Here is a 72,089-nt window from a genome sequence, read left to right as displayed (position 1 = left end):
CCCGTGGGGTCAGAATGATCACAAGAACGGTGAGCAAAAATCCCAGAACCACGCGGGGGGACCTAGTGAATGAACTGCAGAGAGCTGGGACCAATGCAACAAGGCCTACCATAAGTAACACACTACGCCACCATGGACTCAGATCCTGCAGTGCCAGACGTGTCCCACTGCTTAAGCCAGTACATGTCCGGGTCCGTCTGAAGTTTGCTAGAGAGCATTTGGATGATCCAGAGGAGTTTTGGGAGAATGTCTTATGGTCTGATGAAACCAAACTGGAACTGTTTGGTAGAAACACAACTTGTCGTGTTTGGAGGAAAAAGAATACTGAGTTGCATCCATCAAACACCATACCTACTGTAAAGCATGGTGGTGGAAACATCATGCTTTGGGGCTGTTTCTCTGCAAAGGGGCCAGGATGACTGATCCGGGTACATGAAAGAATGAATGGGGCCATGTATCGTGAGATTTTGAGTGCAAACCTCCTTCCATCAGCAAGGGCATTGAAGATGAAATGTGGCTGGGTCTTTCAACATGACAATGATCCAAAGCACACCGCCAGGGCAACGAAGGAGTGGCTTCGTAAGAAGCATTTCAAGGTCCTGGAGTGGCCTAGCCAGTCTCCAGATCTCAACCCTATAGAAAACCTTTGGAGGGAGTTGAAAGTCCGTGTTGCCAAGCGAAAAGCCAAAAACATCACTGCTCTAGAAGAGATCTGCATGGAGGAATGGGCCAACATACCAACAACAGTGTGTGGCAACCTTGTGAAGACTTACAGAAAACGTTTGACCTCTGTCATTGCCAACAAAGGATATATTACAAAGTATTGAGATGAAATTTTGTTTCTGACCAAATACTTATTTTCCACCATAATATGCAAATAAAATGTTAAAAAAAAACAGACAATGTGATTTTCTGGATTTTTTTTTCTCAGTTTGTCTCCCATAGTTGAGGTCTACCTGTGATGTAAATTACAGACGCCTCTCATCTTTTTAAGTGGTGGAACTTGCACTATTGCTGACTGACTAAATACTTTTTTGCCCCACTGTATGTAGTATGTTGTATGTAGTATGTATGTAGTATGTATGTTGTATGTATGTAGTATTTTATTTTTTTACATTCAGCACATTAGCCGGATGATGGGACTACTACTGTCCCATCATTGGTTAATGTGTCAATCACTGTCACTGTTGCAGGCATCGTCCAATGGGACTTGTAGTCCCATCGGACGATGCCTGCACAGACCCCCGGCAGCCCGCACAGAGCCCCGGCAAGCCACACAGAGCCCCGGCAGGCCGCACAGAGCCCCGGCAGGCCCGCACAGAGCCTCAGCAGGCCACACAGAGCCCCGGCAGGCCCACACAGAGCCCCGGCAGGCCGCACAGAGCCCCGGCAGGCCCGCACAGAGCACCGGCAAGCCGCACAGAGCCCCGGCAGGCCTCACAGAGCCCCGGCAGGCAAGCACAGAGCCCCGGGCAGGCTGCACAGAGCCCCGGCAGGCACGCACAGAGCCCCGGCAGGCCGCACAGAGCCCCGGCAGGCACGCACAGAGCCCCGGCAGGCCGCACAGAGCCCCGGAAGGCACGCACAGAGCCCCAGCAGCACGCACAGAGCCCCGGCAGGCACGCACAGACCCCCCACGGTCACGCACAGACCCCGCACACACACACGCTGTCTCCGCCCACACTCCATTATAGTGCATTATTGCACTATGGAAACTTCCGATTCCGGTATCCGATATCGCAAAAATATCGGAACTCATTATTGGAATTCCGATACAGCGAATATCGGCCAATACCCGATATTTGCAGTATTGGAATGCTCAGCACTAGTAACGACTATTTATGTTAATACCTTCTCTTACTGTGACTTACTATACTGAATCCTCTATGTATCCTCTCCTTATTACCACTCAGTGATACTGACCCTGGATTTATATTTGTTATGACTTTAGAGTAGCATATACTACATTCATTGCTATCCACATTTCATTGACAGATTATTAATCGGTTATCATAACCAGTACAAGGAGCGCAAGATTAGTGGGACATTTTATTTATTTAAACCTTTTTATTGAACAATAAACAAAGGGGACTTAGATTATTCAGCAGCATTAGAAAAGATTTGACAAATAGAGTTTTACAGTACTTTGAACATTAGACAGTGTATTATAACTATAGCTAACCCTGCCCCCCCTCCCCGGAACACATCCACACCTTCATAGCACAATATCAATCAAACCCAACAGGAATTCTGCCATCAATATGCTCTCTCATGTACCAGTCTGTAAATTGGAAGCAACCATGAATCGCCTGGCGTATAGATAATGTCTGGGCATTAATAAAAGAAGACCATGTAAGGAAAAAACCTTCAGTGTATTTTTCTTTATTCAATATGGACTCTATCCAGTCCATCTTGAAGAGATAGGTTACCTTTGTAGTAATTAAGCTCAAAGAAGTATTATCTTGTGCCCATAAATGAAGAATACTTTTGCGGGTGGCTGCAACCCAGATGAATAAAATGCGGTGATGCTGAACAGAAAGCCGCACCAACTGATCTTGTGGGAGAATGTTGAATATGGCCCACTCCGGAGAAAGAGAAAAAGATACACTAAGCGTATTTGTGAGATGTTGCAAGAGTGTATCCCGAACATCCCGTATTTTTGGACAGTCCCAGAAACAATGAAAAATATCAGCTGGATAATGTAAGCATTTAAGGGCAGGGAAAATCACCTGAGGGGGACATTTTAGATTTAACATCTGGGGAGACATATGCTCTATGGAATATCATGAGAGTCATGGTTATGTAACTATCATACGGTAACATAGAGTTAATATATAATGTGGCTTTCAGGAGGTCTTTTACCTGACAGTCAGTTAGTTGAGATACCCATCTCCCCGGGCCCGGTTAAGAGTCTGACCACTGCATAGAATGTTTCAGTGACTTGTATATAAAACTCAAAGAATAAATCCCCACATGGGCTTTAGTGGAGGTTGAGTTTAGAGGGTGCAATCTAACGTCGTCCGGTATATCCCGCAGTACCGACCCTACATAATGTCTAACTTGAGTAATAGTAAAGTTAACTACCGACAGGATTGGGTGTTTAAAGACAGTGTTTTCCAAACTAAGAGGACATTGATTGTCCGCCAACATGTCAAAAACCTGTCTACATCCATTATTCCCAAGCACATGATAGATGGGAAGTGGCCTGCCCCGTAGAAAGGAGGGATTGCCTCGGAAGGGAAGAAACAACAAAATATGGGGGTCAAGTCCACTAATTCGTCTAGCATGGCGCCATCCCAAGATTACTAACCACAGTAGGGGTTTATCCCTAACCTCCACTGGGACCTTGGCTTGTTGTAGGTGGAGCCGAGCAGAGAGACTAAAAGGTCTACACATCGCCTCATCTATTGGAGTATTAGTGAAGCGGTTGGAGGCATAGATCCGCTTCAGGGAGTGGCAGAGGACAGCCGCTATACTGTATAGACATATATTAGGGAGATTAAGGCCACCTAAGGATTTAGTTTGTGCAGCTTAAAAATACTAATTCTCAGTCGCCCATGACAGCACTACCAGAGAGAGGGAATCCGCCCTTCAGGACAGGAAACCTACAGGATAAAAAGGGCGGTACCTCTCTCCTGCGTCAGTTTGGTTTCCTGTCCTGACAGGGAACCCTCTAGGATGGTACCTGAAGATCCGGAGCCGACCAGTCGACCCATGACGGCGGGGAGGCCCCTGTCACGGCTGGCGCGGTATCCGACGCCGCCGCTGCTGGGTCCGATGGGGCTGCAGAGTGCGCGGAGGGAAGCGCGGCCGCCTCCCCAGATTGGGGTAGGGGCTTCGGGGACCCGGTGTGCCTCGGCGGCAGAGGCACTTCCTGATTCGGAGCGGTGGCGTGGTGTGTGTAAGGACACCAAGATGGCCGCCGCACCGGATATAGAAAGCACTACTTCCGGGTCCCGGGCAGAGCGCGCATGCTCAGTGATCCAAGGGGGATCAGCGCTTTCCGGGAACGCAGCCATGGAGGAGGGGGTGAATCGGCGCCAAAAAATATAGTATTAAACACCGCTGTGGAACCGCTCCTTGCTGCATGCAGTCCTAATAATGGAGGACAGCGACCAGCAGCTCCAGCAGGCGCAGCCCTTACAGCAGCAGCAGCAGCAGCCACCGCAGCAGCAACGTCAGCGTCAGCGGCACCACCAGCGCAAGCCAGATGACCCAAAGAAAAGGTCCTCTGCAGGCACCCGCAGTACCCGCTCCAGCAGCCATTCCACGCCGCGGAGTAAAGCCAATATGCCTAACCAGTCGACACCAGACTACGGATCTGATACAGGATCCTATACCTCCTCCAGAACCGGTACCTGTGGCTGCGCAAGATGGGTGAGTGATCTTCGTGAAAGTTCACCAAATAATTGGGGTCCCCCTTTCCGTTTGTTTTTAGGCAAGAAAAAAAACGGAGAAAACTAAGAATAGAGTCTGCCCCTTATGCAGTGAAACCCTGTTGCAAAACTGGGATAAGAAATTGTGTGGCTCCTGTATAGGACAAGTCCTTTGTGAAGAAACCCCTAGTTTCGCCTCTGAATTGCGATCTGTAATAAGATCAGAGGTGGAAACAGCATTTAAATCTCTTAAAGGGGAAGGGGTCAAGGAAAAAACACCTGTGCCCTATTCTCACTCCGATTCTTCTAGCCCTGAGGGGGACGCTTCAGACAGACAGGGTTCCTCCTCCTCCTCGGATTCTGAGAGCGGAGGCCGCCACTGCTTCCCATTAGACGAAGTAGATGCCCTTGTAAAGGCCGTAAGATCAACCATGGGGGTTGTAGATCCACGTCCTGACAAAACAGTACAGGACATTATGTTTGGGGGCCTAGGACAGAAAAGGCGCAGAGTCTTTCCACTTAACGAGAATATTCAAGCATTAATTAAGAAAGAGTGGGAGAAACCAGAAAGGAAAAATTCATCCGTCCCCTCCCTTAAAAGAAAATATCCCTTCGAGGAAGAGGCTTCTACGTCATGGGACAAGGCACCAAAACTCGACGTAGCAGTAGCCAAAGCGTCAAAAAAATTCGCATTGCCCTTTGAGGACATGGGAACTCTGAAGGATCCCCTCGATAAAAGAGCTGATACTTTCCTTAAAGGGGCCTGGGAATCGGCAGGGGGGTGTCTAAGACCTGCAATAGCAGCCACATGTACTTCCAGATCTTTAATGATTTGGATAGATAACTTGGAAAAGCAACTAAAAGACGGCGTATCTAGACATAAAATGATTGAATCAATTCCCATGATTAGAGCAGCCTTTTTGGCAGATTCATCAGCCGATTCAATCAAGCTTACATCAAAATCGGCAGCCCTGTCCAATGCAGCTCGTAGGACGCTGTGGTTAAAAAGCTGGCCGGGCGACCTATAGACCAAACAAAAACTCTGTTCAATTCCATGTGAAGGGAAATTCTTATTTGGGGAAACCCTAGATGACATTTTACAAAAAGCGGGGGATAAGAAAAAGAGGTTCCCTAACTTAGCCGCACCATTTGTTAGACGGCCCTTTCGGAGTAGGAAGTTTTTTCAGAGACGTCCCCCAAGGGAACAGAACAGATGGGATGATGGGAGAAGGAAGGATAGGGGCTTCCTCTTTGGTAATTCTCCAAGAGATAAAAAAAAACCTAAGTGACACCTTCCCCAGGGTGGGAGCGAGATTGTCTCAATACCTTCCGGCCTGGGAAAAAATTTCAACCAATTCTTGGATTTTAGATCTGATAAAGATGGGACTTCAAATAAACTTTACCTCCCTTCCTCCCCAAAATTATGTGGTCACCCCACTAAAACCCTCACCTCAGCAACAACAGGCCTTGGAACAAGAAATTTCAAAGCTCATAATGAAAGATGTGATCCAAGAAGTTCCCCTACTGGAAAGAGGCAAAGGGTTCTTTTCCCCACTATTTCTGGTCCCAAAACCGGATGGTTCTTTCCGCACAATAATCAATTTACGGAAACTAAACAGTTATGTAAAAAATCAATCCTTTAAAATGGAATCAATAAAATCAACAATAAAAAACCTGTTTCCGAATTGCTTCATGATAGCGTTGGATCTCAGCGACGCGTACTATCATGTCCCCATCCACAAAAATGCCCAGAAATACCTCAGACTAGCGGTAGTCATGGGAGGAGAAATAAAACAATACCAGTACAAGGCCCTTCCATTTGGCATCTCGGTAGCGCCTCGTATATTTACCAAATTGGTAGCGGAAATGATGGCCCACATAAGAGAAAAAGACATTCTAATAATACCATATCTGGACGACTTCCTAATTGTCAGCAACTCAGCCCAACATTGTCGCCAACAATGCGACAGAGTGATAAAAATCCTAACAGAGTTAGGTTGGCTCCTAAATCTCCAAAAGTCAAAACTAGAACCGACCAGGGTTCAAGAGTTTTTAGGCCTCACTTTGGACTCGATAACACAGGAATGTCGTCTTCCAGACCAGAAAAAACAGAAAATATCAAATCTTGTGTCCAGAGCTCGTTCAAACCCTCATATGACCCTGAGAGGGGCGATGTCACTGCTGGGGTCCCTTTCTGCTTGTCTCCCGGCAATACAGTGGACACAAATTCACACGAGGGATCTCCAGTGGGATATTCTGAGGAATCAGGTTACACTGGGGGGACACCTAGAAGGAAACATGTCTCTAAATTCAAACACTATTCGTTCCCTAGCCTGGTGGTTAGATCCCAACAACCTATCAAAGGGGGTTCCGTGGGTAATAGACACATCTCGGATAGTTACCACGGATGCCAGTCCCACGGGGTGGGGAGCTCACCTGGACGACAGTATCACTCAGGGGGTCTGGACAGATCAAGAATATGAGGTATCTTCAAATCAAAAAGACTTTGGGCAGTGAGTCACGCTCTATCATATTTTCTTCCCAGCCTACAGGGGCATCATGTCCGGGTTTTTTCGGACAATCAGGTAGTGGTAGCCTACCTGAACCATCAGGGGGGAACCAGATCCCAAGCCCTAATGAAGGCCACTTCCCAGATCTTCACATTAGCAGAAGTCAACTTCCTATCCCTCTCTGCGCTGCATATAAAGGGGGTAGAGAACCAAAAAGCAGACTTCTTAAGCCGTACCCGGTTAAAACAGGGGGAATGGGCACTAAACCAAAGTATCTTCGATCGGATTACCAAAATCTGGGGGGTTCCTGTAATAGATCTCTTTGCCAGCGCAGAAAACAGGAAAGTAAGGGAATTTTTGTTCTCTGAACCCAAAGGGGGCCCTCGGGCTCTGGATGCATTTACGATCCCATGGACTCAGGGTCTAGCATACGCGTTTCCTCCTTACATCCTTATTCCGGCTGTTCTGCAGAAAATCAGGCAGGACAGGGCGAGAATCATCCTAATAGCCCCCTTCTGGCCCAAAAGGGCCTGGTTTTCCTGGCTGAGAATTCTATCGGTCTCCGATCCCTGGGTTCTCCCGGATATTCCGGATCTCTTATACCAGGGACCGGTGTTCCACCCTCAGTCAGCAAACCTCCACTTGACAGCGTGGAACTTGAAAGGTCACTACTAAGGGCAAGGGGCTTTTCAGATAAATTAGTGTCTACACTATTAAAAAGTAGAAAATCAGTAACAACTAAAATCTACGGTAAAACCTGGAAAAAGTTTTTGTCCACCTCTGGGGTAAAATTACAAGACGGGGTCCAAGTGGTCAAAATATTAGAATTTCTGCAAAAAGGCTTAGATATGGGCCTCTCGGTGAGCACCTTAAAAGTGCAAATAGCGGCCTTAGGTGCGTTATACAGTGAGAGTATTGCCTCTAACCCATGGATAACAAGGTTTATTAAAGCTGCAATACGGTCTAAACCTTTAAAAATCAGAAGCCTTCCGACCTGGGACTTAAATTTAGTCCTATCAGCTCTGACAGAACCTCCATTCGAGCCCATAGATTCATTACCACTTAAAATCTTATCCTTCAAAACGGCCCTTCTCACAGCGTTGACATCTGCCCGTAGAATTAGTGACCTCCAGGCTCTATCTGCGAACCCTCCATTCACACAAATCATGGATGATAGGGTAATACTAAAAACAGATCCCGCTTATCTACCCAAGGTTGCTTCCAATTTCCACAGGTCCCAAGAAATAATCCTTCCCTCCTTTTGTCCAAACCCTAAAAATAAAAAAGAGGAAAAGTTCCACACTCTAGATGTGAGAAGGTGTTTAATACACTACTTAGAATCCTCCCGACAGTATAGGAAGGAAGGGTCTCTCTTTATCTGTCTTCAGGGACCTAGGAAAGGACTCAAAGCCTCCAAAAGCACTATAGCTCGCTGGGTAACTGATGCGATAGCCTTGGCATACTCGTCCACGGGAAACGCAGTTCCTGAAGGGCTCAAGGCGCATTCTACAAGAGCCATGGCGACCTCCTGGGCCGAAAGGTCGGAGGTACCAATAGACAAAATCTGCAAGGCGGCCACCTGGTCATCACCTTCAACCTTCTTTAGGCACTACCGCTTAGACCTGGCCTCTTCGTCTGACTTAACCTTCGGAAGAAGGGTCTTGCAGGCTGTGGTCCCTCCCTAAAGCAATGATCTCTGTAATTCTCTCTGGTAGTGCTGTCATGGGCGACTGAGAATACGGTAGTTACTTACCGATAACGGTATTTCTCAGAGCCCATGACAGCACCTGCTTATTCCCACCCTTTCACGTGTGCGGTGAGCACCTTATTATATGAAATGTGTGTTTCTAATATTAGGCACGGTGTAATCCTGATAAGTATTTTGTTAAAATTGTATATTTTCCTGTTGTCACTAACCTGGAGGACCTCTGATGCTATGTAAACCAAACTGACGCAGGAGAGAGGTACCGCCCTTTTTATCCTGTAGGTTTCCTGTCCTGAAGGGCGGATTCCCTCTCTCTGGTAGTGCTGTCATGGGCTCTGAGAAATACCGTTATCGGTAAGTAACTACCGTATTCTAGAGCCCCAATTTGAGCCCCAAATAAATTGATGGAAGACTTTTGTTAAAAACCTGTCATCAGCTTTAGATAGATAATAGAACCGGCAGTGTGTGTAAGGGAAAAAATATTTTAGGGAAAGAGATCATTTTAATCAGATGGGCCTTGCCCACAAAGGACAGTTTAAGGGATTTCCAGGATTGTATTACCTGTACAACCGCAGAAATGAGGGGTCTAACATTCAGTTTATAAATATCATGGGGGTCTGAGAGTAGGTAGACCCAAGATAATGCAGGGAGTCCCTCCTCCACTGAAAGGGGAAAAGGAACAGCCACCGTTTCTCAGCAGTTTTGAAGATAGCCAAAGCATGAGATTTATCGCAATTTATGCGAAATCCCGAAACTGCTCCAAACTCGTCGCCCTCCATGTGCGCGGACACACTCAGGATTCCTCTTTGCATCCAGGCTTTTTTGAAAACTCTATTGGAACCAGTTTTGACAGGATATACGTATTTCCCAGTATATCAGTATAATTGTTCTGTTGAAGGTCCGGATGTGGACCGAAAATGTTCAACTTTTGTCTCTATGGATGCACATTGAATAAATAACTATTCACGCTAAAGTACTTTTTGATTGCCAAGTTTCTCTATTGTCTGGATTGCTTTGGGCTGGATGCCCTACTTGAGTACCTAACTCGCATGATAGTACGAATGCTGTGTTGTAGCACTCCAAACTCGTTAAAGGCATCCATTATAGCAGGAATGGATTCCTTAGGGTTGGCTATCATGAGTAAAATATCAGCAAATGCCAATGTTTTAAGCATATGGTGACTGATCCCAATGCCCCCAAAGGACAGGGCAATATTAAATAACAGGTGACAGGGGACATCGCAACCCCAAAGATGAAAAAGAGGTTGATTGAATATCATTAAGCCAAATCGAAGATTGGGGGTTGGTATAAATTGTCATTACAAAGTTGAAAAAGGTAAAGCCAAACAATCTATACTTAACGGTTTAAATGAGGCGAGACTAAGACACTCGATCAAAGGCTTTATCAGCATCAAGGCTGACCAGTATATGCTGCTTGGCTTTAGCCTGGTAACTATGTGTAATGGCAGCTAACATAGTAACATAGTAACATAGTTAGTAAGGCCGAAAAAAGACATTTGTCCATCCAGTTCAGCCTATATTCCATCATAATAAATCCCCAGATCTACGTCCTTCTACAGAAGGACTAAGCTAATGCCGTCCTAAAATTATAAGTGATGGACCGACCATGGGCAAAACCCATTTGAGATGAGGTGAGAATATCAGGAAGTATAGACTGAAGTCTATTAGCCATGATTTTGGTAAGCAATTTAAAATCAACGTTTAGGAGGGAGATCGGACGATACGAGGCAGAGGCAGGGAGAAGCGGGTCCTTGCCTGGCTTTAGCAACAAAGATAAACAAGCTCCGTTGAATCAGTCAGGCATAGAACCCGAGTCAATAATATGATTAAAAAGAGAAGTAAGGTGTAGAGTAAAGGTTGTAACATTTTATAGAATTCAACCGAAAACCCATCAGGGTCAAGTGTTTAAGCAACTTTGAAGACTTGACTGATGCCACCTTCCCAGGAGAGATCGGCTGATTTAAAACTTCCCTTTGGGAAGCGGAAAGTTTTGGTAGATCAACCTTAGGTAAAAATTTGTATCCATCCTCTTGCGAGTCTAGGGATGAGCCATAAAAGTCTGCGTAAAAATCTCTAAAAACCGCACAGATTTGAGTTGGGTCACGGGTGATAGAGCCATCAGGTAATGCAATATTAGAGACTCTAGTAGTTGCTTTGAATGGCTTAGTTAGGGATGCCAAAAGACGGCCTGGTTTATTACCCCACTGAAAATATCAAATACATTGATGAGCTAACTGATTGTGTGCCTGTACATGCAATAGGGTGTTGACGTTTTGTTTAGCCGTAAGGTAAGACTCTCTGGAGGAGGTAGTATTATGTAATTTAAAATCTGTATATGACTGAGTAAGCCCGTCTAAGAGATTCCGCAGGGAGGACAGCAATTTCTTTTTTTTCTGGGATACAAAGGAGATAATATGTCCTCCAAGCACTGTCTTAGCAGTGGCCCAAAAAAGGTTGATTTCGTCTAGGTGTTCCAGATTATCCTCCATGAAGTCTCCCACCAACTAGTCATATAGCGATTGAAGTCATCCGAAGTGTAAAGATATGAGGGAAAACGCCAACAAAAAGATACCGTTCTACTAGTGGGGAGTTCCAAAGTAAGTAAAACCGGAGAGTGGTCCGAAATAACCGATGGGAGGATATCAACTGTTTTTAAGAAGGAAAGAAGAGGGGCAGAGATTAACCAATAATCGATACAAGTATAAATGTCATGTACTCTAGAATAAAAGGTGTATTCTCTCTCCGTAGGGTGGCAGCATCTCCAAGCATCAACTAGATCAAGCCTATCTAGTAGGGTAGAAATCGATCCAGTTGAAGAATGAGATGCAGGCAGGGGTGTAGATCTATCAAGGAAGATGTCATGAAGGGTATTTAAATCTCCACCTAATACAACCCCTGGTAAAAATTATGGAATCACCGGCCTTGGAGGGAGGATGTTCATTCAGTTGTTTAATTTTGTAGAAAAAATGCAGATCACAGACATGGCACAAAACTAAAGTCATTTCAAATGGAAACTTTTTTACTTTTTTTAACCAAGCACAGGGGAAAAATTAGGGGAGCAGTTGCATTTTGTCCTGGTGGTTGAAAAACGTAAAAATAACAGGGCGTGGGCGGGCTTTTGGATCAGAACGCTCAGGTCCAGTTCTGTGGGCTCGTTCCACTACCATGGATCCAGGCAGGTCAGGTAAATTAAGTGCCCGCGGGAGCCAGGAGGAAGTAAAGTGATTAAGGTCTTTCACTGACCCAGGGACGCCAAGGATCTGGAGATTATTTCGACAACTTCGATTCTCCAAGTCATGAAATGTTTCCTGGAGCTGTTCTATTGCATGGTCTCTGTCCTTTACTTGAGCAACGTAGGATTGTATAGTATCCTCCAGATCGGAAATCTGCTGCTCTGCCGCTGAGATTTTACTGGTGTGTTCAGTCAACTGGGATGTGAATGTTTCCAGCAAGGATTGGAAAGACTGAAGTATGGCGTCAATCGCCGGCATGAGTTTCATCGTAATAGAAGTGGCAATGGCTTGAAGGGATTCCTCAGACATGGCGGTATTAGAGTCCGGTAATTTAGGAGGAGATTTGGCAACCTGAGCTCTGGTTTTAACAGTTTTAGAGCTACCAGGGTTCACAAATTTATTCATGGGAGATAGAGAGGAGTATGTAGTCACAAGGTATGCATGTAAAAAGAGAGGGTGATACTTCAGCCGAGATTTAGTTGAAGCAGCTTTCATAGTCTATATAATAGGTTTAGACATCAGAGAAAGCCAGGTAGAATTAGATCTAAATTGTTTAGTAAATATGAACAATAGATTAGGGCCCAGCAACAAGCAGGCACAAATACATCACAGGTAGGGCCAGGGACAACCGCAATACGGAAGGCGAGCCCCAATGGATGGGGGCTTTATCCGAGTACATGTAGGTATAAAAAAGCAGTAATCACTGCGTAGCGTTGACCTCTGGGACTAGCAGACAGAAAGTTCACATCAGTAGCAGGCTCAAAAGCAGTGCTTGATATTGGTTCAAGGTGTTATGGAGCATCAGAGAGATGAAGAAAACTTCAAATGGCAGCAGGGGCAGTAATGAGGTAGGAAACATGCGAACCCAGGAGCTGTACCCACTTTGTGGATATTGAAAGTATATAGGCCAAAAAAGAGGGCCCATATACGAATCTCTGGTACAAACTAGACCTTCTGCTAACATCGTAGGAACAGATGCTGCTCTGGTGTGCCAACTTCAGGAAGGGTGAGAGTGAGCTGGTGACAGTCCAACTAGTGATCAGAAGTGAGTGGGGTATATTTTCATCCCCACTATCACCTGATGGCTGTGCCCCCACATCAATTTCTTAGCTGCTTCTCTCCTTTTATCCCATATTACTTTTATTTTGTGATATTTATATGTTCAATGTTTAATATAATAATATATTTTTTCTAGCTTACCCTTTGTGTTTGACTATCTCAATTTCTAATGTATGGTTTATACACTTCAGGCTACATTATTTACAGTCCCTTCTGTTAAGAGATTTTACCTTTTTGGTTCTATGTCATGGCCTAAGCGTATGCTCCACTGAGCCGCTTGGATATTTCTGTAGGTCAATATGCTATTACAGTAAAGACGACCAATTTTTCACAGAGAGACACCACTCTAGATACCTTGGTCCTGGTTCATCAAGACTGACATTTTTCACTATTCAAAGCTTTTTAAGCCAGAATCCTGATGAATCTGGGCCCTTGTCTTGGTGCATTCTGTTTCCCTGTCTGGCCACTCCCTGAAATCCACAGATCCAAAATCCTCAGACAACATGCTGTAGAGCAGTGTTCCCAACTCCGGTCCTCAAGAGTCACCGACAGGTCATGTTTTCAGGATTTCCTTAGTATTGCATAGGTGATGGAATTATTGTTTGTGCAATAATAAGAGCTACCAACAGGTCATGTTTTCATTATTTCCTTGAGGACCAGAGTTGCGGAACAGTGCTGTGGAGGTTTCCATAAATATAATTAATTTTCTAGACTGCTGACTTTCTGCAACAGCAATAGTGGTCTTTAATCTGACCTGTTTAAAAAATGAAAGCTGACTTCTGATTGGTTGCTGTGGGCAGCAAAGACAGTTTCTCTTTTAGACAGTATAAAGGCCCAGTTTTATTAATGTTGTGTTTACAGAAAAGAGGCATGTATTATAACAAATATGTACAGAAGTGTTTTAATGAGAAAAAACATTGGTGGTTTAGTGGCTGGTACTTCTGCACTTGCTCGGTTTCATATTTAACACAGGAAATGGCACAGTTGGAGATGATGAAAATCTGTTTCTTTTAGATTATGAGACGCATTGCGCCCATGCCCACGCTGTGCATCAGAGACTGCACCGAAGAATACTGATACTTATACAAGAATACCGATATCTCATGCACATGAACAAGCTGACATGAAAGAACAGCAGGACGGAACAAAGGGGAAGGAAGGAAGCAAAAGCATCTTACATGCTGGTTTTCTTGGGGTGACATCTGGAGTGCAAGCAATTTTGAAAATGTATTGTATCTGGCAAGTTTATTTATTTTAGGATTTTAAGTCACTGAGCTATGACTGATATTGTGGAAATATCACTTTAAAGCTCTAAATAGGATGGTTTGCTTTACTATTCTTTGTAGTAGAAAAGAAACAGAATCCTGGCATGGCCTACTTGAAGTCAAAGGGATCTGTCGGATCCATTCTAAAAGTGGAGCGGCAGGTATTGATGAAGCGGAAATAACATTTCTAACGAGACTTTATTTTTATTTGAATAGTTTAATGCCACCTCAATCATTAGCAGTCTGTTCTGCATGTAGACCAACACAAGAGAAGACATACATAACTAATCTATGCAAATCACTTCAGGCCAGCTCTAGCTGACGACTCTTCAGTGGGGAGAGATGGCGGTTGGTGGTGCGGTTGAAGGTGTCCACTGTTGCAACATACTGCCCCGCAGGAAGGGTGAGCTTTCGACGACTATCTACACACTTCTTATCGAGAGAAAGAGAATTTTCCTTACACTTGATGTCGGCTTCTATACGAGCAAGATGTTTGTAGAGAGCATCCAGAGCATCCCTGTAGGAACAGAATGGATAATTAATTCAGTTATACTAATTTTTAAAGGCTTTGGAGGTAACTGAGAATGACTGTGTGCAGTTATTTCCCGACTAGGATTCCTTAAGAACAAAAGTGGAAATGATTATAAGGGCCACCCATTAGTAATAGTGCACAGCGCATCGCAATAACACAAAGTCTTATAGTTTAATTATCATTGGATCCTATGATATTCAGTCCCTGTCTATGGCCACAATCTCTGGCATAATTTTAGTATTTTTGATTGTTTTGCTTATTTACATGTGGTAAGTACTATTAGGATCACCCATTATTATCATTTATTTTAAAGAATAATTCTTATGTGTAAATGCATACTATGTACTACATGTACAGTGGGGAAAATAAGTATTTGACACACTGCTAATTTTGCACGTTTTCCCACCGATAAAGAATGCAGAGGTCTATAATTTTTATCGTAGGGACACTTCAACTGTGAGAGACAGAATCTAAAAATAAAAACAAAAAAAAAATCGTATGATTTTTATATACCGTATATACTTGAGTATAAGCTGAGATTTTCAGCCCACTTTTTTGGGCTGAAAGTCCCCCTCTCAGCTTATACTCGAGTCATACCCAGGGGTCGGCAGGGGAGGGGGAGTGGGGGCTGTCTAATTATACTCACCTACTCCTGGCACGGTCCCAGCAGGTCCCTGCTTCTTCCAGCGCTGCAGCTTCTTCCTGTACTGAGCGGTCACATGGTACCGCTCATTACAGTAATGAATATGCGGCTCCACCTCCCATAGAGGTGGAGCCACATATTCATTACTGTAATGAGCGGTATCGGTGACCGCTCACTACAGGAAGAAAATGTGGCGCCGGAGAACAGACGTGCAGGGACGGCGCCAGGAGCAGGTAAGTATGACGGGGGCAGTGCGCGGTACTCACCTGCTCCTCGTTTCACCGTCGGCGCCGCTGTGTCTTCCGCAGTGACGCTCAGGTCAGAGGGCGGGGTGACGTGATCAGTGCGCGCCGCCCTCTTCCTGAAAGTCGGTGCAGAGGATGGGAAGACACAGCGGCGGTCAGCGGTGGAACGGGAAAGGTGAGTATAGCAAGTGCCGGGGGCCTGAGAGGTGAGTTTGTAATTTTTTTATTTTTTTAATCACAGCAACAGCATATGGGGCAAATATCTGTATGGAGCATCTTATGTGGCCATGTGCAGCATGATATGGGGGCAAATATCTGTATGGGGCATCTTATGTGGCCATGTGCAGCATGATATGGGGGCAAATATCTGTATGGGGCATCTTATGTGGCCATGTGCAGCATGATATGGGGGCAAATGTCTGTATGAAGCATCTTATGTGGCAATGTACAGCATGATATGGGGCAAATATCTGTATGGGTAATCAGTATGGGGCCATGTGCAGCATGATATGGGGGCAAATATCTGTATTGGGCATCTGTATGGGGCCATGTGCAGCATTATATGGGGGCAAATATCTGTATGGAGCATCTTATGGGGTCATAATCAACATTTGTGGAGCATTATACAGGGCAAATATCTGTATGGAGCATCTTATGTGGCCATGTAAACCTATAGAGAGGGCACCGGAGGTAAATGCTCCGCCATCACAAATATCATAGAAACCCCAAAAAAAAATGGACACTCGAGCTAAAAAAATAACAATTTTATTGAGAGAACTATATTAAAAGTACATAAATAATACACATAGAAACTAGAATAAATGGATGCAATGAAAAAATATAAAGGAGACACTAGTGCCACACACGGACGTAATACTAAACTGAAGAGCAGGAAAATCAATTGTACTCCTACCACGGGTGTATATATATCTACATATAAGTAGCATACATGATAGATTAGAACAGTGCAAAATGCGTATAAAAAATTATTATTATGATTGTATTAAATAACCGGGCAGATGGTAACAGTAATCACAAACCGGAAGCTCTCAGATACTGAACAAGTGCAGGGAGATACTGAGTACAAGTCAAAGTACAAGTAAAGTGCCTAGTGCAGGCTTAGTATGTCAAGGTACCCCATATAGCTATGCTACCATCAACACATGAGTACAAATATAAAGGGAAAATCTCCTATACGTAGATGGGTAGAACCTGACTAATGCCTACATAGCAGTGAAGAGGGGCACGCAAGAGAAGTACCAACCTGCAGCCATGCGTGGAAAGAGGGGCCCCCCGAGGAAGCAGCATTTGCGAAACGCGCGTCGGGGACCTCCTTTTATGCCTCCCCTGGATCATTCAGATGGTCATGGAAGAACTTCAAACAGGCCTAGACATGTGCTGGGGTGAGAAGGGGGACCTTGCGTGCCCTGCAGGATTTTAATCCACAACAACATAGTGTGTTACTAACGGTAATTGTTTGAGACTGTGGTCCCCGCTCTTTTGAGGTCATTGACCAGGTCCTCCCATGTAGTTTTGGGCTAAGTCCTGACCTTTCTCAGAATCATCCTTACACCACGAGGCAAGATCTTGCATGAAGCCCAAGACCGAGGAAGACGAACAGTCATCTTGTGTTTCTTCCATTGTTTACTAATTGTGTCAACAGTTGTAGCCTTCTCACCAAGCTGCTTGCTTATTGTCCTGTAGCCCATCCCAGCCTTGTTCAGGTCTTCAGTTTTCACCCTGGTGTCCTCAGACAGCTCTATGGTCTTGTCCATGGTGGAGAGGTTAGAGTGTGATTGATCATGTGTGGACAGGTGTCTTTTATACAGGTAATAAGTGTAACATAGCATGGCTTCTTAAGGAAAAACTAAGAGGTGTGTGAGAGACAGAATTTTTATTTTTAGATTCTATCTTTCACACTTGAAGTGCACCTACGATAAAAATTAAAGACCTCTCCATTCTTTGTAGGCGGAAAAACTTGCAAAATTGGCAGTGTATCAAATACTTATTTTCCTCACTGTATAAACAATTATGGTTGAAAATGTTTGCACCCTTGAAATTGTTCCAGAAAATTAAGTATTTTTCCCAGCAAATGATTGCAATTACACATTTTGTTATACACATTTGTTTTGTTTGTGTGCATTGGAACAGCACAAAAGAAAACTGAAAACAGGCAAATTGGACATAATTTCATGCAACACCCCAAAAATGGGTTGGACAAAATTGTTTACACCTTTCCAAAATTGTGGGTAAACAACTTTATTAACCTCTGCACTAGTCCGTACCTCCCACTCCCGACTCCAAGACTTCTCCCGTGCTGCGCCAATCCTCTGGAATGCTCTACCCCAAGATATAAGGACCATCCATAATTTGCATAGTTTTAGGCGCTCGCTCAAAACACATTTGTTCAGAGCGGCCTATCACGTTCACTAATCAAAGTCATTTTATGTTTGTGTGTGTGTGTAGCCCATTCACTATCCCCATCTAGTCCCCATGGCTGGACCATGAAGATGGCTGGACCATGATTGTAAATACATCATTGTAAATACACACCTGTACTTTGCATCTCCCCCACCTCATTGTAGATTGTAAGCTCTCACGAGCAGGGTCGTCTTATTTTGCTTTAATTATTGTATTGTTAACGTTGTTACTTATGACTTTTGTGTTTGAAACTGTTAAACTGTAAAGCGCTGCGGAATATGTTGGCGCTATATAAATAAAAATTATTATTATTATTAAGCATGTGATGCTCATTCAAACTCAGCTGTGGCAAGTAACAGGTGTGGGCAATATGAAAATTACATCTGAAACAAGATAAAAAGGGGAGAAGATGACACAATCTTTGCATTGTGTGTGCCACATTAGGCATGGGGAACAGAAAGAGGAGAAGAGAACTGTCTGAGGACTTGAGAACCAAAATTGTTGAACAATATCAACAATATCAAGACTACAAGTGCGTCTACAGAGATCTTGATGTTTCTTTGTCCACTGTGCACAACACAATCAAGAAGTTTACAACCCATGGCAATGGTTAGCATTGCAGACTTGCAGCGCTGGAGTCCTGGGTTCAAATTCCAAAAAGGACAACATCTGCAAGGAGTTTGTATGTTCTCCTCATGTTTGCGTGAGTTTCCTCCGGGGTCTCCAGTTTCCTCTCACATTCCAAAGACATACTGATAGTGAAATTATATTGTGAGCCCCATCGGGGACAGCAATGATAATGTGTGCAAACTGTAAAGCACTGCGGAATATGTTAGCACTATATAAAAATAAAGATTATTATTATTATATGGCATTTAGTCTGTGAAGCACTGCTCTTATTTGACCCATGATATGACTTCATGAGCTAGGCCAGTTGCACATGATACAGAAGTGGCAGTGCTTTGGAAGCATCGCATGTTCACTGTGTCCAAAGTGCTGTCGTCTATTGAACGCAGGTGAATCCGCATGTGCTCACAGATTCACCAAGTCCAATACATTCTATTATTTAAATTTTCTCTCACGGAAGACTAGCGTCACCGCGGGTGAGCCGTGGGCGTCTGCGGATGCGTAGTGGGCATGGGATTTCTTGAAATCTCATCCACTATGATGTAACATCTGGACGCTGCACAAGTACGTAGTGTCCAACCCGCAGCGTTTACTGATCGATTGCACATACCCTTAGGGTCTTCTCAGGGTTAAACTTTATCCCCTAAACATGGGTAGGAATAACTAATTGCTGGGGGTCCAACAGCCATGGCACTCACCAATCCTGAGAACTTGGGCTCTGAAAAGCCCTGGCTGAATGGAGTGGACGTCGATTATGCATACTACCACTCCATTAATCCTTAATGGAAGAGCCAGAGATTGCCAAGTGCAGAGCTCAGATGATTTTAGGCACTTCTATGAGAAAGAATGGAGATTAGAATGAATGAGCCAGTGCTTTACAAAGCCCATTCTCTCAAGATCGCTGGGGGCCATGGCGGTCGGACGCACAGCAATCCACTATCTTTTGGATAGGAGATAACTTTGAAATTTTAGAACAAGCCTTTACACATATTTTACAAGTACATGTTCAAGAGAAATTGGAACGGTTTAAAGGCATGCTGCTTTTGTACATTAGAGACTATCTCCAAAAGGCATTTTTCATGCATTATCTACAGTCCTGAAGCAGCAGAGTATATTACATGTTAATGTGCACATGATATAGATGTAACATAGTAGATCCCGCAGCTTTGTTTAGCTTTTACTAATGTATACAACACCAGAGAACGAAGCAAAAGAATCCCAAATACCATGATCATAAAATCATACAAACTTTATTTAGATCAATAATCACAAATTGTCATGTAACATTACTACAATAACAGGCATCTAGCCCAAACAGATAGAGTGTAGAGGAAACTAGTGGTATGCCTGGGGAATATGAGGGAGTACACTATATAAAGTCCAGGGTACAACCATAATAAATCAACCTATTACATTATTAACTCATAGAGCCGTTACAAAGTATCAAAAAGATCTCTTTATCAGAGTCCATAGTATTATAAAATGCAAGGCGCCATCATATCAAACAAAATGGACACTAATATACCATCAATAGGCTTACCCATAGATCAGGACGGCTCCCTCAGATACCGCAGGCAGCCCCCTGACGCGCGTTTCGCCGTCTGCTTTTTCAAAAGGGATGACACAGGTTGTACCCTGGACTTTATATAGTGTACTCCCTCATATTCCCCAGGCATACCACTAGTTTCCTCTACACTCTATCTGTTTGGGCTAGATGCCTGTTATTGTAGTAATGTTACATGACAATTTGTGATTATTGATCTAAATAAAGTTTGTATGATTTTATGATCATGGTATTTGGGATTCTTTTGCTTCGTTCTCTGGTGTTGTGTATGTTATGGAGCACCCTGAATTGTCCTGAGGATTTGGACTATAGTACTGGGGGAGATATACGAGTGTACTCCTGGCCACAAACATACTATAAGGTTTTTGAGTTTCTTGTGAAATCTTTTACTAATGTATGCGTAATGAAAACATGCCATTGTATAGTGGGAAGGTGACTATAATAATAATAATAATAATAGTGATAATATTTTTTTTTAAATGTAGTAAAGTAAGGTAATAATTATAATTAGACAACTCTTAGGAGGGGTTTTCATACTGCAGGAGTTGTATGTTGATTAAACACCCCCCGCCCCCAGCATATGGGTTTGATTTTGTACACATGATCCGGCTGTAGCAAGGAAAACAGCAAACGACCCATTAATAATTAAAGGTGTTTTCAGATTTTGGAAAATCACTGTCCCCTGGCTGCACTTTGTTTTAAGAGATCAAACTGTTGTTTACTTATCGTCCCTTGGCTCAGCACTGAGTCCGCAACGCTGCTCCTAGAGAGTGTTACTGTGTGCAGCGGTGAGGTCACGTCAACACCGCTGCAGCCAATCAGTGAGCTCAGTGGCTTGTCCTGTTAGCCCCAGAGGTCAATTATTGGCTGCAGACAATAACAGACCCAGGCAGCAGCAGTGGAGACTCAGTGCTGGGCCCACGGAAGAGGAGTTAAGCAGAATTTGTTTCTTTTGAAAACAAACTACACCAGGGAAGAGAGTGTTTCAGAAATCTAAAAAACCCTTTAAGATGCCACACAAATAGTAAGCTTATATCACTAAGGGTGAATTCCAACACTGCTGATTTTGTTGCAGATATTTCTGTGACTGAAAATCAGTTGCAATTACCTGAATTGGATGTGTTAAATGTAGGGGACATTTCCTGAACTTTCTGCAAACAAAATCCACAGTGTGTGAATTCACTCTAGCAGGACTTGACATAAATCATTAAACAGTGAGACTTCCGGTGTATCTAGTAGTGGGGTCAGTAATGGCATGTGGTAACACAAACTTACTGTGATTGTGCCAGCTTTTGCTTCAGAGCAGCAATAGTACCCTCTAGCTGATGGACCTCATCTGTCAGCCCATACTGCACCTACAGTATAAGTGAAAAATGTTATAGCATTGCATTACATGCTGCTGTCAGTGCTACATAGGCATGGTCTCCCCCCATATTCATCTGTCCACAAAGAGAAAAAATATCCCATCAATGCCATGTCGGAGGCCTTTCACTCAGCCAAAACAGACCTCCTGCTTTATACTGATAAGAGGCAAACACCCCAAAACATGTCAGCTTTAGATTATTATCCTTAGTCAGGTGGCAAGGCTTGCTAAAAGGTCAATATTTACTTTTAGCATTGTTAAATCCAATAGGTGGTGCTAGAGTTCAAGGCCTCTTCCTCTCTAAGGAGGCTATTTTCATGTTGACATTCCAAGAGGAGGCTTGATTGGCCTATAAGCTTCCTTATGCCATCTTGGCACTCTCCACAGGGAGAAACGCTACCCATTAGATCCTCTGTTAAGGTACCTTCACACATAACGATATCGTTAACGATATCGTTGCTTTTTGTGACGTAGCAACGATATCGTTAAGGTTATCGTTATGTGTGACAGCGACCAACGATCAGGCCCCTGCTGGGAGATCGTTGGTCGCTGAACAAAGTCCAGAACTTTATTTTGTCGCTGGATCTCCCGTGGACATCGCTAGATCGGCGTGTGTGACACCGATCCAGCGATGTCTTCACTGGTAACCAGGGTAAACATCGGGTAACTAAGCGCAGGGCCGCGCTTAGTAACCCGATGTTTACCCTGGTTACCAGCGTAAAAGTAAAAAAAAACAAACACTACATACTTACCTACCGCTGTCTGTCCCCGGCGCTCTGCTCTGCACTCCTCCTGTACTGGCTGTGAGCGTCGGTCAGCCGGAAAGCAGAGCGGTGACGTCACCGCTCTGCTTTCCGGCCGCTGTGCTCACAGCCAGACCAGAGAAGCTGAGCGCTGGGGACAGACAGCGGTAGGTAAGTATGTAGTGTTTGTTTTTTTTTACTTTAACGCTGGTAACCAGGGTAAACATCAGGTTACTAAGCGCGGCCCTGCGCTTAGTTACCCGATGTTTACCCTGGTTACCCGGGGACTTCGGGATCGTTGGTCGCTGGAGAGCTGTCTGTGCGACGCTGCAGCGATCCGGATCGTTGTCGGTATCGCTGCAGCGTCGCTTAATGTGAAGGGGCCTTTAGAGGCCTCTCAACAAGCTTAATCAGACCCCCTGCATGCACTGCTGAAGGTCAAGCACCCCTAAACACATGCCTGAAAATGGAGTATCTGGTTTGGCTTCTTACCATAAGTCATACAGCAAGGGAACCTGTCATGCCCTCAAATGCTATTAATCTGTACATTATCCCATTATGTGCAAGTTAATATCATGTAGGAACATGACGGGTTCCATGTAAAGGATCTAAATTTAGGATTGCCACATCCAAGAAGCAGCACTAGAGTTCAAGCTCGCTACCTCTCTAGTTCAATATTTCAAGAGACTATATGCCCACATTCACTATTACACAAGTCTTACCGTGTCCCTACAAAGGTCTATGTTTGGTCTATATGTACGGGTCTCAAGTCGTGTGTGGGCCAGTTTTAAAGGCCCACTCTTGTCTCGTAGATCTTTTTCTAAACGTCTTATGTCTTCCTCCAATTCTTCAATCTCATCTTTGGTCTATTTAAAAAAGTTCATGTAAAACAACAATCAATCAGAAGAAATTATATTTTTCCAACACTCATTAGTAAGGGGGAAATTTTTTACAGTTATAAACTTATAGACTTATATATACTTACTGTATAAATCAGATTTTAATGCTAAAAATATTTTTCAAAAAAATGTTTTGTAATTTGTTTCATATTACAAACTATTAAAATTGAGAAATCCTGCAGTACTACACTGGCCACTGGGGCTATTCTAGATTCATTCTTCCTGCTCTTTTGGGAAATCTACATACAAAGCCTTGCGAAAGTATTCGGCTCCCTGGAACTTTTCAACCTTTTCCCACATATCATGCTTCAATCATAAAGATACCAAATGTATTTTTTAGTATAAGAATCAACAACAAGTGGAAAACAATTGTGAAGTTGAACGAAATGAATTGGTTATTTTAAATTTTTGTGGAAATTCAAAAACTGAAAAGTGGGGTGTGCAACATTATTCGGCCCCTTTACTTTCAGTGCAGCAAACTCACTCCAGAAGTTCATTGTGGATCTCTGAATGATCCAATGTTGTCCTAAATGCCTAATGGTGATAAATATAATCCACCTGTGTGTAATCAAGTCTCCGTATAAATGCACCTGCTCTGTGATAGTCTCAGGGTTCTGTTTGAAGCACAGAGAGCATCATGAAGACCAAGGAACACAACAGGCAGGTCTGTGATACTGTTGTGGAGATGTTTAAAGCTGGATTTGGATACAAAATGATTTCCAAAACTTTAAACACCCCAAGGAGCACTGTGCAAGCAATCATATTGAAATGGAAGGAGCATCATACCACTGCTAATCTACCAAGACCCGGCCATCCCTCTAAACTTTCATCTCAAACAAGGAGAAGACTGATCAGAGATGCAGCCAAGAGGCCCATGATCACTCTGGATGAACTGCAGAGATCTACAGCTGAGGTGGGACAGTCTGTCCATAGGACAACAATCAGTCGTACACTGCACAAATCTGGCCTTTATGGAAGAGTGGCAAGAAGAAAGCTATTTCTCAAAGATATCCATAAAAAGTGTCGTTTAAAGTTTGCAACAAGCCACCTGGGAGACACACCAAACATGTGGAAGAAGGTGCTCTGGTCAGATGAAACCGAAATGAAACTTTTTGGCAACAATGCCAAACTATATGTTTGGCATAAAGGCAACACAGCTCATCACCCTGAACACACCATCCCCACTGTCAAACATGGTGGTGGCAGCATCATGGTTTGGGCCTGCTTTTCTTCAGCAGGGACAGGGAAGATGGTTAAAATTGATGGGAACATAGATGGAGCCAAATACAGGAAAATTCTTGAAGAAAACCTGTTGGAGTCTGCAAAAGACCTGAGACTGGGACGGAGATTTGTCTTCCAACAAGACAATGATCCCAAACATAAAGCAAAATCTACAATGGAATGGTTCACAAATAAAACGTATCCAGGTATTAAAGTGGCCAAGTCAAAGTCCAGACCTCAATCCAATCGAGAATCTGTGAAAAGAGCTGAAAACTGCTGTTCACAAACGATCTCCATCAAACCTCACTGAGCTCGAGCTGTTTGCCAAGGAAGAATGGGCAAGAATTTCAGTCTCCCAATGTACAAAACTGATAGAGACATACCCCAAGTCACTTGCAGCTGTAATCGCAGCAAAAGGTGGCGCAACAAAGTATTAAGTTAAAGGGGCCGAATAATATTGCACGCCCCACATTTCAGTTTTTGAATTTCCACAAAAATTTAAAATAACCAATACATTTTGTTCAAATTCCCAACTGTGTTCCACTTTTTGTTGATTCTTCACCAAAAATTTACATTTAGTATCTTTTTGTTTGAAGCATGATATGTGGGAAAAGGTTGAAAAGTTCCAGGGAGCCAAATACTTTCGCAAGGCACTGTATACATTAGCATCAATAGACTGACACATACCCTATGTTTGGTATTGAAGCATCTAATGAGTGTGTGCAAAGTTCACTCTGAAGGGAGTGAGTGCGGTGTGGACATCACCAATTTTGAATGGTGGATAAAGTGTTACATGTCACTTTAATCATACATGTGATTATATGATTCTGAAAAGTCTGCTGGAAAGAACAAGAAGTTTAAAGTAGCCCAAGTGGCAAGTGTGAAAATTGCACGATTTCTACATATTTTTTAATACAAAACCCATTGCCAAAAAATGTTTAAAAAATAAATGTAAACACAAGAACCTAATTTCAATAATAATTAATTTTTTGATTATACATTCCCAGTGTGATGGCCTGTCTTCCCACTTTATTCAAAGAATACAGGATGCTATAAATCGTATTGGCATTCTGCTGATATTCTTTTGGGATTTCAACTCCCAGATATCTTTAACTACAATGGGCAAGAAAACATGCAAGTGTTGGCATCAGATTAAAAACCATAGCCTCAGTATTGAAAATCATCAGTACTAACTACAGAGACATCATGTCAGCGATCATTGAGTGAAAAAAGCGCAAAAATCAAATACAGGCTTACATTTTTCTCTTGCCACTTGAGTTCGTTGTGAGCTTTTTCAAATTCATGGATCCTTTTCCTGAAAGCAAACTCAACAGCCACTCTCTGAGCTTCCAGCTCATTATTAGTCTGTTAGTAAAGAAAAGAATAGCTGTCATGCAGTGTGATGCCTTAGAAGTCTCCACTATCAAATGGATTTTCTGTGACCTTTCAAATTTTGGTAGACAAGTGACTTCTGTAGCCAGTGTACGTAATCACTTCCGAGCTTGGAGGGATGGAAAGGTGAGATTTTCATGTGGTAACACTTTTTTTTTTTTTTTGATAACTGACAAAATGGCTATGAGTGACATGTATGATCTAATATAAAATCATTTTCCTTAAAATACAACAATTGTAGAACATCTTTTCTTATATCTCTGCATTGTGCCATTACTCTGTCATTCTTTTGTTATTAATAAATTGGCAACTGGGTGTTAACAGAAGTGAGTGTCCAATCAGTGCAGCTAGTGTCAGACTGTGTAAGGACACACCTTTTTGGCAATGGGAAATTCAATTTCTTCATAAATATTCAAAAAGAATAACATAAGAATACAGCACAGAGTTATAAAAAAGATATTCCAGAATTGTGGTGGGAGCCAACCTTTCTTTATTTTTTATTAAAAGTAAGACATAGTTGGGTTTTATTTGAAGAAAAAGTATCACTTGTTAAAAAAAATAGTGAATACAAATAAATCGCTATGAATTCAAAGTACCTGTGGCTCTGCTTAGGTGTTATGGAAGCCCAGGTTGCTTTGATAGCAGCCCTCAGCTCGTCTGCATTGCTGGGTCTGGTGTCTCTCCTCTTCCTCTTGACAATACCCCATAGATTCTTTATGGGATTAAGGTCAGGTGAGTTTGCTGGCCAATCAAGCACAGTGATACTGTTGTTTAAACCAGGCATTGGTACTTTTGGCAGTGTGGACAGGTGCCAAGTCCTGCTGGAGAATGAAATTTCCATCTCCTAAAAGCTTGTCAGCAGAGGGAAGCATGAAGTGCTCTAAAATTTCCTGGTAGATGGTTGCGCTGACTTTGGTGGACCTACACCAGCAGATGACATGGCTCCCCAAACCATCACTGATTGTGGAAACTTCAAGCGGAAGATGAGAGACACAAGACCCAACAATGCAGACTAGCTGAAGGCTGCTATCAAAGCAACCTGGGCTTCCATAACACCTCAGCAGTGTCACAGGCTGTTCTCCTCCATGCCACGCAGCATTGATGCAGTAATTGATGCAAAAGGAGCCCCGACCAAGTATTGAGTGCATTTACTGAATATACATTTCAGTAGGCCAACATTTCGGATTTTAAAAAAATGTTTTCAAGCTGGTATTATAAATTATTCTAATTTACTGAGATAATGACTTTTGGGTTTTCATTGGCTGTAAGCCATAATCATCAACATTAACAGAGATAAATACTTGAAATAGATCACTCTGTTTGTAATGACTCTATATAATATGAGTTTTTTATTGAAGAACTGAAATAAATTAACTTTTTGCTGATATTCTATTTTTGTGAGATGCACCTGTAGATCTGAAAAAGCTAAAAGCTACGCAATAAAAACATAAAAAGCATACATGACATGTATATACATGTACACATACATATACTTCCTTATAGACTTTCATGCAATATCAAGCTGCAGCCTTTTTCAGCCAAAAGAACATGACATTTTTATGAAGAGAAAGGTAAAATAAAAAGACCAAAATCACTCTAGTTATGGTAAACACAAACTGTACTTTTTATTTACTTTCCCAGGAAAGAATAACTACCAAACGACAGCAAGGTGCTTTATAATTACATTTATATTACTAGGTTTATGTGCTGTAAAGCAAAAACAATTAGCAGGTTGATTTCTAATACTATATGTTTTTCATTTTTATGTTCAAGGGAAACGGCGGTCAGATATGTCTTATTAGATGCACTTAAAAGGGTTTGTCAACAAATATTTTTATTTAAATGGACCCAACATGGTAGTCAAGCATAAAAAAAAGGTTGCTTACCTATTAAATGGGTGTCCTGGCTTCTTCTTTCAGCTCATATGACAAGGAATCATTGCAGCTAATCAAAGGTCACAGAGGTGAACAACACATCACTTCTGCAGCCAGTATTTAGTTGCAGTGGTCATGTGTTCGTAAAAACAAAAAAGGATATAAAGACCTTGCTTGAGTCACTGGTGCACAAGCCAGGAGAAAAAGTCAGGAGGCTAGCACATCAGTACTGTAGTAACAGGAATGTCACGGGGTTGGTAAGTGAGTGAACATTCCATCATAAAAAAAAATAAAAAAAAATAAAAGTGTGCCTGTTACATTCTAAAGATACACTAGTTGGAATGACAGATTTGAGTCTCTCAAGTAATAAAACAATTCGCACTGTTGCCAGTGTCGGACTGGCGTGTGAAGGGCTTACCAGTAACCAACTCCAGGGCCCCACTTTTCAGCTACATGCAAATGTGACATTATCCTCTATCACAAATTTCTAGAGCACTGAACTGGGTTGATTGTTAAATGTTTCCTGTATATAGTGCCAGGTTAAATGTTTCATGTATATAGTGCCAGGTACTGCTCATATAAGAGAGTTCTCCTGTGGGCCAGTCCAAGCCTGCACTGTTCTAGTTCACAAAAGTATTGCAGACTCTCTGTTGAGTTTTTTCCGCTCTACTCTATTATATGTGAACTATGGAAATGGGCTCATAGTCCCTGTGAATGAAATAAAGATATGGGGAGACTACATACTGAACATACAGTTAGAATAGTAGGTTCTTCCAGCTAGCTCATGGTTCTTTGCTCAGAAGAAAAAATCCATGATTTGATAGTATCCTCAGTTTTCATGCAAAATTGATTCCATTGCTTCTGTGCTGTTCAGGCGATGCAAGTCTCAGATGGGCACCTATCTTCACATCTGACAGGAATAGACCTTGATACAAGGTCAGCTGTTCAACTAGTACTTCTATCCCTAGCTGTGGGTCTGTGTCACCAGGCACATTGGGGCACTCTTTCGTGAAATTCTAAAGCTGTCCATGAAGAAGCCCATCCACAGCTGTCGATTGTGAAGACATTGATAGATTTATTTCAGTGTGTTACTCACAAGGTTCTTACAAAATTGGATCGAGAATTGGATTAGAGGTAATCTCAAAGCCAGAACATTATAATATTATGTGGTACTCAGTAATATCTAGATATGTTTTAAAATAAAATGATCAGGATTTTACCTGTGCAATTGTCAAAGCAATGGCTTCTCTCAGTTGTGCAGAGGCTTTGAGCTCAGCTTCTGCTCTGTCCTTGTTGTAACGGCTGAATTGTTCCCATTCCTGGGGAGTAGTAGACCTGACAAGATACTGTACTTAGTGAATGAATGAAGATGATGAAACCTGACTAGCCTCGAAAGCTTGCAATTTGTTACCATCTTTTGAGTTAGTCATTAAAAGGTATCAACCACTGAGGACCCTTATATTTTAATATTTTCCTATCTATTGGCTAACACGGTACAAAGATATCTTTCCTGTATACTTAGTGATCATCTCTACCAAATCCTATGGAATCCTTTGATTTAGATAGAATTTTTTTATAATATGCTGGGACATTATTTGAAGATATCATTTTCAAACCACCTCTAAAAACTAAAAATAAAGCAATTGATTAATTGTTATAGTGAACATTAACATTTTTGTTCCAATCGGTGCTATGTATATGCAAGAAACCCCCTATTTAATGTTTCTTTTAGGGAATTCTTCGATAATGGAAGGTGAGTTGTTCTTTCAGGACTTCTGTACATTAGCTGGAGCAGAATGGCTGGCAAGTCCATTCTATACAAGGCAGATCGCGCAAAGCTTCACTTTCTATTTTGTACATCTTAACGCTTACCACTAGTTTCCTCTGCAGGTTACAGCTAATTGATGGGGTTCCTAGAGGCAGGACAATCTAAAAAAGTCATTTTCAGGGCACTATTCTAATAAAAATACCTGCGGGTGAGTGGGCTTGGAGCTATATGGGTAAGGTGAGCATATTGCTGTGTAGTTATTTTTCATTTTGAGCTCTATCGTATAGATCTTTAATTTATGGAAATATCAATAGAGCCTGTTTACGCGTTCTGAATTTGAGGATAATGTTGCTACGACATCCAAGAGTCACTATAACTTTATGCACATGCAGGGTAAAAAGTACCTATAAAATGCAATGAAAAACAGCAATTTAGATGGGTCAATTACTTGTGCATGTCTATTGCCATATCCACTGCACATCTACTACAGAAATCTGATTGACCTCTTACAAATACATAGATAAATCGGTGTATGAACATATACATAGTTAGGACTACACTAATTAGATGGTTTATGTATTCTGCAACAAGTGCATATTGGTTACTTCTCCATAATGTATACTATATTTTTCGGATTATAAGACGCACCCCAAATTTTGAGGAGAAAAATAAGAACAAAATATTTTTTAATAAATTGGTGGTGCTTCTTATAATCCTTGTATCTTATTAGTTATCGGGGGTGGTGGCTGCAGTGAAGTGGGGTCCCAGGGTCGCTGCTGGAGGAGGCAGGAGTGGGGTGATGCTCCAGGCCGCAGACAGGGATGAGTGGAGGCTCCGATGTGTGGTGCGCTGCTGCGGGGATCTTGTGCTGCTGTGGGTGTCTCCGGGTGCCCGGCGGTTGCTGGCCGTTGCTGCGGGTGTCTCTGGTGCCCAGCGGTGCTGCGTGGGGGTCCGGCGCTGCCCGGGGCTCTGCCGACATTTTGCAACCAGCCAGAGCCCTGGCACTTCCAGGGTTCCACGTGCGCTGGTCTCCGGGAATATGGCCGCCGCCGGGGGTGGTGCATGCGCTGATGGTGATCTCGGGATCAAGATCTCGAGAGATGAGATTTCAGCACCCGGTGACGCCCGGTGACGCCCGGACACCCCCCAGTAAGGCATGTTCGCTTTCTAAGACGCACCCCCATTTCCCCCCCCCAAGTTTGGGGGAAAAAAGTGCATCTTACAAAGCAAAAAATACGGTACTTGTACAACTGGGTAATGCAGCTCTGATCTTAAGGCAATTTCACACTCCACTGACATAAAGTAGAAATGGCTAGAATTGCTATCAGCATCAGATGACACACAATACAACTTCTACATACAGTGGGGCAAAAAAGTATTTAGTCAGTCAGCAATAGTGCAAGTTCCACCACTTAAAAAGATGAGAGGCGTCTGTAATTTACATCATAGGTAGACCTCAACTATGGGAGACAAACTGAGAAAAAAAAATCCAGAAAATCACATTGTCTGTTTTTTTAACATTTTATTTGCATATTATGGTGGAAAATAAGTATTTGGTCAGAAACAAACAATCAAGATTTCTGGCTCTCACAGACCTGTAACTTCTTCTTTAAGAGTCTCCTCTTTCCTCCACTCATTACTTGTAGTAATGGCACCTGTTTAAACTTGTTATCAGTATAAAAAGACACCTGTGCACACCCTCAAACAGTCTGACTCCAAACTCCACTATGGTGAAGACCAAAGAGCTGTCAAAGGACACCAGAAACAAAATTGTAGCCCTGCACCAGGCTGGGAAGACTGAATCTGCAATAGCCAACCAGCTTGGAGTGAAGAAATCAACAGTGGGAGCAATAATTTGAAAATGGAAGACATACAAGACCACTGATAATCTCCCTCGATCTGGGGCTCCACGCAAAATCCCACCCCGTGGGGTCAGAATGATCACAAGAACGGTGAGCAAAAATCCCAGAACCACGCGGGGGGACCTAGTGAATGAACTGCATAGAGCTGGGACCAATGTAACAAGGCCTACCATAAGTAACACACTACGCCACCATGGACTCAGATCCTGCAGTGCCAGACGTGTCCCACTGCTTAAGCCAGTACATGTCCGGGCCCGTCTGAAGTTTGCTAGAGAGCATTTGGATGATCCAGAGTAGTTTTGGGAGAATGTCCTATGGTCTGATGAAACCAAACTGGAACTGTTTGGTAGAAACACAACTTGTCGTGTTTGGAGGAAAAAGAATACTGAGTTGCATCCATCAAACACCATACCTACTGTAAAGCATGGTGGTGGAAACATCATGCTTTGGGGCTGTTTCTCTGCAAAGGGGCCAGGACGACTGATCCGGGTACATGAAAGAATGAATGGGGCCATGTATCGTGAGATTTTGAGTGCAAACCTCCTTCCATCAGCAAGGGCATTGAAGATTAAACGTGGCTGGGTCTTTCAACATGACAATGACCCAAAGCACACCGCCAGGACAACGAAGGAGTGGCTTCGTAAGAAGCATTTCAAGGTCCTGGAGTGGCCTAGCCAGTCTCCAGATCTCAACCCTATAGAAAACCTTTGGAGGGAGTTGAAAGTCCGTGTTGCCAAGCGAAAAGCCAAAAACATCACTGCTCTAGAGGAGATCTGCATGGAGGAATGGGCCAACATACCAACAACAGTGTGTGGCAACCTTGTGAAGACTTACAGAAAACGTTTGACCTCTGTCATTGCCAACAAAGGATATATTACAAAGTATTGAGATGAAATTTTGTTTCTGACCAAATACTTATTTTCCACCATAATATGCAAATAAAATGTTAAAAAAAACAGACGATGTGATTTTCTGGATTTTTTTTTCTCAGTTTGTCTCCCATAGTTGAGGTCTACCTATGATGTAAATTACAGACGCCTCTCATCTTTTTAAGTGGTGGAACTTGCACTATTGCTGACTGACTAAATACTTTTTTGCCCCACTGTAGTTAGAGCCCTGAAATTACAGGACAATCAGTCACACTCTTCAAATTCTTACCCATGAGGTACACGAGTTGGATCCACTTTCAAAGATATATTTGGAGAATTTTTGGTAAGTGAGAGACATGTTCGGTCTATATCCAAAGTTTCCACTTTGCCTCTCTGATCCCAGTTTAGCTGCTGACGAGATTCCTGTAGAAGGCTAAAGGAGAAACCCAGTAAATAATGTAAAGCTGACAAAAGAGCTTTTAGCTTTCGGCTCTCTTCAAATACAGTGAAGGAAATAATTATTTGATCCTTTGCTGACTTTGTAACCTTACCCACTGACAAAGATATGGATAGTCTATAATTTTAAGGGTAGGTAAATCCCTTCACCCCCGGAGCTTTTTTTTTGTTTCGTTTTCGTTTTTCACTCCTCTTTTTTCCCATAGCCATAACTTTTTTATTTTTCCGTCAATATGGCCACGTGAGGGCTTATTTTTTTGGAGGACGAGCTGTACGTTTGAACGATATCACTGGTTTTACCATGTCGTGTAACAGAAAAACGGGAAAAAAAATCCAAGTGCGATGAAATTGCAAACAAAGTGCAATTCCACACTTGTTTTTTGTTTGGCTTGACCTGTCATTTTGATTCTCCAGGTCATTACGAGTTCATAGACACCAAACATGTCTAGGTTATTTTTCATCTAAGTGGTAAAAAATTTTTTCCAAAGCTTGCTAAAAAAAAAAAGAATTGTGCAATTTTCTGATAACAGTAGCGTCTCCATTTTTCGTGATCTGGGGTCGGGTGAGGGCTTATTTTTTGCGTGCCGAGCTGACATTTTTAATGATACCATTATGGTGCAGATACGTTCATTTGATTGCCCGTTATTGCATTTTAATTCTATGTCCCGGCGACCAAAAAAACCTAATTTTGGCATTTTTATTTTTTTCTCGCTATGCCGCTTAGCGATCAGGTTAATTGCTTTCCCTGTCATGCTGCTGCAGTGCAGTATAGCGCAACTTCCACCAGGGGGAGCTTGTGAGGGAAGTGAGGCTGCACACACAGAGTAGCACCACAGAGCAGCAGCACAGGCACCACCAAGTGGCGAGAGAGTGGTCAGACAAGAAGAGTCAAAAGAAACAGGCAGAAGCAGAAGTACCAGAGGTTGCAGCAGTGCACGTGGTCAGAAACAAGCCAGGGAGTTCAGCAACGGTCGGAAGCAGATAAGACAAAGACAGAAAGACAGAAGGCAGAAGCGAGTCTGAATACAAGCCAAGTCAAAAACAGGGAATCAAACAAACTTACAGGGAAACACTGGGAAAGGGCAGACAGAGGGAGTCAACAGACACGGGGCAAGTCAGGGATCACAGCAGGACAAATCAAGATCTACCAGAGTCAGGTACACACGTTGAAGGCAGAACTATAGCTGACACCGCCAGCAAGATGCATTGGAGCTAAATAGCAAACCTGAACCCAGAATGAGGCAGAGAAAAGTAAACCCTTGACATGATCCGCCCGAAAAAGGGCAGACATGACAAAACCCTGGAACAGATCATGACATTCCCCCTCCATTAGAATTATTTTATATATATAGGCTATGCATTATATTTTTTCATTATTTTATGTTACATTTTTTCTTGTTCTTTGGGGTTTTTTTTTATATATTTTCAATTATTTTACAAACTGTCTGCCATACAGGTCATAAAAGACCCTTGAGGCCTTTCAACATAACCATATTTTTTTTATCAATGATTTCCCATGTACCTGGGGTTGGAATATTAGCCCCAGTTACAGGGTAAATTTAGCTTTCTGACAACGCTGTATAGCTGATCTAGGTCTGCTAGTTTGAAAGTATTTTACCTTTTGGCATGTAGCGATCACAGCAAGATGCAGCATTGGTGTAGTGCTCAGCCCCCTTCTAATTTTCAGTTGCTGCTTTCAAAATCTAATGGAGCGGAGGGGGGGAGGAGCTAGAGACACAGATATTCTGCTGCAAGTTCACTAACTGCCATCTCATATAGGGTAAAATCTGTATTCACAGCAAACACATCTTACTTGTGAATTGAGAATTTTGAGTGAAAAATCAGCCCAGGAGGAGAAACAATCAGATTTCTCTGACAAGATACAGTTGTGCTCAGAAGTTTACATGCCCCAGCAGAATTTTTGCTTTCTTAGCCTTTTTTCAGAGAATATGATTGATAACACCAAAACTTTTTCTCTACTCATGGTTAGTGGTTGGGTGAAGCCATTTATTGTCAAACTACTGTTTTCTCTTTTTAAATCATAATGACAACCCAAAACATCCAAATGACCCTGATCAAAAGTTCACATACCCCATTTCTTAATACCATGTATTGCCCCCTCTAACATCAATGACAGCTTGAAGTTTTTTGTGGTAGTTGTGGATGAGGTTCTTTATTTTCTCAGATAGTAAAGCTGCCCACTCATTTTGGCAAAAAAATTGCCTCCAGTATTTGCTGATAACATGGAAACAGGAACACATGGGCCACTTGCACAGTGAACAAGTCTGTATGATCATGTTCACACACCACCAAGAAACCTGAAGACACAAAAGAGAATAGTAAAACCAAAAACACTCAGTTTGAAAAAATGTTGCAGTAATCCGCAAGTGCTAGTAAAAGATGTAAAAAACAGGGTATTTGGTTGATACGTTTTTTGCAAAAAATGTACACTAAGCTGCTCTACCAATCTTCACGGTATACCCTTATCAGAGCAGTCCTAACTAATGTATGCAATCCCTATCTGATGTATTTAAAAACCTGATCATCTGTATATAACCTGTGTGAACAGGGTTCAGAGAGGAAAAATCCATGTGTGCATACAGGGTAGAACAGCTTTTGTGCAGATAGCCCAAGAGGAGTGGTGGAACTCCCCAGTCTTGTAGACACAAGAGAACAATTATGGAAACAGGAACACATGGGCCACTTGCACAGTGAACAAGTCTGTATGATCATGTTCACACACCACCAAGAAACCTGAAGACACAAAAGAGAATAGTAAAACCAAAAACACTCAGTTTGAAAAAATGTTGCAGTAATCCGCAAGTGCTAGTAAAAGATGTAAAAAACAGGGTATTTGGTTGATACGTTTTTTGCAAAAAATGTATACTAAGCTGCTCTACCAATCTTCACGGTATACCCTTATCAGAGCAGTCCTAACTAATGTATGCAATCCCTATCTGATGTATTTAAAAACCTGATCATCTGTATATAACCTGTGTGAACAGGGTTCAGAGAGGAAAAATCCATGTGTGCATACAGGGTAGAACAGCTTTTGTGCAGATAGCCCAAGAGGAGTGGTGGAACTCCCCAGTCTTGTAGACACAAGAGAACAATTATGGAAACAGGAACACATGGGCCACTTGCACAGTGAACAAGTCTGTATGATCATGTTCACACACCACCAAGAAACCTGAAGACACAAAAGAGAATAGTAAAACATGCTGCATTCATCTTTCCTTCAACTTTGACCAAGTTTCCTGTTCCTTTGTAGCTCACACATCCCCAAAACATCAGCGATCCACCTCCGTGCTTTACAGTAGGAATGGTGTTCATTTCATCATAGGCCTTGTTGACCTCTCTCCAAATGTAACATTTATGGTTCTGGCCAAAAAGTTCAATTTTGGTCTCATCACTCCAAATTACCTTGTTCAAGACGTTTTGATGCTTATCTCTGCTCTGTTTTGCGTATTGTAGGAAAGATACTTTGTGGCATTTGTGCAGTAATGGCTTTCTTCTGGCGACTCGACCATATAGCCCATTTTTCTTCAAGTGCCTCCTTATTGTGCATCTTGAAACAGCCACACCGCTAGTTTTCAGAGAGTCCTGTATTTCAGCTGATGTCATTTGTGGGTTTTTCTTTGCATCCCAGACAATTTTCCTGGCAGTTATGGATGACATTTTTGTTGGTATACTTGACCGTGGTTTTCTTTTAACAGAGCCCCTGATTTTCCATTTGTTAATCACAGTTTGAACGCTGCTGACTGACATTGTCAATTCCTTGGATATCTTTTTGTATCCCTTTCCTGTTTTATACAGTTCAACTACCTTTTCCCATAGATCCCTTGACAATTCTTTTGCTTTCCCCATGACGCACAATCCAGAAACATCAGTGGCTGGATGAAAGATGCAAGAGTCTGTCTGTCTGCTGATTACAAGCAAACAGGTCAGGTAACAGGATGTTACCTTTAGAAGCCATTCAAACCCATTTGTGTCCATTTCTGTGCATGTTATCAGGCCAAAATCACCAGGGTATGTGAACTTTTGATCAGGGTCATTTGGATGTTTGGGGTTGTCATTATGATTTAAAAAGAGAAACCACAGAAACTACCACTAACCATGAGCGGAGAAAAAGTTTTGGTGTTATCATTCATATTCTCTGAAAAAAAAGGCCAAGAAAGCAAAAATTCTGCCGTGGTATGTAAATGTTTGAGCACAACTGTATATGACAAAGATTCTTGTTTTCATGTGTACTATTGATTTAGTAAATAAAAATTAAAACCACGACTATTCTTTATGGCAGAAATACCCCTATGAGGATATTAGTTTAACTTCTGTCCGAGGTTTACTTTTTCATTATTAGAAGAATTTTCACACCTGAATAAGACTCTGTATAAAGAAAGATATACAGTAACAATTTCAGGCATTTTTAGAATTTTACCAGAGCTGTTCAAAAGCCTCACTGATCTTCTGCTGCAGTGCCTTTCGAACACCTTCAATCACTTCCACCTCTTTGTGCACCTCATCATCCACAGGATCTTTCACCAGGTCAATGTCTCGGCGGCTGTCACGGAGGGTTAGGCATTCTATAGCTACATCTGATGGGACATTTTTAGCCTGCAAGGAACGTTCCGCTTCATCTTTCATCTGTAATAACCCACAAGTAAATTCAGACAGGTAGAATCAATGTCAATCAGCAAATACCTTTTTTGCCTCGGCCGTTGCACTAGTCTGTGTCATGAAGTTGAGGTCACCAGTATGCTAAATAGCACATGTGCCGTGCACACAGCCACCTGACTATAGTACAGTGTTCCATGCTTAGTATTCTAGATTACTGAAACCTAGTGAAAGTCGATCAGAGGCATGTTTAGAAATAAAGTCCACAATTCTATGTGCACAGAAATATCGCTAAATTGATGGTCCTCTCCACATAAAATATCACGCTATCAACAGCACAACATCTGTTAAAACGTGCTGAAAAAATCATTGCACCCGACGTACAAGCATTTTTCTCATTCATCGGGTGTCTGCCAACCTATTTCGATGGGCCAGATGGAACGATTATTGACCCATCTAAATGCTCCATAAGACACTCACATTGTTTCTGGCAGCTACTTCATTGACCATGGGGTTTTTTGCCCAACTTCCACAAACATTACCAAAAAAAAGTTAACAACAATCGCTATCATCAGAATATGATCAGAATCAAGTTTTTGTATCAAATGTATATATATTTTTTTTAATTCTGGTATTTCTTTTTATTTACATATCACGATCTGTATTAAATATAAAAAACTAGATTGTGGCCCGATTCTAACACATCGGGTATTCTAGAATATGCATGTCCCCGTAGTATGTGGACAATGATGATTCCAGAATTCGCGGCAGACTGTGCCCGTCGCTGATTGGTCGAGGCAACCTTTATGACATCATCGTCGCCATGGCAACCATTATGACATCATCGTCGCTGTGCCCGTTGCTGATTGGTCGAGGCAACCTTTATGACATCATCGTCGCCATGGCAACCATTATGACATCATCGTCGCTGTGCCCGTCGCTGATTGGTCGAGGCAACCTTTATGACATCATCGTTGCCATGGCAACCATTATGACATCATCGTCGCTGTGCCGCGGCCTCGACCAATCAGAGACGCGGGATTTCCAGGACAGACAGACGGAAAAACCCTTAGACAATTATATATATAGATAATAGAAAACTTATATATCATCACTGGCCACAAGGGCTTTTTTACACTCTGACTTCATGTTGTTTCAGGACATAATACATGTACATTAGCCACTAAGGACAGACCTCAACCCTATCTTTTGTATTGAAGTGTCTAATGAGTGTGTGAAAAGATCATTGTCAAGGAATAACACATTATGTGATAAATAGTCATCATGGGAATTTGAGGACACAGTTTGGGGAGCAAGGAAGGGACAGGTGCAGACACAATATGGGGAGCGGGAGAAATTTGAAGGCACAATATGAGGAGAAAGGGGGCATGCATGAGGAAACAGTATGGATGATGGGTGCAGACAGTGTGGTGACTGGGGGAATGGGAGGGGCACAGTAGGATGAGGAGAAAGGGGGAGACGAGGGCATGTATGAGGAAACAATATGGGGGATGGGTGCAGGCACAGTGTGGTGAGTGGGGGAATGGGTGGGGACACAGTAGTATGAGTGGGGGTGGGTGCGGACACAGTAGGATGAGTGGGGAGTGTGGGCACAGTATGAGGAGCAAGGAGAAAATGTATGTGGACACAGTACGGGGAGAGAGGGTGACAGGATGGGTGTGGACACAGTATGGGGAGTCAGGGGATGTGTGAGGAAGCAGTATGGAGAATGAGAGGGTAATTGTATGAGGAGGTAGGGAGAAATGTGTGAGTAGCCTATTGAGGGGATTAGTGCAAGGAGACAGTATGGGGGAGAAAAATGTGACTGGGCACAAAATAGAGATTGAGTAGTGTGGGGGGTAGTATGGGATGACAGTGTAAGGTCATAGCCAGTAAGGGATACTAAGACAAGGAGGGGGAGTGTGGTGAGGGGGCACAGTATAGAGACTGAGCCCTATAGGGTGAAGACTGTGAGAGAACAGTGTGAAGAGGTGGACAGTTTGAAAAGGACAGTGCAGTGTGGAGGGCATCTACCATAAGAGGGACAGTGTGGGGGGTTATATTTTGTGCAGGGAATATAGTGAAGGGCAATTATTTATTCAGGGGCACAGTGTAGGACATATTTTTATTCAAGAGCATTATAATGACACTGTTTCTTTAAGGGCATCAAATGTGCTGCAGAAGACCGGAAAAGATGAAAGTTTGCAGCGATGAGCTGTGGATGAGAAAACTAATCATGGCATCTGGAAAAGATGAAGAAGAAAAGAAAGAGATTGACTCCAGAGACAACGGCATCTATAAGATACCTAGATGTAAATTTTTGTTTGTGATATTGGCTAATTCTCATATTTTTATTTATGTTAGGAGCATTAAAGAGGTTGCCCAAGTTTGTGATAAGTCTGCTGTCATTCTATGCGAGTGCAGACTTCTGAATTCTCACAGTGTGAACTGTCAGGATTCTCCCGTGTCAGCGATTTGCAAACATGTGCCGACTAGACATGCGTGGCCTCGCTCATTGAAAATGAATTGAGCAAGGCCGAACACGTTTACTCGGAATGTGGCCAGAAGTATCCAAATTTCATACTTGTGTAAGCGTGAATCCTAAAAGTGTGCAGTGCTTGCGCTGTGAGAATTCAGAAGCCTACAGTCACATAGTCACTGCAGACTTTCATCTCAAACCTTTAATTATAAAATGAAGCCCGTAGTATGCCAATACTAACAGTGTGTAATATATGCAGGTTCCAGCAGTCATCACATGGCCACTTCACTCATTTGCGATTTTCAATCTTACGGTCATGTGACAACTAGCTTTTGTCCCTGCTTCTCTCAGCTTTTCACTGAATTTTCACTTACAGAATTAGTAAGAGCAGCTTGTCAACTACGGTAAGTATGCAAATCGGATATGTGCTTGAGGGGGAAGGTGTCAGACTTAATTCTTGCCCCGGGTACCAGAAAACCTAGATACACATCTGTATGCAGGTATCATTTTATTAAACTTTCTATGACTTGTATGCCCAAATAGACGGCTTAGGAGAGTAGATCCTACACTGCCAGGAGAGTATCGTAAGGCATATAAATCTCCTTACCTAAACTGGCGCTCTCCATAAGAAACGTTACCTCTTAGGTATCAGGGTTCATGGTGAGAATGCTGCTGCCGCCCCACACTCCAGTGAGTGCTCCCTGAGGAAGCTCATGTGAAACGAGAGTTGGAGTGTGGGGAGGCGGCAGAATTCTCACATGAACCCGGGTGAGTAACTTTCTCCAATACCCCTTTACTTTTTTTTCCCAGAACTTACACACTGCTCAAAAAAAAGGGAACACTTAAACAATAGAATATAACTCCTAGTAAATCAAACTTATGTGAAATCAAACTGTCCACTTAGGAAGCAACACTGTTTGACAAGAAAATTTCACATGCTATTGTGCAAATGGAATAGACAATAGATGGAAATTATTGGCAAGTATCAAGACACACTTAATAAAGGAGTGGTTCTGCAGGTGAGGACCACAGACCACATCTCAGTACCAATGCTTTCTGGCTGATGTTTTGGTTACTTTTGAATGTTGGTTGTGCTTTCACACTCGTGTGTGTTGTAGCATCCATCTCATGCTACCACAAGTGGCTCAGGTAGTGCAGCTCATCCAGGATGGCATACCAATGGGAGCTGTGGCAAGGTTTCCTGTGTTTGTCAGCGTAGTGTCCAGAGGCTGGAGGCGCTACCAGGAGACAGGCCAGTACACCAGGAGACGAGGAGGGGGCCGTAGGAGGGCAACAACCCAGCAGCAGGACCGTTACCTCAGCCTTTGTCCAAGGAGGAACAGGAGGAGCACTGCAAGAGCACTGCAAAATGACCTCCAGCAGGCCACAAATGTGCATGTGTCTGCACAAACGCTTAGAATGGCGTAAAAGACCAAAGATTGTTGACTATTTGACCTGATATTGTGTGATCACACAAGATATGTCATACAAATAGGAAGTCTCAAATAAAACTCACCAGTGTCAAAGCCTCAATTTCAGCATCTACTTCCGACAGACACTTGTCCAACACCAGTTTCCAGTTTTCCACCTCATCAATGCGATCTGAAAGTCGGGTGCGGTTGTCCTCCTCATCCCATTTAGTCTAATCAAGAAGTACAGGTTGTTTATTCATTGTCACCGTAAGATATCATGCTCCAAAGCACAACCAAATTCATTGTAAAATATCATAAGAGGAATAATGTAACAGTGATGGGACCAAAGGGCTGTCAAGCTTCTTCTAAATAATATCTAGTAGACACGAACCATCCACATAAAATGCACTTTATCTACATTGTGTTCTGAGTCCAGTTGGCTTTTTCAAGACCGTTTTCTACGTTCAGGTATGTTCCATCTGTGTCTCCATTCAGGGCCTCTGCAGCAGATTCTGTCAGGTCTGACAGCAAAAGAAGCGTTGCGTGCTACACTGTTTTTACAGTCAAAATGATGGCTTCCTCATCGAAACCTTAGAGACAGCAGATCTATTGCCAGGTGAAAACGGCCAGTTATTGCTCTTATTTTAATCTCCCTTTATCCAGATTACGGTAATCTTTTTTTATCCACCATACAATTCCATAGATATGGGTCTTTTTATTTAATGATAATTATTTATGGTCTTTACCAAGGGGGCATGTTCAAAGGGTAATAATGCAGAGCAAAAAAGTCACTGAAAAAATACTATGCCCAAACAAAAATACACAACAAAATGCAGCAGACCCCCAAGATTAAGGCGGAGGCAGCACAGGTGCAAAATACCAATGACACAACAACTTACAAACCCACCACACATCAGGGGGTGGCTGTGTAGTATTCCAAATGCACACAGGTTTGCATAGGGTGTCATTCACACCATTATGTGAGATGCACTGCTGTCCAGATAACAGTCTATTACCAACACCCCTAATATTAGATTAGGCAGGGTGCCTAGTACCATAAGTATGTAGTGGAGGGACTCACGAGACAATGAGGACCCTTGACGTGGGAGGTTGTGAGCTTGTGTATTTTGACCAAAATATAGACCAATAACTCATGCATCATATCCATCTTTGTGGCACATTTTTCCATTTTTATGAAAGGTCCAGGCCGGGCCTTTCAGTGGAGGCTGGGTGATTTGGTGTGTCTGTCCTATGGGGTGTACTTATGGTACTGGACAGTCCCCTGATCTAATAGTAGGGGCATCTGGACAAGGTGCATCTCAGGCAGTGGTGTGCGCTTGGAATACTAGGCAGCCACCCCCTGATATATGGTTTGCATGTGGTTTTTATATTAATATTTTGCACCCGTGCTGCCCTCGCCTTTATCATGGGGTCCTGTTGTGCATTTATATTTGGGCATGGTATTGGTATGTTTGGCTTTCTTTGCCTTTTTATTTTCTTTTTTTTTTCAGTGAACTATTAATAATGCAGAGAAGCCTAAAGACTATTAAAATTAACACTAGAAATTCCATATTTCTGGAATTGTACGGCAGATTTTAACAAAGAAAAAAACTGAATTATCATGAGAGCAATGGGAATAAAATAAGAGCAAAAACTAATTATTTGGGTTCTTTCTGACCCGGTGACAGGTTCGCTTAAGCCAGAATCCATTTATCATATCAGGAAATTCAAATCCAAGTGAAAGCGAAATAAGATGCAGTACACTGGACTGGCCACTAAGAAAGGCATGGTGCTGTACTGCAATCAGCTACCTCCAGGGCACATAACAGCGCAAGCTGAAACGTGGTGGTAATGAAACTTTATAGGCTGGATGTCAGAAATAGGGGAGACCCCGTGCTATTTTTTTTTTTTTAATTATTTAAATAATTAAAAAATACAGCATGGGTACCCCTCTAGTCATGATAACCAGCCTTGCTAACACTGACATCTGAGGGTTACAGCCTTCAGCTGTAAGTTTAGCTTGGCTGGTTATCAAAAATACAGGGGAACCCACACCATTTTTTTTCATTTATTTATAGTGCAGGCGGCAGCTGATGAATACTCCCATCAGTCGCCGACTACTCTCGCTGTTATTAGCTGCAGCAGGTGTAGTCTGATGGCAGTAGTAGTCCCATCAGCTGCTGTCTGCTCTCCCTGCTATCAGTTGAATGTAAGGCTACTTTCACACTAGCGTCGTTTGCGATACATCGCAATGCGTCGTTTTGGGGAAAAAACGCATCCTGCAAAGTTGTCTGCAGGATGCGTTTTTTCCCCATAGACAAACATTAGCGACGCATTGCCACACGTCGCAACCGTCATGCGACGGTTGCGTCGTGTTGTGGCGGACCGTCCAAACAAATAAACGTTGCTTGCAACTTTTTTTTAGCGTCGTGTCCGCCATTTCTGACCGCGCATGTGCAGTCGGAACTCCACCCCCACCTCCCCGCAACTCACAATGGGGCAGCGGATGCATTGGAAAAATGCAACTGCGACGGGCCGAGTACGACGCTAATGTGAAAGTAGCCTATCTCTCAACATTCCCCCTGCTCGTGCTGATTGCTGGCAGAGCAGGGGAAAATAATAAGAGCGGTCTTCAGCACCCGGCAACGGGAAACAGCACTAACTGTACTGCTATTTCTCAGGCGCCTGTACATGTGACACTGATGATACAGGGATGTCATCCGTGTGTCATCAGCGTGAACGTGTGTGAGATGTTTTGCTGCCCATGCTGCTGTTAAAAAATGGACAGGTCAGCTGGGATTATTGGTGTACATCCACAGAGTAGAAGGATTTGGCAGTGGGGCAATTAACAAGCTGGATCAAAACCAACGAGATAAAATCAATGACAAAATCAGGGGACGGGCGTAGTCACAAAAATAGGGTCAAAACCAGAGTAAAAAAACCAATGACAAAATCAAAAGGCAATAGAACAGTTAAATAGATTGTCCAAAAGGTATAAGTCATCAATATAAAATAGGTGGGGTCTGATCCCCTTGCATCCCACGCCCTGCACCGATCAGCTGAAATCTGCTCTGACAATAGAGCAGTGGCACATAAATAGCAGTACTTGGCAGTGGCCATTAAGCAACGTATGAGGCTGTTGTATTCTGAGAGTACATTGTGGCAGGTGGAGGTAGTTTCCAGCTGATCAGTGGGGATGTAGGATGTCGGACCCCATTCATCTCATGGTGAGGACTCTTATACTACAGATAGGTCATCACTGTGTTAGTTCCAGACAATCCCTTTAACTTTCATTGAGTACATACCATAAAATTAAACAGTATTTGTATACTTTCCTGATGGTAACCTTTGTTGCAGAGCTGTGCGCTTATGAACAACTGCGTCAAGGTCTAGTATGCTGCCTAGTTATCAATGGCTGATCAATCACACTTACTGGATTGGAGAAGGCAGATTATTTGGTTCATTGCTGATTACGTGATGCTATGGCTTTCTAGAAATCATAACTATCCTGAGCAATTATCTATACCGAGTGCTTAGAAACCATAACCCTTATTCTGGAAGTCACACATTAATACAATTCAGACACTGATGTACAACTTGTAAGGAAAAGTGACTGACAGATACCTGGTTGTTCGTCTCATTCCGAAGAGTCCTGGCCTCCTGGCGGATCTGATGGGAAGCGGATTGCTGCCTCTGAGCATTTGTAGAAATCAGCAAGTTGTTGGTATGCCAGTCTGGGACTGAGAAGCGGCTTCCTGGTTTCACACTTAAAGTAGCCATGTCTAAATGGAAATTAATAAATATTGTCGTGTTAGCTCTCACATATAAGCATGGAGTCCATAGCTACAGGAGGTTGGTGGCTCCAAGCAGGGATATGGATGGCTACTAACAGAATGAGAGAGAAATGTTTGCAAAAAGTTGATATTATTATACGGGTCTCCTTTAGCCAATACAGTATTCAGTACCGAGCTGTGAAAACTATGGTGTCCGCAGATTTAGAACATATGTCTCATATCTATCACATCTTGAACCATCATGAGCAAATAAAGCCTTAGACCCCACTCAATCCATTTAAAGAGAACCGGTCAGGTCTGATAACACTGTTATAGGGTTAATCTGCAGATTAATAGCGTTATAAAGGTGGCCAGCCACTGGTCTGAAAGCCTGATTAACTTCTTTCTCCTGGAAGCCGCCAGTTTTCAGAGCTCCACCTGGAAGCACGCCCGGCTGCCACTGGCTGACAGTCGGCTCTGTACTCATGCACCGCACCACAGGCTGTCAGTCAGTGCTGGGATGTGCTTAGAGTCGCCGCTCTCAGTGCTTCTGTAACCAGTGGTGGTAGCTGTCAGACACCATCATAACTATATTAACCTGCAGATTGACCCTATACCTGCAGAATAAAAGCACTATCTGACCTAATAGGTTCTCTTTAAAGAGGACCTTTTAATGGATTTTTAATTTTAAATAAGAATCTCCTCCAATTTGTTGAGCTCCACTCATCTTGAAACAATTTTTCTTCCGTGCCCCCCCCCCCACTCCTTCCAAAGTAATCCCCCCTCCCCCAAAATCAACCAGGTAAGGCTACTTTCACACTAGTGTTGTTTGGCGTACGTCGCAACGCGTCGTTTTGAAGAAAAAACACATCTTGCAAATGTGCCCGCAGGATGCGTTTTTTCTCCATGGACTTGAATTAGCGACGTATGGCCACACGTCGCATCCGTCGTGCGACGGATGCGTCGTGTTTTGGCAGACCCTCGGCACAAAAAAACATTACATGTAACTTTTTTTGTGCCTCGAGTCTGCCATTTTCGAGCGCGCATGCGTGGCCGAAACTCCACCCCCTCCTCCCCGGACATTACAATGGGGCAGCGGATGCGTTGAAAAACTGCATTTCTTTCACAACGTGCGTCTGTATGTCGGGCCGTTGTTCCGACGCTAGTGTGAAAGTAGCCTAACAAAGATGCAAATTTTCCCATCAACAACTGGAGGTATACTACAGAACTTCTCTGTGGGCAATCATGTTTTGACAGGCCAGTATCCAAGGAGAAAGAGCAAATCCCACAGAAGCTCTGTGTTACACCCAGTTGGTTGCATGGAAGATTAGCTCTTTTTATTTCTGGGGGGAGTAACCTTGGAAGGGAAGGACACAGGGAAAACTATTCCAGAATCAGTGGAGCAGCAGCAATAGGAGGTGCTCAGCTGTAAGGACTTGTAATGTGACATTAGGGGCCTAGACTGCACTTCGCATATTGGACATAATTTCACACAAAATCTCAAATTGTTGGCACTCTCAACTTAATATTTGGTTGCACACCCTTTGGAATAAATAACTGCAATCAATCACTTCCTATAACCATCAAAAAACTTCTTGCACTTCTCAAGTGGAACTTTGGACCACTCTTCTTTTGCAAACTGCTCCAGGTGTCTCATATTTGATGGGTGCCTTCTCCTAACAGCAATTTTAAGATCTCCGCACCGGTGATTAATGGGATTTAGATCCGGACTCATGCTGCCACTTCAGAACTCAGTCTCCAGCACTTTATCATCCATTTCTTGAACTGTTTGGAGTCATTATTCTGCTAGAAGACACATGACCTAGGATACAAACTCAGCTTTCTGACACTGGGCACTACATTGTAACCCAAAATCCTTTGGTAATTTTCAGATTTCATGATGCCTTGCAGACAGTCAAGGCACCCAATGCCAGAAGCAGAAAACAACTCCAAAACATCTTTGAACCTCCACAATATTTGATTGTAGGTACTGTGATCTTTTCTTTGTAGTCCTCTTTTCGGTTTCAATAAACAACATAGCCTCACAAAGATTACTCCCATAAACAAAGATTCAGTTTTCTTGCAGAGAAAAAATCATAGGCTAAGTATACAAAGTATATGAAAAATATATTAACATCTGTCCCACAGTATGGTTTAGAGCTGAACTGGGCAAAGTGCAAACAGAGGCCACGGGCTGCACCGTGCCCGCCTGCTCGCTGTCTCCATCTGCGCTGACTTCATTAGTGGAGGAGGAGTCTCCAGCCACCTCCTCCACCAATTAGCGTGTGAAACAGCTGCTGTAATGACGTAATTTCATCGCATCAGCTGTAAAGTGCGGAGAGTCAGCGCAGCGGAAACACCGAAACAGGAACAGAAGCAGAGCGCTGGGGAAATGGGACTGAGGTGAGTATGTGGTGTTTTTTTTTTCATGTGTATGTTTGGATGGACATGGGGAGGCTACGGGGGGCCTGATCAGTGACATGGGGAGGCTATGGGGGCCTGATCCAGGACATGGGGAGGCTATGGGGGCCTCATCCATGACATGAGAAGGTTATGGGAGCCTCATCCTGGACATGGGGAGGAAGTAAACATCGGTGAATGCACTTCCCCATGCTTCCTCCTCTCATACTTATTCTACTATCGGGGCGATCCCAATAGGCCAATTCCTTCGAATGAGAAGGATATGTACTTCTGCCAGGAATTCTAGGAAATGTGATCTACTTGCAGGGAAGAAGGAAATAAGACAATGGCAGGGACCAAAAATTAGGTACATTACTACTTTTAATCATCAATGGGAGACTATGCGAAAGATTATGAATAGACATTGGCCAATTCTCAAAACTGAACCCACTCTTGCATGATTTCTCCCAAATCTACCCCTCCTGACTGCGAGAAGATGGAAAAATTTAAAGGACTTCTTGGTTAGGAGCCACAATGTGGCAAAGGAACCCAGGATTTTTGTGACTGGTAATAGAAAATGAGGCTTGTGATTGCTTGGCCTGCTGTAATAATGTGCGGGCAACGTCGTTCACATCGTCTGATGGCCAAAGTGAGTTTAAGATCACTGATTATATCTCTTGCAGCACCACATATGTGATTTATATGGCCAAATGTCCATTTAAAGGGTCACCTGAATTTGGCGGGCTCTCTGTCCGGTCCGATGGACGGTGTTTTCTCTCCTTTCATTCACCGCTTCCTTTCCCGCTGGCCGCAATATTATCTTGAATATGAGTCTGTTTCCTCCGTAGTTCACGCGTGCGCAATGCAATCTTGCCTTGCGCACGCGCAGTATGCTTTGCCCAACTGCGGGCAAAGCCGAAAAGCATTAGTGCGCATGCGCAGCCGCACTATGTCCCGGAAGTATTTCGCTGTATTTTCTGGACATTCTATACTGACCCATTTGCGACTGTACATGTATTCATTTGACTGCATCTATTACCATTTGGGTATCCGGCCACCTTTCACATAATTTATTCTCCAGCTGCTTATTTCTGACTTACTTTTCCCCTCTATGGCATCACGAGCGGGTACGCATGACCACTGCGGCCGGGTCCGGTATGCATCTCTCTGGTTTCCGCCTGTGACGCGGTTGGTCTTTGACATCACAAGGGATTTTCCTGACCCACCGCGTCACGTGAGAGGCTGTGGGAGTGGCGTCCACACGGGCCGGTTCCCAGTGCGCATGCACCGGTAACAGCGCTTGATGTTCGGCACCTGTAACACACGCTTTAAAGGACTGAAGGGAGACACACAGCTACAGCCCTCCGAAGAAGCCCTACGCAAAACAGGGGTGTGTGGACCCACACTAGCAGGCCATATGGGTAAGCAAGCTGCCATCTGAGCTCCGTTGTAAGCTGCTAGTGTAATTGGGCTGATGGGTGCAGTTAGAGTGATATACACTCTCCCAGACCGAGCCCCCCTCCCCAATTTTATCTCTGGAATGTATGATTTGCACTTTTACTTTTTGTACTATGCACTTTTCTTGCCATAGCATGTAGCCTCAATGGGCTTTAATTTTTTGTTGTCAGCCTGCCCAGCTGGTCCTGTTTTAGTGTTAAAGTGTCCCTATTATTTACACCGAAGCTCCCTATGCACCTCATCCATGATAACCTGTTTTAACCCCTTCACCCCCGGAGCTTTTTCCGCTTTTTCATTTTCGTTTTTTGCTCCCCTCCTTCCCAGAGCCATAACTTTTTTATTTTTCCGTCAATATGGCCATGTGAGGGCTTATTTTTTGCGGGACGAGATGTACTTTTGAACGATATCATTGATTTTACCATGCCATGTAACAGAAAACGGGAAAAAAATTCCAAGTGTGATCAAATTGCAAAAAAAGTGCAATCTCACACTTGTTTTTTGTTTGGCTTTTTGCTAGGTTCACTAAATGCTAAAACTGACCTGCCATTATGATTCTCCAGGTCATTACGAGTTCATAGACACCAAACATGTCTAGGTTATTTTTTATCTAAGTGGTGAAAAAAATTTCCAAATTTTGCTAAAAAAAAAAAAAAAATTGCGCGATTTTCCGATACCCGTAGCGTCTCCAATTTTCGCGATCTGGGGTCAGGTGAGGGCTTATTTTTTGCATGCCGAGCTGGCGTTTTTAATGATACCATTTTGGTGTAGATACGTTCTTTTGATCGCCCGTTATTGCATTTTAATGCAATGTCGCGGCGACCAAAAAAACGTAATTTTGGCGTTTTGATTTTTTTTCTCGCTACGTCATTTAGCGGTCAGGTTAATCCTTTGTTTTTATTGATAGATCGGGCGATTCTGAACGCGGCGATACCAAATATGTGTATGTTTGATTTTTTTTTAATTGTTTTATTTTGATTGGGGCGAAAGGGGGGTGATTTGAACTTTTATATATTTTTTATTTTTTTTATATTTTTAATCACTTTTTTTTTTAATTTTAGCATGCTTCAATAGCCTCCACAGGAGGCTAGAAGCATGCACAACTCGATCGCCTCTGCTACATAGAGGTGAAGTACAGATCACCTCTATGTAGCAGAAATGCAGGGTTGCTTTGAACGCCGACCACAGGGTGGTGCTCAAAGCAATCGGCCATCAACAACCATAGAGGTCTCAAGGAGACCTCTGGTTGTTATGGCGATGCACTGCTGACCCCCGATCATGTGACGGGGGTCCGCAGTGCGAGCACTTCCGGCCGCGTGGCCGGGAGCGCTAGTTAAATGCCGCTGTCAGCGCTTGACGGCGGCATTTAACTAGTTAATGAGCGCGGGCGGATCGCGATTCCGCTCGCGCTCATTGCGCGCACATGTCAGCTGTACAAAACAGCTGACATGTCGCGGCTTTGAGGTGGGCTCACCGCCGGAGCCCACCTCAAAGCAGGGGATCTGCCAGCTGACGTACTATTCCGTCAGCTGGCAGAAAGGGGTTAATGTTATAAGTTTGTCATGTCTTGTAAGATTGTTTAATAAAAATACAACATTGGGAGGCTGTGTGGGGCTAATGCTGTATATGGGGAAGCTGTGTGGGGCTCATGTTGCATATGGGGAAGCCGTGTGGGGCTCATGTTGCATATGGGGAGGCTATGTGGGGCTCATGCTGCATATGGGGAGGCTATGTGGGGCTCATGCTGCATATGGGGAAGCCGTGTGGGGCTCATGTTGTATATGGGGAAGCTGTGTGGGGCTCATGTTGCATATGGGGAGGCTATGTGGGGCTCATGCTGCATATGGGGAGGCTGTGTGGGGCTCATGCTGCATATGGGGAAGCTGTGTGGGGCTCATGTTGCATATGGGGAGGCTGTGTGGGGCTCATGCTGCATATGGGGAAGCTGTGCGGGGCTCATGCTGCATATGGGGAGGCTTTGTGGGGCTCATGTTGTATATGGGGAAGCTGTGTGGGGCTCATGTTGCATATGGGGAGGCTGTGTGGGGCTCATGCTGCATATGGGGAAGCTGTGTGGGGCTCATGTTGCATATGGGGAAGCTGTGTGGGGCTCATGTTGCATATGGGGAGGTTGTGTGGGGCTCATGCTGCATATGGGGAAGCTGTGTGGGGCTCATGCTGCATATGGGGAGGCTGTGTGGGGCTCATGCTGCATATGGGGAGGCTGTGTGGGGCTCATGTTGCATATGGGGAAGCCGTGTGGGGTTCATGCTGCATATGGGGAAGCTGTTGGGCTCATGCTGCATATGGGGAAGCTGTTGAGCTCATGCTGCATATGGGGAAGCTGTGGGGCTCATGTTGCATATGGGGAAGCTGCGTATGGCTCATGCTGCATATGAGAAGGTTCTGTGGGGCTCATGCTGTATTTTGAGAGGCTCTGTGGGGCTTATGCTGTATATGGGAAGGCATGGTCGGGGCTCTTACAGTATAAAAGGGCTGTGGGGGGTTCATACCATATGTAGAACGAGCTGTACTCGGGTTCAAATTATATATAGGGGGTGTCAGCATACTTAATTCTGCTCAATATTAAGTGTTACAATTAATCTTAATATAATTATGAATAATATAGCAATTATAATTAATATATTGATATTAATATTAAGCAGAATGAATTTCAACCTATTGGTTCGGTCTTCCACAATGGTAACGGTCTCTCAAGTGGCCCCTGAGAAAAAATTAATTGCCAACCCCTGGTTTAGAGTAATTATTTAATACACAGCTCTGGCAAAAATTAAGAGACCACTGCAAAATGTTCAGTTTGTCTGATTTTTCTCTTTTTAGATATATTTTTGAGTAAAATGTAAATTGTTAATCTACTATATAATTGTCTAAGGGTCACTTCCATCTTTCTGTCTGTCCTTCTGTCTGTCTGTCACGGATATTCATTGGTCACGGCCTCTGTTTGTCATAGAAATCCAAGTCGCTGATTGGTCGCTGCTAAACAGCCACGACCAATCAGCGACGGGCACAGTCCGGAAGAAAATGGCCGCTCCTTACTCCTCGCAGTCAGTGCCCGGCGCCCACATACTCCCCTCCAGTCACCGCTCACACAGAATTAATGCCGGCGGTAACGGACCGCGTTATGCCGCGGGTAAAGAACTCTGTAACCGCTGATATTAACCCTGTGTGTCCCCAACTTTTTACTATTGATGCTGCCTATGCGGCATCAATAGTAAAAAAATGTAATGTTAAAAATAATAAAAAAACAAAAAAACCTGCTATACTCACCCTCCGTAGTCTGCTGAGCGATGCATTATGAAATTACCCAGAAGACTTCTGGGTAAGTCATCTGGGTGATTTCGCAATGCATCCTGGGAACGGAAGATGGCGGCAGCCGTGCGCGTATCGCCGGAGCTTCGGTGGATCCCAGGAGTGAGTATATAACTATTTTTTATTTTAATTATTTTTTTAACAGGGATATGGTGCCCACACTGCTGTATACTACGTGGGCTGGGTTATATACTATGTGGGCTGTGTTATATACTACGTGGCTGCTATATACTGTATGGGCCGTGTTATATACTACGTGGCTGCTATATACTGCGTGGGCTGTGATATATAGTACGTGGCTGTGTTATAAACTACATAGGCACTGTTATATACTATGTGGGCTGTATTATGTACTGCGTGAGCTGTGCTATATATTACGTGGCCACTGTTATATACTGCGTGGGCAGTGTTATATACTACGTGGCTGCTATATACTGCGTGGGCTGTGCTATATATTACGTGGCCAGTGTTATATACTACTTCGCCTGTGTTATATACTGCGTGGCTGCTATATACTGCGTGGGCTGTGTTATATAGTACGTGGCTGTGTTATATACAACGTGGCCACTGTTATATATTGCGTGGCCTGTTTTAACGCATCGGGTATTCTACAATATGTATATAGCAGCCACATAGTATATAGCACAGGCCACGTAGTATTTGTCTGCTATATACTACATGGCTCCTATATACAATGTGGCTGCTATATACATACATAAATACATATTCTAGAATACCCGATGTGTTAGAATCGGGCCACCATCTAGTTTATTCTATAAACTTCTGAGAACATGTCTCCGAATTTCCAAGCAATAAATTTTGTATTTTTTTCCAAAAAGGAGAAATGGTCAAAATTAAAAACAAAACATTGCTTTCAGACCTCAAATAATGCAAAGAAAACAAGTTCATAATCATTTAGAAACAACAACAATACTAATGTTTTAACTCAGGAAGAGTTCAGAAATCAATATTTTGTGGAATAACCATGATTTTTAATCATAGCTTTCATGCGTCTTTGCATGCTTTCCACCAGTCTTTCACGCTGCTCCTGGCGCAAAAATGCAAGCAGTTCTTCTTTGTTTCATGGCTTGTAACTATCCATCATCCTCTTGATTACATTCCAGAGGTTTTCAATGGGGTTCAGGTCTGGAGATTGGGCTGCCCATGACAGGGTTTTGATGTGGTGGTCTCTTAATTTTTGCCAGAGCTGTATACACTGTGTTCCAAATTATTATGCAGATGACATTTTTCTCGGATTTTCCTAAATAATCGGTACAAATGACAGTCAGTCTAATAAAAGTCATCACCCGTTAGATTATACATCGAATTTTATGGAAGAAACCTCCCAATGATAACAGTATAATCTCCAAAATGAATAAAAACTCAAAATGCACTGTTCCAAATTATTAGGCACAGTAGAATTTCTAAACATTTGATATGTTTTAAAGAACTGAAAATGCTCATTTGTGGAATTTGCAGCATTAGGAGGTCACATTCACTGAAGAAAAAAGCTATTTATCTCCAAAACATCCTAACAGGCCAAGTTACATGTTAACATAGGACCCCTTCTTTGATATCACGTTCACAATTCTTGCATCCATTGAACTTGTGAGTTTTTGGAGAGTTTCTGCTTGTACGTCTTTCCATGAAGTCAGAATAGCCTCCCAGAGCTGCTGTTTTGATGTGAACTGCCTCCCACCCTCATAGATCTTTTGCTTGATGATACTCCAGACGTTCTCTATAGGGTTGAGGTCAGGGGAAGATGGTGGCCACACCATGAGTTTATCTCCTTTTATGCCCATAGCAGCCAATGGCTCAGAGGTATTCTTTGCAGCATGAGATGGTGCACTGTCATGCATGAAGATGATTTTGCTCCTGAAGGCACGTTTCTGCTTTTAGACAATGGAAGAAAGTTGTCAGTCAGAAACTCTATATACTTTGCAGAGGTTATTTTCACACCTTCAGGAACCTTAAAGGGCACTACCAGCTGTTTCCCCATGATTCCAGCCCAAAACATGACTCCTCCACCTCCTTGCTGATGTCGCAGCCTTGTTGGGACATTGTGGCCTCCACCAACCATCCACTACTCCATCCATCTGGACCATCCAGGGTTGCTCGACACTCATCAGTAAACAAGACTGTTTGAAAATTAGTCTTCATGTATGTCTGGGCCCACTGCAACAGTTTCTGCTCATGAACACTGTTTAGGGGTGGCCGAATAGTAGGTTTATGTATCACAGCAAGCCTTTGAAGGATCATACACCTTGAGGTTCGAGAGACTCCAGAGGCACCAGCAGCTTCAATAACTGTTTGCTGCTTTGTAATGGTATTTTGGCAGCTGCTCTCTTAATCCAAAGAATTTGTCTGGCAGAAAACTTCCTCATTATGCCTTTATCTGCATGAACTCTGTCTGTGCTCTGTTTCAGTCTCAAATCTCTTCACAGTATGATGATCACAAAGTTTTTGTGAAGTATCTAATTTTTTCATACCTTGTCCAAGGCATTGCATTATTTAACGCTTTTCAGCAGCAGAGAGATCCTTTTTATTTCTCATATTGCTTGAAACCTTTGGCCTTCTTAATAATGTGGAACATCATTTTTAAGTAGCTTTCCTTTAATTAGAATCACCTGGAAAACTAATTATCACATGTGTTTAAGATTGATTTCAGTGATCCATTGAGCCCTGAGACACAATACAATCCATGAGTTTATTTGAAAAACAAAACAATTAAATCTTTATGACACTTAAATCCAATTTGCATAATAATTTGGAACACAGTGTTTATTATAATAAGTGGTAAGCCCATATGGAAAAAGTATAAAAATCAAATTCCTATAGCACAGATGACTTTATTGTGGTACAAGTTCTCCACCTAGTGGCAAATAATAATAAATAGCCTCAAATTCAAGAAATAATATAAAACTGGTTAACAAGTCGCAAACTAGTGACTATTAAATTATATCCAACATATTAAATGGTAACAAATAAAGTGACAGTGCACATGTAAACATTCAAGAGTTATTATATCCAATGTATATAGGCCCAATTCCATAAGGTATATGTGACACTATGGGCATGACATGGCCAATGCTTCATATAGTTACCCAGATTAAAGGGTACATCTATCTGTCTCGTATGTGGTTTGCTTTTCTGGTACTGTGATATTGTGGGGTCTGCCTCGTCCTACTGCTCCATGATCTATGCACTAGCACTTATGATTCTATCTGAAGCAGTGGCCGTGTCATGTCATACTGTCACACATACCTTATGGAATTGGACCTGTAATATACAGTTGGTCTCAATAGTTTACACACCCTGACAGAATTTTTGCTTTCTTGGCCTTTTTGCAGAGAATATGAATGATAACACCAAAACTTTTTCTCGACTCATGGTTATGGGTTTGGTGAAGCCATTTATAATTTTTTTTCATGACATCAGGTCACCATGGCAGCAATTGGGCCCCCACGATGATGTCGCAGATCCAAGGCACTGCTCCCACCACTGAGAGATGGGTGTCAGCTGTTAGAATCAGCTGACACCCGGCGGCAATCACCATGACGTACTGAGCGTAGGTGATCGCTATGACGTACATATACTGAATTGGTCGAGAAGTCCATCCCGACCATGACGTATATATACTGCAAATGTCGGGAAAGGGTTAACAATGTTTTCTTAATGATTTCCTCCAGGCGCGGTGACGTGCAGTGCCTGGAACAGTAGCGTAGCTACTGGGGGGGCAGAGGGGGCCATCGCCCCGGGCCCTGTCACATGAAGGGGCCCACTGGGAGCCGGCACTGCCACTTCTGTGCTGAGGCACAATACAGCACAGGAGGAGAGCAGTAAATGCCTGCTCCCCTGCCTGACGGAGATTCTGCACGCTGGTAGCACAGTGGCCAGTTGTAAATCTCCTTCCTGCACTGACTGTATTGTGCTCAGTGCTGACCGACCTCAGAAGCTTCTCCCGGGCTGCAGGTTTCTTCCCTCCCTGTGCACGCTGGGACTGGCTCAGGGCAGCACACTGGGTCCTAGTGCCCACCTGCATTATATTCAGCTACTTCCTGGTCCTGCTGCAAACGTCATTGGTAAGTGGGGATAAGATTGATAGGCATGTCATAGTCCCTGGGGGGTAAATGTGAGAGGATGGGGGTGTTGTGGGGGAGGGGGACAGGGAACTGGGGCGTGAATGTGAGAAGATAAGGGTATTGTGAGGGCTGAGGTGGGTGAGGGGGCAACAGGCACTCCATCACATGTAATAGTTGTTCTCTGGGATGGGGAGGTAGGGGGCATATTATACTAACCAGCTGGGTAAGCCATAAGCTACATCACATTTAGGCTATGTGCACACGTTCAGGTTTTTTTGCGCTAAAAACGCTATTAAAACTCATTAAAAACGCATACATTATGCATTCTATCATTTAGAATGCATTCTGCATGTTTTGTGCACACTGATGCGTTTTTTTCCACGAAAAAAGCGCATTGCGGTAAAAAAATGAGCATGTTCATTATTTTTTACGGATTTTCTGCGTTTTTCCCGCAATTCTATGCATTTGGGAAAAACCGCACAAAAAAACGTGTCAAAAAACACATGCGGATTTCTGGCAGAAATGTCCGGTTTTTGTCAGGAAAATTTCTGCAAGAAGTCCTGACGTGTGCACATAGCCTTAAGCATCACTCCAGCATTTTTTTTAATTTGACTGCTGGAATGGCGCGTCAAAGGTAATTGCACACACTGTGGATTTTGCTGTGGATCTGCAGCAGTTTTCCATGCGTTGTACAGCACCATGTAAACCTATGGAAAACAAAATCCGCAGTGTACATGTTGCGGAAAATTCCACGTGGAAACGCTGCCGATTATTTTCCTCAGCATGTCAATTCTTTGTGAGGACTCTGCAGCATTTTACACCTATTCCGTAATAGGAATCCGCAGGTGTAAAAACGCAGGCGAAATCCGCACAAAACCAACAAAATCCGCAGTAAATCTGTGGGGAATCCGCAATGTGTGCACATCCCTAAGAGGCGCAGTTACAGCTGCTGCTCTATACTCAGAGCGGTGACTGAAACCGTGCCGGCGCCGCCTCCGAGGCTGCAGTGAGGAATAAAGCTAATTTCCTCCTGGCAGTGTGACTCTCAGTGCAGGAGACACAGTGTCAGAACACTATTAACTATTATATTGTGTTTTGGGGGATCATTGAGGACATCATTCTATGTATAGGGGAACTCTAATGGACATCATAATGTATGTAGGGAGCTGTGGGCCCATCATACTGTGTATGGGGGGCTGTGAGTTCAAAATATTGTGTATAGGGGAGCTGTGGGGCATTATACTGTGCATAGGAAAGCTGTGGGCCCACCATACTGTGTATAGTCAAACTGTACATGAAGGCTACTTAGGGGACATTATTAAATGTTAAGTGGGAACTTAAACATTATTGTTATATGGGCACTCAGTACTGAGACCATCAAAATTTCATGTGTGGTAATTTTACTTTTTAGGGACAAAATGTGGAGGGCACTAGCACAGGGCATTAATGTTTTCTAGGGGTGAATTTTATTATCTAGAGAGCACAAAAGAGTCATTATTACTATGTAAGGGGCACAGTGGTGGCATTGCTATGTGGGGCGGCACCATTATTGTACCACACAGCAGGTGCTGTTGGACACATACGGCAACAGCGGCTCAGTATTGGGGTATCAGGTGCAGTAATAGGGACACATACAGCAGCAGCGGCTCAGTATTGGGGTATCAGGTGCAGTAATGGGGACACATACGGCAGCAGCGGCTCAGTATTGGGGTATCAGGTGCAGTAATGGGGTCACATACGGCAGCAGAGGCTCAGTATTGGGGTATCAGGGGCAGTAATGGGGACACATACGGCAGCAGCGGCTCAGTATTGGGGTATCGGGCAGTAATAGGGTCACATATAGCAGCAGCGGCTCAGTATTTGGGTATCAGGTGCAGTAATGGGGACACATACGGCAACAGCGGCTCAGTATTGGGGTATCAGGGGCAGTAATAGGGACACATATGGCAGCAGTGGCTCAGTATCGGGCTATCAGGTGCAGTAATAGGGACACATACAGCAGCAGCGGCTCAGTATTGGGGTATCAGGGGCAGTAATAGGGACACATATGGCAGCAGAGGCTCAGTATTGGGGTATCAGGTGCAGTAATAGGGACACATACGGCAGCAGCGGGGTCAGTATTGGGGTATCAGGTGCAGTAATAGGGACACATACGGCAGCAGCGGCTCAGTATTGGGTATCAGCAGAATGAGGAGTTTGAGCAGGTTGGGGATAGATGGGGACGGGGCTGGAAATGTGAGAAGTCTGATGTGTCATCATAATTTCTGCAGACGAGTCCTGGTGGAGAAGTTGTCTTGTTGGGCTGGGCCAGATGGAACAGACGAGAAAAGTGAACGATTCCATCAGAAAGAACGTCATCTGTAAGTTATTATCTATAACTGTGCTGTGATCTCTTATATGGTCTGTAGAACTGGTATCTACCAATATATGGTCCTCATATAGTAGCATCAGTGTTTATTTTTGTATATAGATGTATTTTCAGTCACAGTGCGGTCATCTGCTGATGTTCCCCTATGCTCACAATTAGGGTGCACCACGTAGCTGTAGTCAGGGGTACCTCGTTAGGGGCCCACTCAGATTTTTCGCTACGCCACTGGCCTGGAAGAAATCCCTGCTTCCTCTTTTCATTACAATACCACTTCCCTCCGATGCACATCACACTGCCCTGTGACGTGCAGTTGCGGTGCCGTAATCCTGCGCATGGGCTATGCACTCGTGTGGTCATGGGTACCTTCTCCCCCTTCAAATGGCAGCATTTTCATTGGTCTTCTGCGCAGGCGAGTCACCGCTACTGAGCACACACCAGCAAGTCCATGTCTGAATGGCTTAAGAAAAACAAAATTAAGACTTTGGAGTGGCCTAGTCAAAGTCCTGACCTTAACCCCTTTCTGACCTCGGACGGGATAGTACGTTCAAGGTCAGATCCCCTGCTTTGATGTGGGTTCCGGCGGTGAGCCCACATCAAAGCCGTGACATGTCAGCTGTTTTGAACAGCTGACATGTGCGCGCAATAGCGGCGAGTGGAATCGTGATCCACCCGCCGCTATTAACTAGTTAACTACCGCTTCCGGCCGCACAGCGGGAAATGAGCGCATCGCCGACCCCGTCACATGATCGGGGGGTCAGTGATGCGTCAGGATAGTAACCATAGAGGTCCTTGAGAACTCTATGGTTACTGATGCCTGCTTGCTGTGAGCGCCACCCTGTGGTCGGCACTCATAGCAAGCCTGTAATTAAGCTACAAAAGAGCGATCTGATGATCGCTGCTATGTAGCAGAGCCGATCAGGCTATGCCAGCTTCTAGCCTCCTATGGAGGCTACTGAAGCATGGCAAAAGCAAAAAAAAAAAAAGTTTCTAAAAATATGAAATAAATAAATAAAAAAAAAAAGTTTAAATCACCCCCCTTTCGCCCAGTTCAAAATAAAACAATAAAAATAAAATCAAATATACACATATTTGGTATCGCCGCGTTCAGAATCGCTCGATCTATCAATAAAAAAAAAAATTAACCTGATTGCTAAATGGCGTAGCGAGAAAAAAATTTGCAATGCCAAAATTACGTTTTTTTGGTTGCCGCGACATTGCATTAAAATGCAATAACAGGCGATCACAAGAACGTATCTGCACCAAAATGGTATCATTAAAAACGCCAGCTCGGCACGCAAAAAAATAAGCCCTCACCCGACCCCAGATCATGAAAAATGGAGATGCTACGGGTATCGGAAAATGGCGCAATTTTTTCATTTTAGCATTTAGTGAACCTAGCAAAATATCCAAAGAGAAAACACGCATGGGATTGAACTTTTTTTTTGCAATTTCACCGCACTTGGAATTTTTTTCCCATTTTCTAGTACATGTCATGGTAAAACCAAAAGTTCAAAAATACAACTCTTCCCGCAAAAAATAAGCCCTAACATGGCCATATTGATGGAAAAATTAAAAAAAGTTATGGCTCTGAGAAGGAGGGGAGCGAATAACGAACACGGAAAAACGAAATATCCTAAGGTCATGAAGGGGTTAAAGGGAACCTGTCAGCAGGATTGAGCACAGTAACCTACAGAAACTGTCAGGTTGGTGCCGTTATGCTGATTACAATGATATCTTGGGTGATGAAATCCGGCCTGTGGTTGTTGTTTAATCTTTATTTTCCACGGCACCTTCCTGCAGAACGTTTTTTCCCTTCACTATGCACATATATTCATTATGGAAACTAGGGGGCAGGTCAGTGAGGGAGCAGGGACCTGTCAGCATGCTGCATTATGAATATATGATCAGAGCACCACATACACCAACCCAGGACACGAGAATCTCATTAACTACAAACTGAAAATAAAGATTAAACAACAAGATGGATTTCATCAACCCAGGTATCATTGTAAATAATCAGTATAACGGCGCTGGCCTGACACTGTCTGTAGGTTATGGTGCACAATCCTGCTGACAAATTCCCTTTAATGAGTTTGAGATGATGTGACATGACCATACAAAGGAGGTTCATGCTCGAAAATCCTCCAATGTGGCTGAATTACAACAATTCTGCAACGATGAGTGGGTACAAACTCCTCCAGAGCATAAGACTCATTGCCAGTTATCGCAAACGCTTGATTGAGTTGTGGCTGCTAAGGGTGGCCAACCAGTTATTAGGTTATGGGGCAATCACTTTTTCACACAGGGCCCTGTAGGTTTGGATTTCTTTTTCCCTTAAAAATAGACGTTCATTTAAAAACTGCATTTTGTTATTACTTGTGTGATCTTTGTCTGATATTTACAATTGTTTGGTGACCTGAAACATTTACGTGTGACAAACATGGAAAAGAATGGGATATCAGGAAGAGCAAACACTTTCACACAACTGTATATCTACCTATGTTAGAGAGTTTACAGAGGGGTTCAGTATTGGATTGCAGAGCTAGACAGAGGCACCCAGGATACCTACAGCCGGTACTACAGTGCACCCATGGGGGCTGGGTGTGTCCCGATACTGTGCACCCATAGGGGCTGGGTGTGTCCCGATACAGTGCACCCATGGGGGCTGGGTGTGTCCCGATACAGTGCACCCATGGGGGCTGGGTGTGTCCCGATACAGTGCACCCATGGGGGCTGGGTGTGTCCCGATACTGTGCACCCATAGGCGCTGGGTGTGTCCCGATACAGTGCACCCATGGGGGCTGGGTGTGTCCCGATACAGTGCACCCATGGGGGCTGGGTGTGTCCCGATACAGTGCACCCATGGGGGCTGGGTGTGTCCCGATACAGTGCACCCATGGGGGCTGGGTGTGTCCCGATACTGTGCACCCATAGGCGCTGGGTGTGTCCCGATACAGTGCACCCATAGGGGCTGGGTGTGTCCCGATACAGTGCACCCATGGGGGCTGGGTGTGTCCCGATACAGTGCACCCATAGGGGCTGGGTGTGTCCCAATACAGTGCACCCATGGGGGCTGGGTGTGTCCCGATACAGTGCACCCATGGGGGCTGGGTGTGTCCCGATACTGTGCACCCATGGGGGCTGGGTGTGTCCCGATACTGTGCACCCATGGGGGCTGGCTGTGTCCCGATACTGTGCACCCATGGGGGCTGGGTGTGTCCCGATACAGTGCACCCATAGGGGCTGGGTGTGTCCCGATACAGTGCACCCATGGGGGCTGGGTGTGTCCCGATACAGTGCACCCATGGGGGCTGGGTGTGTCCCGATACTGTGCACCCATGGGGGCTGCGTGTGTCCCGATACTGTGCACCCATGGGGGCTGCGTGTGTCCCGATACTGTGCACCCATGGGGGCTGGCTGTGTCCCGATACTGTGCACCCATGGGGGCTGGCTGTGTCCCGATACTGTGCACCCATGGGGGCTGGCTGTGTCCCCATACTGTGCACCCATGGGGGCTGGCTGTGTCCCGATACAGTGCACCCATAGGGGCTGGGTGTGTCCCGATACAGTGCACCCATAGGGGCTGGGTGTGTCCCGATACAGTGCACCCATAGGGGCTGGGTGTGTCCCGATACAGTGCACCCATGGGGGCTGGGTGTGTCCCGATACAGTGCACCCATGGGGGCTGGGTGTGTCCCGATACAGTGCACCCATAGGGGCTGGGTGTGTCCCGATACAGTGCACCCATGGGGGCTGGGTGTGTCCCGATACAGTGCACCCATGGGGGCTGGGTGTGTCCCGATACAGTGCACCCATGGGGGCTGGGTGTGTCCCGATACAGTGCACCCATGGGGGCTGGGTGTGTCCCGATACAGTGCACCCATGGGGGCTGGGTGTGTCCCGATACAGTGCACCCATGGGGGCTGGGTGTGTCCCGATACTGTGCACCCATGGGGGCTGGCTGTGTCCCGATACTGTGCACCCATGGGGGCTGGCTGTGTCCCGATACTGTGCACCCATGGGGGCTGGCTGTGTCCCGATACTGTGCACCCATGGGGGCTGGCTGTGTCCCGATACTGTGCACCCATGGGGGCTGGCTGTGTCCCGATACTGTGCACCCATGGGGGCTGGCTGTGTCCCGATACTGTGCACCCATGGGGGCTGGCTGTGTCCCGATACTGTGCACCCATGGGGGCTGGCTGTGTCCCGATACTGTGCACCCATAGGGGCTGGGTGTGTCCCGATACTGTGCACCCATGGGGGCTGGGTGTGTCCAGATACTGTGCACCCATGGGGGCTGGCTGTGTCCAGATACTGTGCACCCATGGGGGCTGGCTGTGTCCAGATACTGTGCACCCATGGGGGCTGGCTGTGTCCAGATACTGTGCACCCATGGGCGCTGGCTGTGTCCCGATACTGTGCACCCATGGGGGCTGGGTGTGTCCAGATACTGTGCACCCATGGGGGCTGGGTGTGTCCCGATACAGTGCACCCATGGGGGCTGGGTGTGTCCCGATACTGTGCACCCATGGGGGCTGGGTGTGTCCAGATACTGTGCACCCATGGGGGCTGGGTGTGTCCCGATACAGTGCACCCATGGGGGCTGGGTGTGTCCCGATACTGTGCACCCATGGGGGCTGGCTGTGTCCCGATACTGTGCACCCATGGGGGCTGGCTGTGTCCCGATACTGTGCACCCATGGGGGCTGGCTGTGTCCCGATACTGTGCACCCATGGGGGCTGAGTGTGTCCAGATACTGTGCACCCATGGGGGCTGGCTGTGTCCCGATACTGTGCACCCATGGGGGCTGGGTGTGTCCCGATACTGTGCACCCATGGGGGCTGGGTGTGTCCCGATACAGTGCACCCATGGGGGCTGGGTGTGTCCCGATACTGTGCACCCATGGGGGCTGGGTGTGTCCAGATACTGTGCACCCATGGGGGCTGGCTGTGTCCAGATACTGTGCACCCATGGGGGCTGGCTGTGTCCAGATACTGTGCACCCATGGGGGCTGGCTGTGTCCAGATACTGTGCACCCATGGGCGCTGGCTGTGTCCCGATACTGTGCACCCATGGGGGCTGGGTGTGTCCAGATACTGTGCACCCATGGGGGCTGGGTGTGTCCCGATACAGTGCACCCATGGGGGCTGGGTGTGTCCCGATACTGTGCACCCATGGGGGCTGGGTGTGTCCAGATACTGTGCACCCATGGGGGCTGGGTGTGTCCAGATACTGTGCACCCATGGGCGCTGGCTGTGTCCCGATACTGTGCACCCATGGGGGCTGGCTGTGTCCCGATACTGTGCACCCATGGGGGCTGGCTGTGTCCCGATACTGTGCACCCATGGGGGCTGGCTGTGTCCCGATACTGTGCACCCATGGGGGCTGGGTGTGTCCCGATACTGTGCACCCATGGGGGCTGGGTGTGTCCAGATACTGTGCACCCATGGGGGCTGGCTGTGTCCAGATACTGTGCACCCATGGGGGCTGGCTGTGTCCAGATACTGTGCACCCATGGGGGCTGGCTGTGTCCAGATACTGTGCACCCATGGGCGCTGGCTGTGTCCCGATACTGTGCACCCATGGGGGCTGGGTGTGTCCAGATACTGTGCACCCATGGGGGCTGGGTGTGTCCCGATACAGTGCACCCATGGGGGCTGGGTGTGTCCCGATACTGTGCACCCATGGGGGCTGGGTGTGTCCAGATACTGTGCACCCATGGGGGCTGGGTGTGTCCCGATACAGTGCACCCATGGGGGCTGGGTGTGTCCCGATACTGTGCACCCATGGGGGCTGGCTGTGTCCCGATACTGTGCACCCATGGGGGCTGGCTGTGTCCCGATACTGTGCACCCATGGGGGCTGGCTGTGTCCCGATACTGTGCACCCATAGGGGCTGAGTGTGTCCAGATACTGTGCACCCATGGGGGCTGGCTGTGTCCCGATACTGTGCACCCATGGGGGCTGGGTGTGTCCCGATACTGTGCACCCATGGGGGCTGGGTGTGTCCCGATACAGTGCACCCATGGGGGCTGGGTGTGTCCCGATACTGTGCACCCATGGGGGCTGGGTGTGTCCAGATACTGTGCACCCATGGGGGCTGGCTGTGTCCAGATACTGTGCACCCATGGGGGCTGGCTGTGTCCAGATACTGTGCACCCATGGGGGCTGGCTGTGTCCAGATACTGTGCACCCATGGGCGCTGGCTGTGTCCCGATACTGTGCACCCATGGGGGCTGGGTGTGTCCAGATACTGTGCACCCATGGGGGCTGGGTGTGTCCCGATACAGTGCACCCATGGGGGCTGGGTGTGTCCCGATACTGTGCACCCATGGGGGCTGGGTGTGTCCAGATACTGTGCACCCATGGGGGCTGGGTGTGTCCAGATACTGTGCACCCATGGGCGCTGGCTGTGTCCCGATACTGTGCACCCATGGGCGCTGGCTGTGTCCCGATACTGTGCACCCATGGGGGCTGGCTGTGTCCCGATACTGTGCACCCATGGGGGCTGGCTGTGTCCAGATACTGTGCACCCATGGGGGCTGGGTGTGTCCAGATACTGTGCACCCATGGGGGCTGGGTGTGTCCCTGCCTGATACCGGCTGCTCACCAGGGTCAGCAGATGGCGGCCACCAGCTCTACTGACTGTACAAGCTGCCAGGATCCGGGTGATGGTAAAATCTGGGGTTCCCAACAGCCTGCGGGGGAAGGGGTCACCACTTGCAGCTAAAATAATGGGGTCCCTGATAGCAATGGTCCTACACACCGTCCCAGGAGTCAGCTCTTCCCAAATGGCTGATAACAGAGAACAACAGATAAACAATAGATTGCCTGTCGTATCAGACTACAGCGTCTGCTTGGGGAAACATCCCACAGTAAAGTGCAGCATGCAGATGGATCAGGGCTGGGTAAATAAATGGCCGGCACATTCCCTACTTACATTCCCTACTTACTGCATGCAGGGCCTCAGACGTGCTCCTTCACAGCCGCAGACTGAGGTGCCCGCACTTCGCCGCGTCTCTAGGAGCCGTTTCCAGGGGAACGAAGAATGACCAATCATTGCTCAGTGAGTTAGTTTACAGGTACTTCCATAGTAACGACACGTGACTTAATGGTGCACCGCAAGGAATTCTGGTCAGGGCTGCGCTGTGTTCAGTTCTGAGGCACCGACTGCTGTAGTTGTAAAATATGGGGTCTATGTGTAGGTGTCGCAAAATAAAGTCTCCAGCACTAGCACTAATGTGGGGGAGGCAGAGCGTCATTGCTCCGTGCACTAGCACTAATGTGAGGGAGGCAGCCCGTCACTGCTCCGTGCACTAGCACTAATGTGGGGGAGGCAGAGCGTCACTGCTCCGTGCACTAGCACTAATGTGGGGGAGGCAGCGCGTCACTGCTCCGTGCACTAGCACTAATGTGAGGGAGGCAGAGCGTCACTGCTCCGTGCACTAGCACTAATGTGGGGGAGGCAGAGCGTCACTGCTCCGTGCACTAGCACTAATGTGAGGGAGGCAGAGCGTCACTGCTCTGTGCACTAGCACTAATGTGAGGGAGGCAGAGCGTCACTGCTCCGTGCACTAGCACTAATGTGGGGGAGGCAGAGCGTCACTGCTCCGTGCACTAGCACTAATGTGGGGGAGGCAGAGCGTCACTGCTCCGTGCACTAGCACTAATGTGAGGGAGGCAGAGCGTCACTGCTCTGTGCACTAGCACTAATGTGGGGGAGGCAGAGCGTCACTGCTCCGTGCACTAGCACTAATGTGGGGGAGGCAGCCCGTCACTGCTCCGTGCACTAGCACTAATGTGGGGGAGGCAGAGCGTCACTGCTCCGTGCACTAGCACTAATGTGGGGGAGGCAGCCCGTCACTGCTCCGTGCACTAGCACTAATGTGGGGGAGGCAGAGCGTCACTGCTCCGTGCACTAGCACTAATGTGGGGGAGGCAGCCCGTCACTGCTCCGTGCACTAGCACTAATGTGGGGGAGGCAGAGCGTCACTGCTCCGTGCACTAGCACTAATGTGAGGGAGGCAGAGCGTCACTGCTCCGTGCACTAGCACTAATGTGAGGGAGGCAGAGCGTCACTGCTCCATGCACTAGCACTAATGTGGGGGAGGCAGAGCGTCATTGCTCCGTGCACTAGCACTAATGTGGGGGAGGCAGAGCGTCACTGCTCCGTGCACTAGCACTAATGTGAGGGAGGCAGCCCGTCATTGCTCCGTGCACTAGCACTAATGTGGGGGAGGCAGAGCGTCACTGCTCCGTGCACTAGCACTAATGTGGGGGAGGCAGCGCGTCACTGCTCCGTGCACTAGCACTAATGTGAGGGAGGCAGAGCGTCACTGCTCCGTGCACTAGCACTAATGTGGGGGAGGCAGAGCGTCACTGCTCTGTGCACTAGCACTAATGTGGGGGAGGCAGCCCGTCACTGCTCCGTGCACTAGCACTAATGTGGGGGAGGCAGAGCGTCACTGCTCCGTGCACTAGCACTAATGTGGGGGAGGCAGCCCGTCACTGCTCCGTGCACTAGCACTAATGTGGGGGAGGCAGAGCGTCACTGCTCCGTGCACTAGCACTAATGTGGGGGAGGCAGCCCGTCACTGCTCCGTGCACTAGCACTAATGTGGGGGAGGCAGAGCGTCACTGCTCCGTGCACTAGCACTAATGTGAGGGAGGCAGAGCGTCACTGCTCCGTGCACTAGCACTAATGTGAGGGAGGCAGAGCGTCACTGCTCCATGCACTAGCACTAATGTGGGGGAGGCAGAGCGTCATTGCTCCGTGCACTAGCACTAATGTGGGGGAGGCAGAGCGTCACTGCTCCGTGCACTAGCACTAATGTGGGGGAGGCAGAGCGTCACTGCTCCGTGCACTAGCACTAATGTGGGGGAGGCAGAGCGTCACTGCTCCGTGCACTAGCACTAATGTGAGGGAGGCAGCCCGTCACTGCTCCGTGCACTAGCACTAATGTGGGGGAGGCAGCCCGTCACTGCTCCGTGCACTAGCACTAATGTGGGGGAGGCAGCCCGTCACTGCTCCGTGCACTAGCACTAATGTGGGGGAGGCAGAGCGTCACTGCTCCGTGCACTAGCACTAATGTGGGGGAGGCAGAGCGTCACTGCTCAGTGCACTAGCACTAATGTGGGGGAGGCAGAGCGTCACTGCTCCGTGCACTAGCACTAATGTGGGGGAGGCAGCCCGTCACTGCTCCGTGCACTAGCACTAATGTGGGGGAGGCAGAGCGTCATTGCTCCGTGCACTAGCACTAATGTGGGGGAGGCAGAGCGTCATTGCTCCGTGCACTAGCACTAATGTGGGGGAGGCAGCCCGTCACTGCTCCGTGCACTAGCACTAATGTGGGGGAGGCAGAGCGTCATTGCTCCGTGCACTAGCACTAATGTGAGGGAGGCAGCGTGTCACTGCTCCGTGCACTAGCACTAATGTGAGGGAGGCAGCCCGTCACTGCTCCGTGCACTAGCACTAATGTGAGGGAGGCAGAGCGTCACTGCTCCGTGCACTAGCACTAATGTGAGGGAGGCAGCCCGTCACTGCTCCGTGCACTAGCACTAATGTGGGGGAGGCAGAGCGTCATTGCTCCGTGCACTAGCACTAATGTGAGGGAGGCAGAGCGTCACTGCTCCGTGCACTAGCACTAATGTGGGGGAGGCAGCCCGTCACTGCTCCGTGCACTAGCACTAATGTGGGGGAGGCAGAGCGTCACTGCTCCGTGCACTAGCACTAATGTGAGGGAGGCAGAGCGTCACTGCTCCATGCACTAGCACTAATGTGGGGGAGGCAGAGCGTCATTGCTCCGTGCACTAGCACTAATGTGGGGGAGGCAGAGCGTCACTGCTCCGTGCACTAGCACTAATGTGGGGGAGGCAGAGCGTCACTGCTCCGTGCACTAGCACTAATGTGGGGGAGGCAGAGCGTCACTGCTCCGTGCACTAGCACTAATGTGAGGGAAGCAGCCCGTCACTGCTCCGTGCACTAGCACTAATGTGGGGGAGGCAGCCCGTCACTGCTCCGTGCACTAGCACTAATGTGGGGGAGGCAGCCCGTCACTGCTCCGTGCACTAGCACTAATGTGGGGGAGGCAGAGCGTCACTGCTCCGTGCACTAGCACTAATGTGGGGGAGGCAGAGCGTCACTGCTCAGTGCACTAGCACTAATGTGGGGGAGGCAGAGCGTCACTGCTCCGTGCACTAGCACTAATGTGGGGGAGGCAGCCCGTCACTGCTCCGTGCACTAGCACTAATGTGGGGGAGGCAGAGCGTCATTGCTCCGTGCACTAGCACTAATGTGGGGGAGGCAGAGCGTCATTGCTCCGTGCACTAGCACTAATGTGGGGGAGGCAGCCCGTCACTGCTCCGTGCACTAGCACTAATGTGGGGGAGGCAGAGCGTCATTGCTCCGTGCACTAGCACTAATGTGAGGGAGGCAGAGCGTCACTGCTCCGTGCACTAGCACTAATGTGAGGGAGGCAGCCCGTCACTGCTCCGTGCACTAGCACTAATGTGAGGGAGGCAGAGCGTCACTGCTCCGTGCACTAGCACTAATGTGAGGGAGGCAGCCCGTCACTGCTCCGTGCACTAGCACTAATGTGGGGGAGGCAGAGCGTCATTGCTCCGTGCACTAGCACTAATGTGAGGGAGGCAGAGCGTCACTGCTCCGTGCACTAGCACTAATGTGGGGGAGGCAGCCCGTCACTGCTCCGTGCACTAGCACTAATGTGGGGGAGGCAGAGCGTCACTGCTCCATGCACTAGCACTAATGTGAGGGAGGCAGAGCGTCACTGCTCCATGCACTAGCACTAATGTGGGGGAGGCAGAGCGTCATTGCTCCGTGCACTAGCACTAATGTGGGGGAGGCAGAGCGTCACTGCTCCGTGCACTAGCACTAATGTGGGGGAGGCAGAGCGTCACTGCTCCGTGCACTAGCACTAATGTGGGGGAGGCAGAGCGTCACTGCTCCGTGCACTAGCACTAATGTGAGGGAGGCAGCCCGTCACTGCTCCGTGCACTAGCACTAATGTGGGGGAGGCAGCCCGTCACTGCTCCGTGCACTAGCACTAATGTGGGGGAGGCAGCCCGTCACTGCTCCGTGCACTAGCACTAATGTGGGGGAGGCAGAGCGTCACTGCTCCGTGCACTAGCACTAATGTGGGGGAGGCAGAGCGTCACTGCTCAGTGCACTAGCACTAATGTGGGGGAGGCAGAGCGTCACTGCTCCGTGCACTAGCACTAATGTGGGGGAGGCAGCCCGTCACTGCTCCGTGCACTAGCACTAATGTGGGGGAGGCAGAGCGTCATTGCTCCGTGCACTAGCACTAATGTGGGGGAGGCAGAGCGTCATTGCTCCGTGCACTAGCACTAATGTGGGGGAGGCAGCCCGTCACTGCTCCGTGCACTAGCACTAATGTGGGGGAGGCAGAGCGTCATTGCTCCGTGCACTAGCACTAATGTGAGGGAGGCAGCGTGTCACTGCTCCGTGCACTAGCACTAATGTGAGGGAGGCAGCCCGTCACTGCTCCGTGCACTAGCACTAATGTGAGGGAGGCAGAGCGTCACTGCTCCGTGCACTAGCACTAATGTGAGGGAGGCAGCCCGTCACTGCTCCGTGCACTAGCACTAATGTGGGGGAGGCAGAGCGTCATTGCTCCGTGCACTAGCACTAATGTGAGGGAGGCAGAGCGTCACTGCTCCGTGCACTAGCACTAATGTGGGGGAGGCAGCCCGTCACTGCTCCGTGCACTAGCACTAATGTGGGGGAGGCAGAGCGTCACTGCTCCGTGCACTAGCACTAATGTGAGGGAGGCAGAGCGTCACTGCTCCATGCACTAGCACTAATGTGGGGGAGGCAGAGCGTCATTGCTCCGTGCACTAGCACTAATGTGGGGGAGGCAGAGCGTCACTGCTCCGTGCACTAGCACTAATGTGGGGGAGGCAGAGCGTCACTGCTCCGTGCACTAGCACTAATGTGGGGGAGGCAGAGCGTCACTGCTCCGTGCACTAGCACTAATGTGAGGGAGGCAGCCCGTCACTGCTCCGTGCACTAGCACTAATGTGGGGGAGGCAGCCCGTCACTGCTCCGTGCACTAGCACTAATGTGGGGGAGGCAGCCCGTCACTGCTCCGTGCACTAGCACTAATGTGGGGGAGGCAGAGCGTCACTGCTCCGTGCACTAGCACTAATGTGGGGGAGGCAGAGCGTCACTGCTCAGTGCACTAGCACTAATGTGGGGGAGGCAGAGCGTCACTGCTCCGTGCACTAGCACTAATGTGGGGGAGGCAGCCCGTCACTGCTCCGTGCACTAGCACTAATGTGGGGGAGGCAGAGCGTCATTGCTCCGTGCACTAGCACTAATGTGGGGGAGGCAGAGCGTCATTGCTCCGTGCACTAGCACTAATGTGGGGGAGGCAGCCCGTCACTGCTCCGTGCACTAGCACTAATGTGGGGGAGGCAGAGCGTCATTGCTCCGTGCACTAGCACTAATGTGAGGGAGGCAGAGCGTCACTGCTCCGTGCACTAGCACTAATGTGGGGGAGGCAGCGTGTCATTGCTCCGTGCACTAGCACTAATGTGGGGGAGGCAGAGCGTCACTGCTCCGTGCACTAGCACTAATGTGAGGGAGGCAGAGCGTCACTGCTCCGTGCACTAGCACTAATGTGGGGGAGGCAGAGCGTCATTGCTCCGTGCACTAGCACTAATGTGGGGGAGGCAGAGCGTCACTGCTCCGTGCACTAGCACTAATGTGGGGGAGGCAGAGCGTCACTGCTCCGTGCACTAGCACTAATGTGGGGGAGGCAGAGCGTCATTGCTCCGTGCACTAGCACTAATGTGGGGGAGGCAGAGCGTCACTGCTCCGTGCACTAGCACTAATGTGAGGGAGGCAGAGCGTCACTGCTCCGTGCACTAGCACTAATGTGAGGGAGGCAGAGCGTCACTGCTCCGTGCACTAGCACTAATGTGGGGGAGGCAGAGCGTCACTGCTCCGTGCACTAGCACTAATGTGGGGGAGGCAGAGCGTCACTGCTCCGTGCACTAGCACTAATGTGGGGGAGGCAGAGCGTCACTGCTCCGTGCACTAGCACTAATGTGGGGGAGGCAGAGCGTCACTGCTCCGTGCACTAGCACTAATGTGGGGGAGGCAGAGCGTCACTGCTCCGTGCACTAGCACTAATGTGGGGGAGGCAGAGCGTCACTGCTCCGTGCACTAGCACTAATGTGAGGGAGGCAGCCCGTCACTGCTCCGTGCACTAGCACTAATGTGGGGGAGGCAGCCCGTCACTGCTCCGTGCACTAGCACTAATGTGAGGGAGGCAGCCCGTCACTGCTCCGTGCACTAGCACTAATGTGGGGGAGGCAGAGCGTCACTGCTCCGTGCACTAGCACTAATGTGAGGGAGGCAGCCCGTCACTGCTCCGTGCACTAGCACTAATGTGGGGGAGGCAGAGCGTCACTGCTCCGTGCACTAGCACTAATGTGGGGGAGGCAGAGCGTCACTGCTCCGTGCACTAGCACTAATGTGAGGGAGGC

General features: G+C 45.9%; 1 protein-coding gene across 2 annotated transcripts; it reads right to left on the bottom strand.

The window, feature by feature from the left end:
• Nucleotides 1-14,365: 14,365 nt before the first annotated feature.
• Nucleotides 14,366-65,586, bottom strand: TEKT2 (tektin 2). 2 transcript variants are annotated; one of them, XM_069756850.1, is made up of 10 exons: nt 65,513-65,586; nt 44,777-44,934; nt 41,257-41,382; nt 37,086-37,291; nt 32,481-32,624; nt 28,913-29,027; nt 25,684-25,791; nt 23,029-23,172; nt 21,476-21,555; nt 14,366-14,685 (listed from the first exon to the last, which is right to left on the bottom strand). In XM_069756850.1, exons 2-10 carry the CDS (start codon nt 44,930-44,932, stop codon nt 14,472-14,474), a joined length of 1,293 nt encoding a protein of 430 aa, XP_069612951.1. In that variant the 5' UTR covers nt 44,933-44,934; nt 65,513-65,586; the 3' UTR covers nt 14,366-14,471. The 2 variants fall into 2 exon arrangements, with proteins under 2 accessions (XP_069612951.1, XP_069612952.1); XM_069756851.1 differs by having other exon boundaries at nt 65,500-65,580.
• Nucleotides 65,587-72,089: the final 6,503 nt, after the last annotated feature.

Source organism: Ranitomeya imitator, chromosome 3, assembly GCF_032444005.1.
Source record: "Ranitomeya imitator isolate aRanImi1 chromosome 3, aRanImi1.pri, whole genome shotgun sequence".
NCBI lineage: Eukaryota > Metazoa > Chordata > Amphibia > Anura > Dendrobatidae > Ranitomeya > Ranitomeya imitator.
Note: the sequence above shows the minus strand (reverse complement) of the source record. Positions and strands in the feature narration are given on the sequence as shown.

Coding starts and splice junctions, on each gene's coding strand:
- TEKT2 (XM_069756850.1), bottom strand. CDS start 44,932: ATGGCTACTTTAAGTGTGAAACCAGGAAGCCGCTTCTCAGTCCCAGAC. Junction 25,792..28,912: donor TTGCTTTGACAATTGCACAG/GTAAAATCCTGA, acceptor CTTTACTAACAG/ACTAATAATGAGCTGGAAGC. Junction 14,686..21,475: donor CAAAAGCTGGCACAATCACA/GTAAGTTTGTGT, acceptor CTGTTCCTACAG/GGATGCTCTGGATGCTCTCT.